The 72,089-nt window shown below is 43.6% G+C and overlaps 3 protein-coding genes across 5 annotated transcripts; 1 reads left to right on the top strand and 2 right to left on the bottom strand.

Moving 5' to 3' along the window:
• Positions 1-3,386: 3,386 nt before the first annotated feature.
• On the bottom strand, positions 3,387-7,197 carry LOC139749080 (uncharacterized). 2 transcript variants are annotated; one of them, XM_071662592.1, is made up of 3 exons: positions 6,662-7,189; positions 4,412-5,367; positions 3,387-4,381 (listed from the first exon to the last, which is right to left on the bottom strand). In XM_071662592.1, exons 2-3 carry the CDS (start codon positions 4,545-4,547, stop codon positions 3,699-3,701), a joined length of 819 nt encoding a protein of 272 aa, XP_071518693.1. In that variant the 5' UTR covers positions 4,548-5,367; positions 6,662-7,189; the 3' UTR covers positions 3,387-3,698. The 2 variants fall into 2 exon arrangements, with proteins under 2 accessions (XP_071518693.1, XP_071518692.1); XM_071662591.1 differs by having other exon boundaries at positions 3,387-5,367; positions 6,662-7,197.
• A 4,814-nt stretch (positions 7,198-12,011) lies between these two features.
• Positions 12,012-35,673, bottom strand: LOC139748891 (uncharacterized). The gene is made up of 14 exons (XM_071662254.1): positions 35,099-35,673; positions 32,104-32,330; positions 30,331-30,429; positions 26,834-26,968; positions 24,315-24,469; positions 24,088-24,199; positions 20,900-21,066; positions 19,107-19,241; positions 18,106-18,208; positions 16,521-16,689; positions 15,616-15,724; positions 14,785-14,871; positions 14,260-14,434; positions 12,012-13,321 (listed from the first exon to the last, which is right to left on the bottom strand). Exons 2-14 carry the CDS (start codon positions 32,270-32,272, stop codon positions 12,012-12,014), a joined length of 2,925 nt encoding a protein of 974 aa, XP_071518355.1. The 5' UTR covers positions 32,273-32,330; positions 35,099-35,673.
• Positions 35,674-45,267: 9,594 nt separating this feature from the next.
• On the top strand, positions 45,268-70,948 carry rnh1 (ribonuclease H1). Of its 2 annotated transcripts, none has more exons than XM_071662590.1 (6): positions 45,268-45,434; positions 49,514-49,722; positions 57,627-57,849; positions 63,405-63,496; positions 64,887-65,059; positions 70,438-70,948. In XM_071662590.1, the coding sequence occupies exons 1-6, from the start codon at positions 45,310-45,312 to the stop codon at positions 70,543-70,545; spliced, it is 930 nt and encodes a 309-aa protein (XP_071518691.1). In that variant the 5' UTR covers positions 45,268-45,309; the 3' UTR covers positions 70,546-70,948. The 2 variants fall into 2 exon arrangements, with proteins under 2 accessions (XP_071518691.1, XP_071518690.1); XM_071662589.1 differs by having other exon boundaries at positions 57,450-57,849.
• Positions 70,949-72,089: the final 1,141 nt, after the last annotated feature.

Raw genomic sequence — 72,089 nt, 5'->3', positions numbered from 1 at the left:
GAATTAGATCGCATTTGCTCCGATCATATGGAGAATTAGATCGCATTTGCTCCGATCATTTGGAGGATTAGATCGCATTTCCTCCGATCATGTGGAGAATTAGATCGCATTTCCTCCGATCATATGGAGAATTAGATTGCATTTGTTCCGATCATATGGAGAATTAGATCGCATGTGTACACACCTTTCCACTATGGGGGTTGCCAGACTGGTCGACCCTCCCAAAGTGATTACGGGACGACCCATCCTCCCACCACCGCCCTAGTGTTGGTCTGTCTTGCTTCTCGGTAAATCTCACGTCGGTGTTCAGCTCGTGAGATCTTGCTCTCCACCGCCAACCGTTGCGTCACAGGGAGCCATGGGTGACGTAGTTACTTTGTGGGTTGATGGTGATTCAAGGATGGACCGTTGGAGCGAATGTTTTTGTCCCAGCTCCCGCTAAGCTTGATGCGTCTTATTTTCAGTGTCATCCGTAGGTACCATAACCCAAACTTTTCTAAAATGCAAGTTTTTCATTGCATTAAAAACCCTTAGACTATTCTCTCTCTCTCTCTCTCTCTCTCTCTCTCTCTCTCTCTCTATCTATCTATCTATCTTTTCATCGGTTCCATTTGTTACTGGAACCATTGTTTCTGAATAGGAATCATAATAATAATGATGGTAATAATGATATTATAATGATAATAGTAATAATGATAATAATACCACCCCAGTCACATAAACGTACACCACACAGGGTAAAGATGTGTTGAGTTCAACCCCAGCGCCACAGTGTGGTGGCGGCGTCCACAGTAACTAACCTGCGGTGGCAACATAACAGATTGGTGTTATGGTCGAGTCATTACCAACTCTGCTCTGCTGTCAGCGACGTCGATTTATTGGCTCAGGGAACGAGAGATCAAGGACAGCATGTCTATTAACTTCTGCGTCTCGTAAACTTTTAAATTTTGACCCAGTGGTCATGGTGGTGATTGTAAATGCAGGTTATGGTTATTAGATATTTATGACGCGTAAGTTGTTGAATGGAGAGAATGTTGGTTGTTCTTGTTGTGCGTCGGTTCGAGGCGAGTGTGGGTTCTGTGGGTTCCCCCTCAAGCCTTGTATGTGGGTCGTGACCAACATGTAGCGCGCGTTCCATCCCTCCCACCGTCTTCGTGTTTCGTGAATAAATCATCAATTCGCCTCAGGTTTTCCGTGAACGCTGTCGGTGAACATTCATCACCGGCCAGACCGGTAACTCCTAACTCACACTTACCCTCCTACTCATCACGTTACATCTGGTCCGCTGTAACGCGAGGCTTCCTCCCTCTGTACGATCATCACCTGGGGTTACTTACGTCCTCCTCTTCCCTCACCCTGACCCACCGCCTCCCGTGCGCAAGGTACATTGTATGAATTATTACACAGTTGACCGACATAGCGCTGGATGGCAATAAGACTGCGGTCGATGCGTTATTGTTTGTCCGTTGTACATACCTGCCTCCCTCTCACCCCCACCCCCCCCTCAAACATCAACACACACACACACACACACACATATATATATATATATATATATATATATATATATATATATATATATATATATATATATATATATATTATGTATTTATATTTATCATACTTAACCGCCGTCTCCTGCGTTAGCTAGGTAGCGCAAGGAAACAGACAGAGTGGCTTAACCCACCAACATACACATGTATATACATAAACGCTCACACACGCTCATATACATACATATACATTTCACCGTATACATACATATACAGACATATACATATGTACACATGTACAAATTCATACTTGCTGCCTTCATCCATTCTCGTCGCCACTCCGCCACTCAGGAAATAGCATCCCTCCCTTCTAATGATGTAGCGCCAGAAACGGACAAAAAGGCCACATTCGTTCACACTCAATCACTAGCTGTCGTGTGTAATGCACCGAAACCACAGCTCCGTACTTTACCTTCCTGCCCAAGGAGTCCCTTCTACCCTGCAGCACTCAGGGAGTTGGCCACGTCTACCAGTCGGTACCACAGGTCATAAAGTGGTGTGATGTGTGTTCCTCTATGTGCAGAAAGGGCGGGGCAACTGACCAGTACGTCTTCGGTGTCTTCCTAATGGTAGCTGCATCGTGGACATGAAGGGTCTAGGGATATGTTGGAACAGTGTTTGCAGTGTTGTAGGGGTAGGTGTTATCCAGAGTGTGTGACCCGTGTGTGTCTGGGAAGTGTGGTTTCTGATGAGTGTGTGTCTGGTGGACTAGAGTTTAAGACTGAGCGAAGAAGGCGGTTGTTTAATTTTTTTTTTTTTTTGTGTGTTTATTAATTCTTTTTAATACTTGATTGCCGTTTCCCGTGTTAGCAAGACAGCGCCAGGAAGATGAAGAAAGGCCGCATTCGCTCACATCCATTCTCTTGCTGTCATGTGTAATGCACTGAAACCACAGCTCCCTATCCACAACCAGGCCACACACACACACCTCTCCATGGTTCACCCCAGACGCTTCACATCTCAGTAGTGTTGGGGCTACAGCGTCTCTCACTGCGAAGAGACATTTACTGTGTGTGTATGTGAGAGAGAGAGAGAGAGAGAGAGAGAGAGAGAGAGAGAGAGAGAGAGAGAGAGAGAGAGAGAGAGAGAGAGAGAGATGTATAAGGAGGCGAGAGTTACCATACTGATTGGTAGATAGAGTGTAGGAACCATGGTACTGAGCGTCTCAGACTGATACAGGAGACAACACACGGGTCAGCTGTTCCCCTTGCCTCCTGGTTTAAGCCAACCCGTCTTCTCCTCCTCCTCATCCTCCTCCTCCTCTCCTCTTGTAAACTTTTAAATTTTGACCCAGTGGTAATGGTGGTGATTGTAGATGTAGGTTATGGTTATTGGATATTTATGACGCGTAGGTTGTTGAATGGAGAGAATGTTGGTTGTTGTTGTGCGTCGGTTCGAGGCGAGTGAGGGTTCTGTGGGTTCCCCCTCAAGCCTTGTATGTGGGTCGTGACCAACATGTAGCGCGCGTTCCATCCCTCCCACCGTCTTCGTGTTTCGTGAATAAATCATCAATTCGCCTCAGGTTTTCCGTGAACGCTGTCGGTGAACATTCATCACCGGCCAGTCAACCCGTCTATGACTGACCATCAGTCAACCCGTCGTGACTGACTGACCATCAGTCAACCCGTCCGTGAGTGACTGACCATCAGTCAACCCGTCCGTGACTGACTGACCATCAGTCAACCCGTCCATGACTGACCATCAGTCAACTCGTCTGTGACTGACCATCCGTCAACCCGTCCGTGACTGACCATCAGTCAACCCGTCCGTGACTGACCATCAGTCAACCCGTCCGTGACTGACCATCAGTGAAGGATGAAACAATGAAATACATTGAGTATATTTTCTTGTATTATGATACATCTTCCATACATCCAGATGGTTCAGTTTACGTATGTACATCATACAAAAAAAAGATAAAATATTTTATTTACAAAAATCCCTTAGGACAGTAATTTGTGGATCAATCATAGCGAGACAAAATCTTTTTAATATCACGGTTATGTTGTATGTTGAGGCTAAATATACATACAGGAAATGTCCCCACTATTTTAAATGTTTTATTAACAACTGAAAGTTTTGAATACAGTAAAATTATTCAGACACAGTCAAGTGCCAGGAGTTGTGTGTGTGTGTGAGGCGTCGCTAGACCCAGCAGGCACCAGACACACTCATGATGAGGACAGTGACTAGCGGTACACCAGTCCTCCTGACCCTTGGTATAGGACCTGGGTCAGCCTCCAGTGGTGGTACAGGACCTGGGTCAGCCTCCAGTGGTGGTACAGGACCTGGATCAGCCTCCAGTGGTGGTACAGTACCTGGGTCAGCCTCCAGTGGTGGTACAGGACCTGGATCAGCCTCCAGTGGTGGTACAGGACCTGGATCAGCCTCCAGTGGTGGTACAGGACCTGGGTCAGCCTCCAGTGGTGGTACAGGACCTTGGTCAGCCTCCAGTGGTGGTACAGGACCTTGGTCAGTCTCCAGTGGTGGTACAGGACCTGGGTCAGCCTCCAGTGGTGGTACAGGACCTTGGTCAGTCTCCAGTGGTGGTACAGGACCTGGGTCAGTCTCCAGTGTTGGTACAGGACCTGGGTCAGTCTCCAGTGTTGGTACAGGACCTGGGTCAGCCTCCAGTGGTGGTACAGGACCTTGGTCAGTCTCCAGTGGTGGTACAGGACCTGGGTCAGCCTCCAGTGGTGGTACAGGACCTTGGTCAGTCTCCAGTGGTGGTACAGGACCTGGGTCAGCCTCCAGTGGTGGTACAGGACCTTGGTCAGCCTCCAGTGGTGGTACAGGACCTGGGTCAGCCTCCAGTGGTGGTACAGGACCTTGGTCAGTCTCCAGTGGTGGTACAGGACCTGGGTCAGTCTCCAGTGTTGGTACAGGACTTGGGTCAGTCTCCAGTGCTGGTACAGGACCTGGGTCAGCCTCCAGTGGTGGTACAGGACCTGGGTGACCTGGATCAATATGATCCATGCAGGATGAGCTAAACATAAAGATTGATGTAGCCCAAATTCATCGATAAGATTTTAGGCATACATTACTTACACTTGTGTGTTCTGATGTTTGGTTAGTACAGTAACTCCTGCATCATCGTAGTACAGTAACTTCTGCTTCATCATAGTGCAGTAACTCCTGCATCAGTGTAGTACAGTAACTCCTGCATCAGTGTAGTACAGTAGTTCTGGACCACCGTAACGCTTGGCTGGCTTTGGTAACACTGACGCTATAAGTAATATCTTGACGTCAGTGTGGACACACTGGAGGGGCCCCTCCCACATCCCGACTGGTGATGGTAGAAGCGAGACCGACCGAGTCTTTTTGAGTCGTCCTAGGTGGCTGAAACACCAGTGGTGCCCTGATAATGGTGAGGGAGGTATTGAGGGTCGTACGATGGGTGTGGATAGTATGAAGGGTCGTACGAGGGGTGTGGATAGTGTGGAGGGTCGTACGAGGGGTGTGGATAGTATGGAGGGTCGTACGAGGGATGTGGATAGTATGGAGGGTCGTACGAGGGGTGTGGATAGTATGGAGGGTCGTACGAGGGATGTGGATAGTATGGAGGGTCGTACGAGGGGTGTGGATAGTATGGAGGGTCGTACAGCAGGAATGGTTAGTAGGGAGGGTCGTGGGAGGGTGGTGGGTGTAGCAGCGGGTGTGGATCGCCTGAGTGTGGTTGTGGTGGTACACTAAGCCTTGCCACAGCAGGCCAGGATGGTGTGGTGGAGGTGCTTCACCACCACCAGGAAGGTCCCGGCCGCCCCCGTCGCCAGCCCTGTGATGAGCAGACCCACGCCTATGCCAGCCAGGTCACCTGCCGCAGGACACAACACACGGGTCAGGTCAATCAGGGGAAGGGGGACAAAAGGTCAACTTGGGGGGGAGATACAAGGTCATCTTGAGGGGGCATTGGGTCAGCTAGGAGAGGGAGATACAGGGTCACCTGGGGAGAGGGATAGGTGGTCACAAAGAATTATGTCTTGTATACAAATCATATTTGACTTCGGTAAGATAAATACAGCATTTCTTCATTCCATGTCTCTATGTTTGACACCTGGCGGAGGTGGAGCGAGGGAACCTCCCCTCCTCTGGCTGCCCACCGCCGCTAGTGGGTACACCGCCAACTCCTGACCATCCACCGTGGGTTGGCTACAGCTCACAGGAAACGGGTCACTGCTGATATCACTAGTGATATTAACGATAGTGATGATGGGTTGCATTGCAAGACATCACAAGGCGTCGATGATACAAAGCTGGGAATTAAATCTACTTGTGAACTTGAATGTCTACAGCTTCAAACTGAAAAGGACAATGGGATGACTTGGGGCCCATAAGGAGAAAATGAAACTTTAATACCCACAAGTGCAAATTCTTACACATCGGTGGTGAAAACAAAAAAGCCAGCTACAATAGGAATTATGTTGGACTGGAAAATGTAGATGAGGAAAACCACTTGGGCGCAATAATCTCAGGTGACCTCAAAGCAAGTAAGCAGTACACAGAAGCGAGTACAACTCGGACCTTCGAATTTAAGTCCAGGGAAATGATCCTTACTGTTTACAATTCACTGTTTCGTCCACATCTTGAATCCATTTAGCTTTGAAAAAGGAGAAGGTGAAGAGATGATCTAATACAAGTATTCAAAATTATCAAAGGCTTTGGATAATGTAGAATCCATCAAGTTACATAAGACTTAATCGTCTGATTTCACTCGTACTAATAGATACAAACTCGCGGGCAAACGATTTACCTCGAATGAGGAGAAGTAGTACTTCTCCTTCAACGAGATTGTTAACTCATAGAACGATTTGTCAGTTAGTGGTTGAAAGCAGTAATGCTAGATACTTTTACGAATAGACTTGGTAAATACTTCGTTTCGAGTCCACGACTTACATCATTTGTGCCTCCTTACTCACAATGACAGTGTTCACGTTATTTCGAGAGGATCCAGTGGTCTGTTGCTTTTGGAATCCTTTGTCTTCCTTTGTCTCAACCCGCTTACACAGACAGGAAGTATCATAATCATGTATACCAACTGGAAACTGACTGCATCACACCGGAAGTCGATATCTACTCAGGAAGTGACGTGCAAGTGAAGGACAACTTACCGGAAGTGTAGATTTTGTCCCCCGGGAGGCTGGGACCATTGGTGATGCTGGTGTCCGTACTGCCCGTATCTGCTGGCGGAAATAGATCTCATTTAAACCCCCTCCAGCACGACGGTATGTCACCCGAGGCACGACGACACGAGCCGCGGGTATGGTGGCCTGGCCTGTGACCCTAAGAGCAGGTCAGAGGTCACGTCACCAACCGCCATATGCCCCAGGGTCAACCCCGTCCTGGTGAAGGGTCGTGCCGTTGTGTTTGTGGGGTCGTGTTGTTGTTTACAAGAGGTTTACATCATCAGCACGACACAGGTGGGTGTGGGTTGGGGGTGACACAGGTCGGGAAGAAGACGTGGTCAGCGGCCCTAAAGGCTTGCATTGTCCCAGGTCGGTGGTCCAACCCAAGAGGAGTGGGACACCATTACCATACCCACTGTAGTCTATTGCTCTCCACACAGAGAAAAGTTGACGAAACATAGGCTGAGTAATGATTCACTACGTGAATGCCACGTACATGCCAGAGTCATTACGTGAATACCCCGTACATGCCAGAGTTATTACGTGAATACCACGTACATGCCAGAGTCATTACGTGAATACCACGTACATGCCAGAGTCATTACGTGAATACCACGTACATGCCAGAGTCATTACGTGAATACCACGTACATGCCAGAGTCATTACGTGAATACCACGTACATGCCAGAGTCATTACGTGAATACCACGTACATGCCAGCGTCATTACGTGAATATCACGTACATGCCAGAGTCATTACGTGAATACTCCGTACATGCCAGAGTCATTACGTGAATATCACGTACATGTCAGAGTTATTACGTGAATACACGTACATGCCAGAGTCATTACGTGAATACCACGTACATGCCAGAGTTATTACGTGAATACCACGTACATGCCAGAGTCATTACGTGAATATCACGTACATGCCAGAGTCATTACGTGAATACTCCGTACATGCCAGAGTCATTACGTGAATACCACGTACATGCCAGAGTCATTACGTGAATATCACGTACATGCCAGAGTCATTACGTGAATACCCCGTACATGCCAGAGTCATTACGTGAATATCACGTACATGCCAGAGTTATTACGTGAATACCACGTACATGCCAGAGTCATTACGTGAATATCACGTACATGCCAGAGTCATTACGTGAATACTCCGTACATGCCAGAGTCATTACGTGAATATCACGTACATGCCAGAGTTATTACGTGAATACACGTACATGCCAGAGTTATTACGTGAATACCACGTACATGCCAGAGTCATTACGTGAATATCACGTACATGCCAGAGTCATTACGTGAATACTCCGTACATGCCAGAGTCATTACGTGAATATCACGTACATGCCAGAGTCATTACGTGAATACCCCGTACATGCCAGAGTCATTACGTGAATACCACGTACATGCCAGAGTCATTACGTGAATACCACGTACATGCCAGAGTCATTACGTGAATATCACGTACATGCCAGAGTCATTACGTGAATACCCCGTACATGCCAGAGTTATTACGTGAATACCACGTACATGCCAGAGTCATTACGTGAATACCCCGTACATGCCAGAGTTATTACGTGAATACCACGTACATGCCAGAGTCATTACGTGAATACCACGTACATGCCAGAGTCATTACGTGAATATCACGTACATGCCAGAGTCATTACGTGAATATCACGTACATGCCAGAGTCATTACGTGAATATCACGTACATGCCAGAGTCATTACGTGAATATCACGTACATGCCAGAGTCATTACGTGAATATCACGTACATGCCAGAGTCATTACGTGAATACTCCGTACATGCCAGAGTCATTACGTGAATACACGTACATGCCAGAGTCATTACGTGAATACCACGTACATGCCAGAGTTATTACGTGAATACCACGTACATGCCAGAGTCATTACGTGAATATCACGTACATGCCAGAGTCATTACGTGAATACCACGTACATGCCAGAGTCATTACGTGAATACCACGTACATGCCAGAGTCATTACGTGAATACCCCGTACATGCCAGAGTCATTACGTGAATACCCCGTACATGCCAGAGTCATTACGTGAATATCACGTACATGCCAGAGTCATTACGTGAATACCCCGTACATGCCAGAGTCATTACGTGAATACTCCGTACATGCCAGAGTCATTACGTGAATACCCCGTACATGCCAGAGTCATTACGTGAATATCACGTACATGCCAGAGTCATTACGTGAATACTCCGTACATGCCAGAGTCATTACGTGAATACCACGTACATGCCAGAGTCATTACGTGAATACCACGTACATGCCAGAGTTATTACGTGAATACACGTACATGCCAGAGTTATTACGTGAATACCACGTACATGCCAGAGTCATTACGTGAATATCACGTACATGCCAGAGTCATTACGTGAATATCACGTACATGCCAGAGTCATTACGTGAATACCCCGTACATGCCAGAGTCATTACGTGAATACCCCGTACATGCCAGAGTCATTACGTGAATACCCCGTACATGCCAGAGTCATTACGTGAATACCCCGTACATGCCAGAGTCATTACGTGAATACCCCGTACATGCCAGAGTCATTACGTGAATACCCCGTACATGCCAGAGTCATTACGTGAATACCCCGTACATGCCAGAGTCATTACGTGAATATCACGTACATGCCAGAGTCATTACGTGAATACCCCGTACATGCCAGAGTCATTACGTGAATACCCCGTACATGCCAGAGTCATTACGTGAATACCCCGTACATGCCAGAGTCATTACGTGAATACCCCGTACATGCCAGAGTCATTACGTGAATACCACGTACATGCCAGAGTCATTACGTGAATACCCCGTACATGCCAGAGTCATTACGTGAATATCACGTACATGCCAGAGTCATTACGTGAATATCACGTACATGCCAGAGTCATTACGTGAATACCCCGTACATGCCAGAGTCATTACGTGAATACCACGTACATGCCAGAGTCATTACGTGAATACCACGTACATGCCAGAGTCATTACGTGAATATCACGTACATGCCAGAGTCATTACGTGAATACCCCGTACATGCCAGAGTCATTACGTGAATACCCCGTACATGCCAGAGTTATTACGTGAATACCCCGTACATGCCAGAGTCATTACGTGAATACCCCGTACATGCCAGAGTCATTACGTGAATACCCCGTACATGCCAGAGTCATTACGTGAATACCACGTACATGCCAGAGTCATTACGTGAATACCCCGTACATGCCAGAGTCATTACGTGAATACCACGTACATGCCAGAGTCATTACGTGAATACTCCGTACATGCCAGAGTCATTACGTGAATACACGTACATGCCAGAGTCATTACGTGAATATCACGTACATGCCAGAGTCATTACGTGAATACCACGTACATGCCAGAGTCATTACGTGAATACCCCGTACATGCCAGAGTCATTACGTGAATATCACGTACATGCCAGAGTCATTACGTGAATACACGTACATGCCAGAGTCATTACGTGAATATCACGTACATGCCAGAGTCATTACGTGAATATCACGTACATGCCAGAGTTATTACGTGAATACCACGTACATGCCAGAGTTATTACGTGAATACCACGTACATGCCAGAGTCATTACGTGAATACCACGTACATGCCAGAGTCATTACGTGAATATCACGTACATGCCAGAGTCATTACGTGAATACCCCGTACATGCCAGAGTCATTACGTGAATATCACGTACATGCCAGAGTCATTACGTGAATATCACGTACATGCCAGAGTCATTACGTGAATACACGTACATGCCAGAGTTATTACGTGAATACCACGTACATGCCAGAGTCATTACGTGAATATCACGTACATGCCAGAGTCATTACGTGAATACCACGTACATGCCAGAGTCATTACGTGAATACCACGTACATGCCAGAGTCATTACGTGAATACTCCGTACATGCCAGAGTTATTACGTGAATACCACGTACATGCCAGAGTCATTACGTGAATACCCCGTACATGCCAGAGTCATTACGTGAATACCACGTACATGCCAGAGTCATTACGTGAATACTCCGTACATGCCAGAGTCATTACGTGAATACCACGTACATGCCAGAGTTATTACGTGAATACCACGTACATGCCAGAGTCATTACGTGAATACCACGTACATGCCAGAGTCATTACGTGAATACTCCGTACATGCCAGAGTCATTACGTGAATACCACGTACATGCCAGAGTCATTACGTGAATACCACGTACATGCCAGAGTCATTACGTGAATACCCCGTACATGCCAGAGTTATTACGTGAATACCACGTACATGCCAGAGTCATTACGTGAATACCACGTACATGCCAGAGTCATTACGTGAATACTCCGTACATGCCAGAGTCATTACGTGAATACCCCGTACATGCCAGAGTCATTACGTGAATACCCCGTACATGCCAGAGTCATTACGTGAATACTCCGTACATGCCAGAGTCATTACGTGAATACCCCGTACATGCCAGAGTCATTACGTGAATACACGTACATGCCAGAGTCATTACGTGAATACTCCGTACATGCCAGAGTCATTACGTGAATACCACGTACATGCCAGAGTCATTACGTGAATACCCCGTACATGCCAGAGTCATTACGTGAATATCACGTACATGCCAGAGTTATTACGTGAATACCACGTACATGCCAGAGTCATTACGTGAATACCACGTACATGCCAGAGTCATTACGTGAATATCACGTACATGCCAGAGTCATTACGTGAATATCACGTACATGCCAGAGTCATTACGTGAATATCACGTACATGCCAGAGTTATTACGTGAATACCACGTACATGCCAGAGTCATTACGTGAATACTCCGTACATGCCAGAGTCATTACGTGAATACACGTACATGCCAGAGTCATTACGTGAATATCACGTACATGCCAGAGTCATTACGTGAATACCCCGTACATGCCAGAGTCATTACGTGAATATCACGTACATGCCAGAGTTATTACGTGAATACCACGTACATGCCAGAGTTATTACGTGAATACCACGTACATGCCAGAGTCATTACGTGAATACCCCGTACATGCCAGAGTTATTACGTGAATACCACGTACATGCCAGAGTCATTACGTGAATACCCCGTACATGCCAGAGTCATTACGTGAATACCACGTACATGCCAGAGTCATTACGTGAATACCCCGTACATGCCAGAGTCATTACGTGAATATCACGTACATGCCAGAGTCATTACGTGAATACCACGTACATGCCAGAGTCATTACGGCTGGTGTGGGACCGGAGTGTGGAGGGACGCCTGGTGTGGGGCCGGAGTGTGGAGGGACGCCTGGTGTGGGGCCGGAGTGTGGAGGGACGCCTGGTGTGGGGCCGGAGTGTGGAGGGACGCCTGGTGTGGGACCGGAGTGTGGAGGGACGCCTGGTGTGGGGCCGGAGTGTGGAGGGACGCCTGGTGTGGGGCCGGAGTGTGGAGGGACGCCTGGTGTGGGGCCGGAGTGTGGAGGGACGCCTGGTGTGGGCCGGAGTGTGGAGGGACGCCTGGTGTGGGGCCGGAGTGTGGAGGGACGCCTGGTGTGGGCCGGAGTGTGGAGGGACGCCTGGTGTGGGCCGGAGTGTGGAGGGACGCCTGGTGTGGTGCCGGAGTGTGGAGGGACGCCTGGTGTGGGGCCGGAGTGTGGAGGGACGCCTGGTGTGGGGCCGGAGTGTGGAGGGACGCCTGGTGTGGGGCCGGAGTGTGGAGGGACGCCTGGTGTGGGGCCGGAGTGTGGAGGGACGCCTGGTGTGGGGCCGGAGTGTGGAGGGACGCCTGGTGTGGGACCGGAGTGTGGAGGGACGCCTGGTGTGGGGCCGGAGTGTGGAGGGACGCCTGGTGTGGGACCGGAGTGTGGAGGGACGCCTGGTGTGGGACCGGAGTGTGGAGGGACGCCTGGTGTGGGACCGGAGTGTGGAGGGACGCCTGGTGTGGTGCCGGAGTGTGGAGGGACGCCTGGTGTGGTGCCGGAGTGTGGAGGGACGCCTGGTGTGGGCCGGAGTGTGGAGGGACGCCTGGTGTGGGCCGGAGTGTGGAGGGACGCCTGGTGTGGGCCGGAGTGTGGAGGGACGCCTGGTGTGGGCCGGAGTGTGGAGGGACGCCTGGTGTGGGGCCGGAGTGTGGAGGGACGCCTGGTGTGGGCCGGAGTGTGGAGGGACGCCTGGTGTGGGCCGGAGTGTGGAGGGACGCCTGGTGTGGTGCCGGAGTGTGGAGGGACGCCTGGTGTGGTGCCGGAGTGTGGAGGGACGCCTGGTGTGGTGCCGGAGTGTGGAGGGACGCCTGGTGTGGGACCGGAGTGTGGAGGGACGCCTGGTGTGGGGCCGGAGTGTGGAGGGACGCCTGGTGTGGGGCCGGAGAGTGGGAGGAGAGAGCTGGACAGTTGGACGTTAGGTAGCGGCAGGAGAGTGACGGGCGGGCTACCTTGACTCTGGTGATCCTCAGCACGGACACCTGGCCGAACTGGGCCAGCTGCTTCTGCCACTGCTCGTTGAACCAGGACGAGGTCATCAGGGGCGTCGTTACCACCTCAGGCCATGCCGACACTGTGGAGGTCAACCTGGGTCAGTCGTAAACACACACACACACACACACACACACACACACACGTGTTCTAGCAACCATTGTTACCAACACAACAAAATTGTCTGGGCTACATAGAAATGGTTTTTGAAGATTCCAGAAAAAAAAAAAGATACGCTGATGTTAGATACTTAGAACTCTGGGATGATTAGGAAAGAAATTGGACATAAAATGATACAAATACGAGAAAACCATTAATTCTTTGAGACAGATTAGTGTTAAGCATCAGGGGCCGTATGCAGAAAAATTCTTAGATTTCTGCTTATTGTTATGCTTAGCTGAGCAAGTGACTTAAGTGCCACACAGAAAAGGACTAAGCACGATGCTTAGCAAAACTTTAGCATAAGATTTAAGAAGTATGAAATTCAGTTTGGGTCAAAATATTTGTCCTCTGCTATGCAAATACTTAAGCGTAGGGCAGCTTTCAGAAACATGCTTAGCAGAATTCTTAAAGTTAAGTAAAATTCTTTGGGGTTAAGCATACTTAAGCATTCTAAGAAGTTTTCTGCATACGGCCCCAGCTATGTATCGAAACGTGTGGCCGTTAAAGGCCCCGTGTGTATAGCATTACCACCCTTCCCTTCCTCTCCTTTTCCCCTCCCTCACCACGACCCACGTCAGCCAACTAGCCCTCACCCGAGTGCTAACGACAGTGAAGTCCAGCTGAGGCAGAGTCATGTAGCGTCCATGTATCCTTGTATTGAGAGACCCTGTCCCCTGTGGTCACCAGGTTCTGCCAGCACTCAGGCACCACTGACGCTCGCTGTCCCGTAATGACTCCTGCATGTCCTCAGACCCTGAACCTCCTCCATCCACCCAAACACTGACTCCTGACTCGTAGCTCCCCCGCTACCTATAACCTTTGACTGATCGTCCACACGACCAGTTGCCGCCACCTTACCGTCCAGCCGAAATTTGAGGTGTTCCCTCCAGTTGGCCGAGTAACAGTCGTAGGTGTCGAAGTCGCCCCCGTCGCTGTAGATGTCGAACCTCGAGTCCCACTCTAAATTGAAGTCGTACAGCTGGTACACGTAGGCAGAACCCTTAGGGATGTGGCCTAGGCTGGTCTCCATGTCCTGTCAGAAGGTGAGGAAGTGTAAGTTGATCGTCCTTACAAGATTTTGCCGCGCTATCTGGTGACGACTGACTTTTAAAAGACCAAGCCGAGGACTTTGTTCTCCTGACTGTAGGGTATTTTCAGCTTTCAAAAGTTTCACTGAAGATGTTGACCCCCAGGAAGAAACATGAAAGGCGAATACTTTATGTAAAGCTGTTTTTTACGACTCTGGTACATGATATATAGATAGAAATGTAAGAACAAAATACGGTCACATTGCCATAATACTGACCATCAAACTAACCAGGTCAGTAAATAGAAATATTGGTAGGGTCATGACCTGACGGCTGGCGGGGACACACGACTTACATGCAAGGCGGTGACACGTAGGCCGATGGGGACCTGACGCTCCAGGTAGAGATGCTCTCCCAGGTCGGTCACCACTGATACGTTCTTCTGTGGATCGACAACACTTGCAGTTAATTCCTGCGCATCCACCATGAAACATCTCTAGAAAACCCTGCTGTCTGGGAGGGATATATATATATATATATATATATATATATATATATATATATATATATATATATATATATATATATATATATATATTGAGGAGGAGCAGTGTGGTTTCAGAAGTGGTAGAGGATGTGTGGATCAAGTGTTTGCTTTGAAGAATGTGAGAAATATTTAGAAAAACAGATGGATTTGCATGTGGCATTTGTGGATCTTGTGAAGGCATATTATAGGGTTGATAGCGATGCTTTGTGGAAGGTCTTAAAAGTACATGGTGTAGGAGGTAAGCCGCTAGAAGCAGTGAAAAGTTTTTATTAAGGATGTAAGGCATGTGTACGAGTAGGAAGAGAGGAGAGTGACTGGTTCCCAGTGAAGGTCGGTCTACGGCAGGGGTGTGTGATGTCTCCATGGTTGTTTAATTTGTTTATGGATGGGATGTATGGGCCAAGCCTCACCCTACTTTGTTAAGCTTTTATGTTTGTCAAGCGAAATAGCAAAGACAGCATACGTACAAACTGTAATAATACCTTTGTATCTAAAATGAATACTGTGGGAGGGAGCGATTCCTTATGATTCGCAGGGTAGCATTCTTTCTCTCCTGTTCCCGGAAATAATGATAATAATGATTAATGATACTTGAAATAACTAAAGATAATAGTAATGATAATGAGCGAGGTTACTGACGCCAGCGAAGGTCCATTGCCAGAGCGTGTGTGTGTCGCCATCCACAGCGTCGGGAGGCCAGTCTGTCCGCACCGCACGCCACTCCTGCCCCTCCACGTACCGCACCACTCTGGAAGGAAAATCGTAAACACCTTGAACATTACAGAGTGGCCCTGGAGCACGACGGTACGATCCTTGAACATGATCATGCGTTCCATGAGCACGACGGTACGATCCTTGAACATGACTGCACGTTCCTTGAGCACGACGTTGCGATTCTTGAACATGACGATACGATCCTCAAGTATGATGGCCTGGCTTTTGACCTGACCCTTAGATTAGCCCATTAATACCCGAGAATCGTACCATCGTGTTCTAGGATCATACCGTCATTCTCAAAGGATTTTAGCCTTGCAGATGATTTAACACTAATTACTCTCGTAATTACTTGCTCTCCTGCACCACTTTATATTGTGGACTCAACGACTTAGTGATATTTGTATGTTTCTATTTTAAAATGTTAAAACAGGGAATCGTAATTATGTGCACACTTTAATTGGTCCAACTTGTGCTAGGCTGGGTTGGGTTAGGCTGTTTTGTGCTAGGCTGGGTTGGGTTAGGCTGCTCTGTTAGATTGGCTGATTGAACAATCACAAATCCAATTTAACTAACCTGATCTACCAGTATCACCAACTCTAAACCTCTACCTCTGTTGCCATTACACCAGCATATGATTACTAAAACCTCCGACATCAATTCAACTCCAACAGCACCACACCCATCATAAACAACACCGCACACCACAACTATTAACCCATCCACCAGCCGTCATCACCATACGACTGCTACTCTTATCACATTACCTAAGTCTCCATGGCTGACACCGCTGTCATTACAACCATTGTTACCATCACTACCAGACGTACGCTGGGCCGTAGTAGGTGTAGTTGACGACATCAGTGCCGAAGAATGCGTTGGGGTTGTCGGCCCAAAGGTGGCCGATACCAGTGATGTCGGACCAATCGGTGTGGGTGTTGTTGATGACGGTCACCTTGCACTTGCCCAGGCTCTCCTGGGGGAAAGTGAAGGCCACCTCTGGGGAAGGTGCAGAGTGCGAGGGTTAGTTGGTAAAGACATGGTAGGTCACACTTGGGGGAGATATTATGATCTGTTCTAAAGCACTTTAATACCTTTGTTTCTTGGATAGTTTTGATGGGTCACAAGATCAGACTTGAGGGGAGACAGGGAGACGGGAGTCAGTCTTTAGGGAAGGCAGGGAGACAAGGTCACTCTTGGTGGTAGGCAAGGGGACGATGTCTGCCTTGGGAGGCTAGTAAGAGAGACTAAGGGGACGGGGTCTTTTACGAGAGGCGGGGAACAGGGGTTGCTAAGGGAAGCAGGAGAACAAGACTTAGAGAGACAGGCAGGAGCTAGTGAGAGATACTGGGGAACTGGAGCTAGTGAGAAAGGAAGGGACACATGTTATTATGAGACCAGTTTACTGGGCTTGAGACAAATCATAACAAATAACAGAAAAATTAGGCATGAATACATTTTTATCATTAGCTGAACACACACACACACACACACACACACACATATATATATATATATATATATATATATATATATATATATATATATATATATATATACAAACCTCCAACAGCCAAGATCGAACCCGGGACCCCTGTGCGACAGGCTTACCAGTAACGCTCCCGCCTGTTGCACAGGAGTTCCAGGTTTGATCCTGGCTGTTGGAGGTTTGTATGTTCTATGAATGTGCGCGTTCATATATATATATATATATATATATATATATATATATATATATATATATATATATATATGGTTGCTAACGACAGAGGACCTTGAAAACGTTTTTGCAAGTCGGACTTTACCTCCTCTGGGAAAGTTTCTACAAATATCATGATTTTACTCTCAAAGTGTGTGATGTTATCATTGTGTTATCTATGTAGTACATTTGGTTAAACCGAGGTACTTTCATTGTTACTTCAGCTGTTGTATTGATGATAGTATAGTTACTTCAGCTGTTGTATTGGTGATAGTATAGTTACTTCAGCTGTTGTATTGGTGATAGTATAGTTACTTCAGCTGTAGTATTAGTAATAGTTTAGTACTTTAGCTGTTGTATTGGTGATAGTTACTTCAGCTGTTGTGGTGATGGTATAGTTAGATTAGCTGTTGTAGTGATTATGGTGTGGTTACGTCATATTTAGATTAGCTGTGGTAGTGATGACGGTGTGGATATGCCATATGTTGTAGTGGTATGCTATAGTTACGTCAGTTGTAGTAATAATGGTATTGTTACGTCAGCAGCTGTAGTAATGATTAGCATATGCATACCAGCTGTTGTAGTGATGTTGGTATAGTTACGTTAGTTGTTTTTGTGATGGTGGGCATGCATTTCTATCGTGATGTTCTTTGTAAGCTTACAACTGTGGTATAACATCATATTATCCCCAAGATGACAGATGGAAGTGCTCGTACTGTCAATGAAGTCGAAGATCTCGGTGGTGGGGACGGCGTCCCGGCCCTTCATCATGACGTCGTGGTCAATCCTATATAGCTGCTTCTCGAAGTCGTACCAGCCCTGCCACCCGATATGAGGCATAGAAGCGTGGCGGGGCATTACAGGTAAGGTCAGTGCCAGATGGTGAAGAACAGGACCGACAGGGATCGGTAGTGTGCCAGTCAGACGGAGGGAGACAGTTGCGAGAAACACCAGGTTAATGTCGGCCTCCCATGTTAGAACATTTAAATATCTGGATATTCTCTTATGTAAGAATACGCTCATATTCAAGATCTCATGTACATCTTAGATGTGCATCTCACACATAATCACACCTTAAAGCATACTCGCATATCAAAGCATACTCAAAGTATACTCATCTCTGACAACACTCATTTAAAAAAAGAACACTCATTTTGGAGCATTTAGACATTTAAGAACATGCTTTCATTTTAGAGCATTTAGACATTTAAGAACATGCTTTCATTTTAGAGCATGTAGACATTTAAGAACATGCTTTCATTTTAGAGCATTTAGACATTTAAGAACATGCTTACATGCAAGAAGAAAGTACTCAATAACATACCTACAAAGAAAAAACATAAGGCGTCCTACTATTACTACATTAGAAACACTTAAACCTACAATAAGAACAAACACACGTCTTTTGAGTTACATAAGGTCGCACTCACGTCTAAGGACTACTTTACAAGAGGCAGACATTAGCTAAGTACAACTATACAAGAGAAATGTTCAGTCCAACCGAGTAAAAAACCTAACGTCAGCTCAGTACAACCATGTAAAAGCCTAACGCCACCCCAGTACAACCATATACGCGCCTAATTCGGCTAATGACAGCCACTTAACAAACCTAATTCAGCTAACAACGACCGTTTAAGAACAAAGCTTTCACTTTCACCTTTTAAGTACCTACGAAGATGCCACATAAGATGCTAGGGTTATCTTAGTCCATACTCACGTCAGCCCAAGTGATGGTGTTCGCCATGGTCTCTCGCGCCTCCATACTGAAGGTGAACATGTAGTCCTTCATAAAGTCTGGGAATGGATGGCCCGGTTCAGGGATGAGACCCGAGCAGTAGATGTCCTGTGAGATCTGCACCATCACCCCAACATTACCAAGCCCATAACACAGAGAAAATGGTGGTTAGGTGTTATCTCGCGAAGCAAAGCCAGATTGTAACACAGAGAAAAATCTTATATTATGTCGTCTAGGGACAAGACGGTCAAGTTAGCACAAAGAAAAATTCAAGGGACACCTTCCTCTCCTGCTTAGAAAATGAAATACCAGAAACACTTATTCGCCTGAACGACTTGATTCAGCCAGTGATAAAAAAGAATAAGAATTCCAAGACAGCAGCAGGCAAGACTTGGGAAGTTAGAGGGGAGCTCTGGTGAGAGAGATGATGTATCGTACCTCACACAGACCAACAGCCTTACTGTGCTGCACTTAAGCCTAAAAAGTAAGGCCAACAGCCTTTAGGATTAGATTTAGCTCGATTATTAAACTAACAAAAATGTAATAACAGTTATAAGTTATTGTGATAGTTATTACATGATCTACTGGCGATATTGGTGTTTCTCTGAAACGAGACATCAGCCACTGGATAACACTGGTGTCCGTTGCACCCGCATGAATGCAAAACATCACGGACGGTACACTTTTAAGATAAGGTACATTTTGCAAGCATATTGGAATGAAGAAACCTAGTGATGCTGGCAGACTATCAGCCTAACTGGAATTACATGAACCTAGGCACTTAATGCATGTATCTAAATTAGCTAGTATAAGCATTTTTCCGTTTCCCCGACAGTAGACAAGTCTGTGTTTTAGATTCAAACCATATCAAACGTTACGTAATTTGTCATACACTTTATTCTCTCGAGTTACGTGTCCTAAATTAGATTTGGCACTACTGGTACCGTTTCTGAGGTGTCGACTGATTCATTATGGAGTTATTACATCTGAAACGAATTTTTGATAATTTTTTTTGTGGAATATTCTTCAGTTTCTTTTTCGCGTCTATAGGGTTAACTGTATCATGTCAATTGTAAACATCAGAATCGCAATCATTTTGACTTTGTTGTACAATTTCAGCATATATTTCCTGAGAGAGGGAGTAGCAAATGTATGATTAGCGTCAAAAATCACGACAGTCGATCTATCACTTATAAACTCTAAACAATTCTTTTAAGTCAGGAAAGGAATTCATTTGGAATGAAGCAGCTCATCACATTTTGCGCTAAACACACATCCACCTAGGTGCTGATTACGTTACAGTTACAGTCGGGCCGACCTGTGCCAATAATGGCACACCCGAGAAAGGGCTATCATTGATGTTTTTGATGTTTGAGATTAAACCTCCCTACAATTCAGGAGGTGCGGGCCCTATGCTCTAAGGCGGCCCGCCGGTGGTGAGGGACCTAAGCATTGGGCCTTGTTAACCCACCCGGCCCACAAGAGAGCCAGGCTCCCTCTGGCTATCATTGACAAGAGCCATACAAACCTCAGTCTTGGCAAATCTTTACACACACACACACACACACACACACACACACACACACACACGGTGTAAATGATAGGATATTTGCGCCACCATTTGCTTGAGCTTAGTGGAAGCTATATGATCACATGGACTTGGAGCAATTGGGACATTTGGGATAGTTAAACTGACCAGGTGAAAGAAAGTATATGAATATATATCTCAGAAAGGAGCATCATGTCTAAGCAAATAAAAGGACTCGTCTCCGTACCAGTAAAGCGGAGTAATCGACAACTTCCGGCCTGTAGTACATGACGTTGTGGACCTTCTCCTCGACGAACAAGATAGACCCGTCGTCCTTAGAATATTGCACCTCCACCTCCCACCCGAGGGGCGGCAACGTCTGGTACTGCTGGACAGGCACCTGCCACCCGGGGACTGACAGCAGAGAGACGTGTAAGATTTTATGTATACAGGAAACACAAGGAGCAAACCTGTAACAAAAGACGTGTTACCCTGCCAAGAGATTACGTATATCTTGAAAATTTTGATGATCTTTATTTACTCCTGTCTAGTTAGTGTTAAGTTACAGAATGGTAATAATCATTTAATTCCTTTCTAAACGTCTATTGTTTTGGTTAGTTATGTCGTTACCTGACGCCTACCCAAGCAATCAAAAAGCACGTAAGCATTTTTCCCTCTACTCAGTGCATCATTGTCCCTCCTTTCCAAGTCCCTGTGGATATTGATGACGGCATTCATATCCATAATGGAATCTTGAAGACCTTGAAAACTTGTATTAAGTCAGGCCGGAGCCACACATACTTGGAGAGTCATGTCAGTTCCTTATCTTTTCTTGTATGATTTGATCCTTAATCCGAGGAGCAATTTTGCTACGCTCCTCTGCGTCACCAGGTCTTAGTTCTTTGATAATTTTTTTTTTCTCTCTCTCTCTTACTAGCGGTTTATAGGTGGTCACAATTTTCTCTGAACTATATAATGTACAAAAGTCTGTATTTCTTTTATTTAAACGTTGGAGGCTCCAGTCACGGACAAAAGTTCACTTCAAGCCTGGGCCTTGATTGAAGTATAAAGGAGTTGATGAAAAGGAAAGAGAAGAAACGTGGAAAAGTATTTACGGATTTTGGAGGAAGTGAAAAACGATGGCTTAAAAAGTGCCAGGTCGAAGTAATTGGGGAAGACGTAAGGAGGTAGAGAGTTCCAAAAGCTTCGAGATACCGGGGAAGAAACAGTTAACAAAATAGCCCACCCGTTAGTTGTCATCGGCCACACAGTAATCGTGTGACGCAGCATCTTCCCCAGTTTTGCGTGGTGTAGCTAGTGGTGGAGGCAAACAAGCAGCCAGCTCTCGGGAGCAAAAACCAAAATAATACCTACAGGAAAGGGAAAGTGAACCTACATTGCGGCGTAGGGTAAGCTGGTCAAGTTTGGAATTCAGCCCGGGAGAGTTGATAAATCGGACCGTTTTCGACTCGACTTTGGCAAGTAAGGATGCAGAGCTAGAACCATCCTAGATGTGACGTCGGTGCTCCATACATGGACGAGTCATTCATTTGTATAAACGAAACAACTGTTCGAAAGAAAACAATTTTCCGCATCTAAACAGGAGTCCCAGTTTCTTAGAGGAAGAATTAGCTATTTCCGTAATGTGGGATTTACAAGCCAAAAAAAAAAAAAAAAAAAAAAAAGAGGAGCTTAGATATGGGACCCCTGATACCACACCCTATCAAAAGCTTGATTCATCAGGGCTGGTGACCAAATATTGGTAACAGGAAAGAATAGCACCATTGGACCTCACCTTACGGAAGCCACTCTGGTGATTAGAGAGAAGACAGTGACATTCAAGAGGTCTGAGGATATGGGAGTTGAGAAGGGATTCAAAGGCTCTGGAAATGGTAGATGTCGAACTCACACGACGACAGTTAGAGGGGGTTAGAACAGTCACCCTTTCTTGGGGTTGTGATGTACCAGTTCATGCTTCCAAGAAGGAAAAGTTCTGGTTTTCAAAATGAAACTGAACAGCCGAGCAAGCACAGGTGCAAATTCGGAGGTACACTCCTTCAGTACACGGGGATGGATGCCATCAGGTCTGTTAGCTCTCTTTGCGTCCAGAGAGAGAGAGAGAAGCGTTTCTTGGACAGTTCGAATAAAGACTACGAGGAGGGGCATAGGATTAGTAAGAGGAGCATCAGGGGGTGAAGGAATGTTAGTCATCAAATGTAGAGTTAGAGGAGAAAATAGAACCAAAGAGAGTTGCTCTGTCTACGGGAGAGAGAGCTATAGTGCCGTCTACGAGAGAGAGAGCTATAGTACCGTCTTCGGGAGAGAGAGCTATAGTACCGTCTTCGGGAGAGAGAGCTATAGTACCGTCAGAATTGAAAAGTGAAGGAAAGATAAAGCGACAGAAGTTGTAAACGATGCCCTTAGCTAAAGACAATCAGCTTGCCTATTTATTCATCCGTTAACTAACTATTACAAGTTTGCAGAAACCAATTTCAGCCATAGTTTGTGAGACGATTTTCTTGAAGGAGGGGGAAATTAATGGGGGTTCACAACCCCTTCCATCCCTTACGAGGGGATGGGAGCAGCACATGCCCCTAAAGCGAGCTGAGGATACAGTAATGAGTAGTATCTGGATGATGATTAAGATGTTGCTCCTGAACTTTGAGCTGCTGCTGATAAATCTGTAAGCGATGCTCAAAACGTGACAGAGACCTGGAATCTATTGGTAAATTAACTGGATTACCAGCTATTTCTATGGGCAGGCAAGACATACATGAAGATCAAAGCCGAAATGAGTTATGTCAGAATCTATGGAAAGCAGCAAGTGGCCCAAATTTCGGATGTTGAATTCTGTTTTGAGCTTCGAGGCAACAGAATCGTTCTTGGAGACGCTTCTGCCTGTGGCACCAACTATGGCGGTACGGAGCCTGACAACACTCACACGAAGGTGATACCAACCATCACCAGCTCCTGCTCTGTGCTGTTACTGTGACAAAGTTGACCTGTTTTCCACGGCTGCCAGATGCAGGACTACGACAAGTGGTGAGCTGCGCCGTGGCTACACGCCATCTCGCATCTTTCTGTTGTATTTCCTTCCGCGAAACATTTCCTTCCGATGCCCCTACCTCGATATGTTCTCGTCATTGCCATATGTGAACTGTGTAAGCTTTAGGGACATGACTAATTATCTAATTTATAATACTGGTTTTTCTGTGAAAAGAAAACTTTGCCCAGTTCTTGCAGGTATGCAAAGTGGTCATATTTCAACAAGGAAAAAAAAAATCGTCTACTAATTTGGCAAGTGTAGTCAGGTGAGTGATACAGACAAATGTGAACCTCCAGTTTCTATTGACCCATTGGTTACTTCGTGTATTTTCACCGTAGAGACTTTTGGCTAAAGTTAATTTAAGAAATGATAAAACAGTAGAGACTGACCGTTCCAGAAGGTGGCCATGGTGACGAGCTCTGTACCAGCGTCTTGCTCGAACTGCTTGAGTCCACACCAGTCCCAGCGGCTGCACAATATCCCCCGGCAATCGAAGCGTCCCTGGACGACCATGGGCAGAAGAGATCAATCAGGGCAGGGCAAGTGGTGGTGGGGGATGTGTCGGGTTATGATGCTCACAAGACTGGTGTAGTGGCAGAGGCTGGGGGGTACTGACCTTGTAGCGGATCTCGGCTTCTTCAGGAAGACCCATGAGCACCCCCGGGGCGACTATCTGCTCGGTGGAGAGGTTCTTGCCGGTACCCCAGATGGCAGGGAACAGGATCAAGGCTTCTTCCAGCCCCCGCACCACGCACTTCTTCTCTTGGACTCCTGGGGAGAGGCCGGTGTAAGGCAGGCAAACATAGAACGACACTATGGGTGCACAGAACACTGTGGGGCACACTGGACATTCAGGTAGGAGACCCCTCCCCCCAGACTCAGGGGGGAACACGCAACACTCGGCACAACACTTGTGACCCTGGAAGACCTGCCATCCCCTGGGGGATGCAGTATATTCACCCGGGCTCGTGGTAACGCGCCTGTGTTAAAGGAAGACATACTGCAGCCCAGGGTCAGCCATATGTCCTCAGTGGGCCACGTCCTACTCAAGGTGGACGTGTTACACAAGGCGGGTACGTGTCACACTCAAGAATAGGTGTCACACCAGGGAGACGTGCCATAGCCTATGCTGCATACCACACTCGGAGGGATGTGCTACACTCGGGGAGGCATGCCTCACCCAGGGAGACACGACTCTCCAAAAGAGGGATGCCACACCCTGAGAGACTTGTCACACTCGTGGAGACATGACTTGCTATCGGAGACATGCCCCGCTCAGAGAGCAATGTCTCTCGAAGGGAGACACTCCTCACCCAGTTGGGCATGACCCTCCTATTTGTGCTTCTCAAGCCGAGACGTACTTCCATCAGGGAGAACTATGTCACTCAGGGTGACATGACCCATGCAGGATGACATGCCCAGCAGAGCATACCACACTAAGGTGAACATGCTACACTCAGGGGTACATGCTACACTCAGGGTCACATGCTACACTCAGGGGTACATGCTACACTCGGGGATACATGCTACACTCAGGGGTACATGCTACACTCAGGGTCACATGCTACACTCAGGGGTACATGCTACACTCAGGGGTACTTGCTACACTCAGGGGTATATCTTACACTCAGGGATACATTTTACACCCAGGGGTACATCCTACACTCAGGGTTGGTGCTACACCTGCTCCACACTATTGTTGCCACACTCGTAATAAACTGACACCTTTCGCAGTAACACAAACTGAAGAAGAAAGACATTAAAATGTACACGAACTTTGTATAATTCTGACGTCACATTGTCCTGGTCATTAATGAAACAGGTCCCGCCTCGTGACCCTCGTAGGTGACCTGTCGTTCCTGGAAGACAGGGAGTTGTACCAAGGCATGGACGACCTCAGGTGCGAGATCTCCAAGACATGTGACGGACGTCGGCATCCTGGGAGAGGCTGTGAGCAGGGACCTCCACAGGCTTTACTCAAGACGACATCAGACACAGGAGGAAGTGCTGGAAGGCTGCAGTCTACACACACACACACACACACACACACACACACACACTCTCTCTCTCTCTCTCTCTCTCTCTCTCTCTCTCTCTCTCTCTTAGAGCTGACACTGAGCTAACCAATTTACGTGCCATTTTGGCTACACAGAGATAAAGCCATCACAAGCCAGTCCCCCTCCCTTGCTCCCTGCGGGTCCAGCAGAACATTTGTGAACCAGATACCACAGCGGGCGACCTGATGCAGGACCCGAGCCTCGAGAGCTGCCTGCGGCTTCTGCCACTGCTGCATCAGAACCCCCTGTCGCACAGACCCAGCAAGTGACTACTGGCACTGGTCGCTGGAGGGGAGGGAACCTGCCTCTCACAACTCCGCTCACCAGACCCAGGAAGTAGCTCCTGTCGCTAGACACTGGAGGGGAGGAACCTGCCTCTCACAACTCTGCTCACCAGACCCAGGAAGTAGCTCTTATCGCTAGACACTGGAGGGGAGGGAACCTGCCTCTCACAACTTTGCTCACCAGACCCAGGAAGTAGCTCTTATCGCTAGACACTGGAGGGGAGGGAACCTGCCTCTCACAACTCTGCTCAACAGACCCAGGAAGTAGCTCCTGTCGCTAGACACTGGAGGGGAGGAACCTGACCCTCACAACGCTCACCAGACGCAGGAAGAAGCTCCTGTCGCTAGACACTGGAGGGGAGGGAACCTGCCGCTCACAACTCTGCACACCAGACCCAGGAAGTAGCTCCTGTCGCTAGACACTGGAGGGGAGGAACCTGACCCTCACAACGCTCACCAGACCCAGGAAGTAGCTCCTGTCGCTAGACACTGGAGGGGAGGAACCTGACCCTCACAACGCTCACCAGACCCAGGAAGTAGCTCCTGTCGCTAGACACTGGAGGGGAGGAAACCTGCCGCTCACAACTCTGCTCACCAGACCCAGGAAGTAGCTCCTGTCGCTAGACACTGGAGGGGAGGAACCTGACCCTCACAACTCCGCTCACCAGACCCAGGAAGTAGCTCTTATCGCTAGACACTGGAGGGGAGGAACCTGCTACTCACAACTCCGCTCACCAGACCCAGGAAGTAGCTCTTATCGCTAGACGCAGGAGGGGAGGGAACCTGCTACTCACCAGTCTTGGAGACGACGACCTCCACCATCTGCTTGGTGTTCCAGTTGAGGAGGTACCTGACGAGGAAGTACTTGGAGTACACTTGGATGGACACCAGTTTGGCGGTGGCGTCGTACACGTACTCTGCGTAGTCCACTGTGCAGGGAGACAGGAGAGTCAGACGCTGTCTTACCAACTCTACTGATGAAGTTATCAGGCGTCTACGGGGGTGAGTGGTGTCGACCACATGATCCTCATGTAGAGTTCATGACGACGACAAGTTAATGTGTACAAGTAGAGTCAGGCAGGTCTCCAGCTGACTGAAGCAGCGGTCGTCCAAACAGTCGTGAAGTGTTTTTAAGTAGAATCAGGCAATGTTCTCTGGCAGAGTCTGGTGTGGTTCTCTAATAGTGTCAGGCAGTGTTCTCTAACAGTGTCAGGCAGTGTTCTCTAGTAAAGTCAAACAGTGTTCTCTAACAGTGTCAGGCAGTGTTTTCTAATAAAGTCAGGCAGTGTTCTCTGGTTAAGTCAGGTAGTGTTCTCTAACAGTGTCAGGCAGTGTTCTCTAATAAAGTCAGGCAGTGTTCTCTAACAGTGTCAGGCAGCGTTCTGTAATAAAGTCATGCAGTGTTCTCTAGCAGTGTCAGGCTGTGTTCTCTGGTAAAGTCAGGCAGTGTTCTCTAACAGTGTCAGGCAGTGTTCTCTAGTAAAGTCAGGCAATGTTCTCTAACAGTGTCAGGCAGTGTTCTCTAACAGTGTCAGGCAGTGTTCTCTAATAAAGTCAGGCATTGTTCTCTAACAGCGTCAGACAGTGTTCTCTAACAGTGTGCCCTCAGGTCAGGGATGTCTGGTGATGGTGACGTCAGAGTGGATCCAGTATACACAACTGCTGCTTCGTTTTTATCACAAGAGCAGGAGTTCGCTACTGATAGGCTCCGCAAGGGCAAGTGCACCAGATGTTGCTGGCGTTGTGAAAGCGAAAGTTGCTGAAGAGATAAGACCTCAGTGCTTCGGTGCAGAGGGGTGCGTGGGAGCAAGGAGGGAAAGAGAAGACAGAGGGAAAGGTGAGGTACTCTTGATAAGAGATAAAATTTCATGTAATAGTGAAGGATAAACCCATTCAGACGATACATAATGGCTAGGGTAAGTGTAGGGAAGAAGTTCACGTTGGTATTAATGTTATATGAATCTGCGAAGACTTTTCAACGATGCGCAACAGACACACAATGACAGTGACGTAGGATCAATCACGGTGATGCAGAGAGTTGTAAAACGCGCACTTATCAGACATGGTGAAGCGCTGGTGATGATGGCGGGTCTCGGTTACAGAGAGACAGATCAGGGGAGCTTGGATCATCATGGTGGCAGAGGGGTCATACAGACACAGGTATATAGAGTGTATGCTGGAAATCGTCCCACACCAGCAGGTCAGTGAACACACTAGGATCTGAGGACCTGGTTCACCTTCTAGTTCCCACACAGACTAGTATGGATAGTGAAGATAACATACACCATACACTACTTGGTAACAAAGTGATCACAGAATACTTAGATTTCTCTCTGTGGTAAATGAGGATGTTGAAAAAGCAGAGACGACACAAGACTTAAGAGAGGAGATGTAGTCGTGGAAATTACTCAGAACTCGACGGTTTCCACCGTAACATCAGTTGAGATATGGAGTTCAGTAGCCAAGAAATATGTTCAAAAGTCCTCGATCCTCGAGATTTGCTGTGGAGAATTTCTAGGCGACGCTCCAGTCAGCCAGCGTTTGTAAAGTGTAAGACATGTGTACACCAGGATAACATAAGGAGGAATAAAGAAACTTTTGAGAGAATATTGTGGACAAGACGAGAGCAAATGCAAGACTTTTTCGCAAATTCTTCAGCAGTTAATCAGACTCGAGGGATGCCGAAGGAGGAGGATGAGAGGGTATGTCAGGATCTGAATGACAAAATCAAGTGCTTTTTTTTTTCCCAGTGAGATGGAACGGGTGAGGAAGTATTAGAAAACGCTGAGATCTCTTCTAGAAAGAGTTAACATAATGCTGTAGGGTTTTGATGCTAATAAGGCTCGTATTCCTGGGGAAGGATCACTATAGGAGCTGAAGACTTGTAAAAATACGCTCGACAAACATCTTAGAATACGGTTCTGGATGTCGCTAGGTAAAGGCAAGGTGCCAATGGAACTAAAAAGGGTCGGCCGCCATACTTGCTTATAGGAAAGGAGACAGGGAAGAGACACTGAGCTACAGAACAACCTCCCTACGGGTGTGCTCTGCAAGGCACTGGATAATATATTCAGAAAGCAAATTGATGACTTTCTGTAGAGGAGAAATTACTTAAATGAGAGACAATATGATTTCACGGAAAGGAAGTTATATGTAATGACCTCTTAGATTTCTACGAGAGAGTGAACTCTGTTTTGGACGAAAGATAAGCTTGAGTGGATTGTTTGTATCTGCTGCCAGAAAGCATTTGAAGTGTACCACATAACAGAACGATTAAGAAGTTATATCACCAGGCAAGAATAAGAAAGAGACTCCCTCTATGGACAAAAGATTATTTTAGTGGGATAGAACAAAGGAGGCATGTCAGAGGTGCTTTTCGAAATCGACTGAGGTCACCAGTGGAATGCCACAGGGTCCTGTTCTGGGACCGTTACTCTTCTTGATCTGTGTAAATGACTTGCTTAAAGTATGGACTCCTGCCTGAATATTTTTGCAGATGATGCTGAAGTCATGAGGGAAGTGAAAAAGCAAGAAGGATTGCATCAGCTTACAAGGGGACCTAAACAGACTCCAAAGTTGGTATGATGCAAGGTTGGTAAAGTTTAACCTCAGCAGATGTAATGAGGATGAGTCACGTTAAAAGAAGACCTTGGTATGAATATTATCTAGCATGAAATAATCTGCTGGTATGTGTGTGTGCTGGGGAAACATAGGAGTCGACATTGCCTCTGACTTGTCTCCAAAGTCCGACTGCAGGAAAATGGCTAAGGATATACACCTGTCTCTTGGCAGACCTTACGTAGAATGACATTAAAGTTCATAGATGAAGAAATATACAAGTTATTGTTTACACCCTACATAGGGACAAAACTAGAATATGTTTCTTATTGTTTGCCACCCCATCTAAAGAGGCACAAAGAGCTGATAGAGTGTCCACAGGAGGGAAACATAGATGGTGTCACAATTAAGAGTTGAATCACAAGAAAATGATATTTCCTCGAAAGATTGTGGGGTTAGAACAATCAGAAGACATAATGTGAAATTAATCAAGAAACTTGTCAAGTGATGTAAAGTAATACTTTTATGAAATAGTTGTAGTGGATGAATGTAAGAAAATGGACTGAGGACATGGTTAACGAAAACGGCAAACAGAAAATATTAAAAAGTCGAGATTGTTCAAGTCATGGGGTCCCATGAGTTACGTGGAGATGGGTAGTTACACACACACACACACACACACACACAGAGTGGGGGTGCAGGGGTGAGGGGTGCGTGCAGGAGGAGGACTTACAGAGCTTGTACTGGTGACCGCTGGCGTTGGTGACGAGTTGAACCATCTCGACCTTAGCTGTGTACTGCTGGGCCACTACAGGCGCGGGTGGCGGCTCGGCTGCAACGTACAAGACGACTGTAATGACGAGGGAAGTTGAGAGTGGGTGATGGCGAAATACAGGGGTTACCTGATGGCGAGATACAGGGGCTACATGATGGCGAGATACAGGGGCTATGTAGCCCTGTAGAATGTTATGTCTCCCCCCCTCCCCGCGGATGATACAAGAGGGGGAAGGAGGTTGCTCCCCCCACACACCTCCACCTGGACCACTGTGGGCCACAGGTGGAGCACAACACCAGACCACAGTGGATGGTAGGCTGAGCCACGACAGTCGAGACGACACTACAGTGAACATGAAGGACACGTTACAGTTCTTGTAGCATCTGCAGCTTGGCTTGTTACACGGTAGTACTACAGTAGTATTATAAGCCCAGTACTACAGCAGTACTATAAGCCTAGTACTACAAGAGTGCTACAAGTCCAGTACTACACCAGTGCTACAAGTCCAGTACTACACCAGCACTATAAGCCCAGTACTACACCAGTACTACATGCCTAATACTACACCAGTACTACAAGCCCAGTATTACAAGCCCTCTGCTACACCAACACTACAACACTGTGTGTTCTAGGATGGCCGGAGGGCATTCATGGCTGGTCCAGCTGTTGGGAACAGATAAAATTGATCTATCGGGAAAGAATTAGAGGGTAAGTCTGGACGACCGAAAATGAATGAAAGAAAAAGGTGAACCATGGGTCCACGTGGGCACAGGTGACCAGCAGCGTTCCGCAGGGCTAGGTGATGAGGGGTCACTATTATACTTAATCTGTATCAATAATTTACTTAAATTACTTAAATCACACCTGAAGACCCTGGTGAAGGAAGACGTCAAACTCAGGAGAGTAACACGTGATGTTTACGTTCGCTACAACTTCCCCAGAGACACTGACACCTTCAAGCACTCTGGTCAGGCTTACGAACTGGTGCTGGAGTAGGATCAAACTGAGTGCGCGCCAGGAGGAGGAAGATGACTGACTTGGCCATAACCATGTTGGACACAGATAACAGGAACGTACGTATGTCTATAGCGCGAAGTGAGGGAGTTAGGTGATGGCACCTAGCCCCGGGCCGCCGTCATCACCAGAACACTGCGTTAGCATGTTTGTGAAGCGGTAAAGTGTCTCTTGGTTAGTTTGAAGACTGACTTGGTAATGATATGGACGAAGAAATGTGGAGACAAAGATTTGATGTCATACATTAAGTCCAGATTAGAGTACGGGTCCCATAGTTGCTGATCCATGTGGGAGGAGGAGGAGGAGGAGGTAGAGCTGCCAGACGAAGGTCTGGAGGAAAGCAATAAAAAGTTTGTTTGAATCGAGGGAGGCGAGTCGCAAGTGACGTCATCAGCCATATGTCCACCACAGGGTGACAACCCTCATGTTCCTGTATCAGTCTGACAATTTTGACGTTGACCATTTCGTTGACGTTGACCATCTCGTTGACGTCGACCATCTCGTTGACATTAGCGAGGAAAGATCAACGAGAGGCGATGGCCACACAGTAAGAAACGCTTCTGGGGGAAAACAAAATATCAAGATGTCCGTCTGTAGCGGCGTGATGGATACTGGGAACACACACACACACACACACACACACACACACACACACACACACACACACCACACGGTAAACGAGGAGCCTAAGCTTAGGCAGGATGTGTCATGACTTACGTTGGTCTGGGAGCTTGTTGCAGTATTGTTGCTCCTTGGTTGTGCTGGTGCCACCCAACCCTGTCTCGTCTGCCACCAGTCTGCCGGTGTCACCCGCCTCTGCCGTCCCTGCCACCACCAGCGACAGCACCACCGTCAGCCATGACATTCTCCCTGCCAGGTGCATCATGATGTTCGCCAAGCTGCTCTTGCTGGGGTACACACACACGAGCGCGCGCGCGCTGATCCTAGAAGAAAGTATCTGACATTAGACATGACACCTTATGACATGTGTTACTGGGTGTCGTGGATCACTGAGGAGCATGTGTGAGGCTAAACTCACAGCAGATTACACAGATCAAGTGTGTGGGATGTCTTAACACTCAAGGGATGCGAGGTCCGAGAGAGGGCTACAGAAACATAGGCAAGACGACGAGTATATTGATGTGTGCAGGAGTGGAGAGCCTCCAGGACAGTTGGTACTGCTGTTGGTGCAGGAGCGGGATAAGAGATGAAGCAGGAGTCCTGTGATGCTGCCGTGCACCTGTGTCGTTGCTTGGTTTCACTGTACTACTGCAGGAGGAAGGTGGTGTTGGTGAGGGCCTCGTGATGCTGCTGTAAAGAGGAAGAGGCGATGTCAAGTTCCTAAGGTCTTGCTGAAGGAAAAAGGGAGTCTTTCCCAAAGACCCGTGGTTGTGCTACAGGAAAAAGGAGTCGTTCTCAAAGACCCATGTTTGTGCTGCAGGAGGAAGGTGTTACCAAAGACCCGTGTTTGTGCTGCAGGAGGGAGGAGGCGTTACCAAAGACCCATGGTTGTGCTGCAGGAGGGAGGAGGCGTTACCAAAGACCCATGGTTGTGCTGCAAGAGGAAGGTGTTACCAAAGACCCATGGTTGTGCTGCAGGAGGGAGGAGGCGTTACCAAAGACCCATGGTTGTGCTGCAAGAGGAAGGTGTTACCAAAGACCCATGGTTGTGCTGCAGGAGGGAGGAGGCGTTACCAAAGACCCGTGGTTGTGCTGCAGGAGGGAAGAGGCGTCGCCAAGTTCCTGTGATGCTTCTGCTGTAAGAAGAGGCGTTGCTCAGGTCCCGTGATAGTGGTGCCACGGGTGATTGCTGCTGCTGCTACTGCTGCAGGAGGAACGAGGCCTGGCCGAGGTCACATGACTCGACGTATATTCAGACGCTGTAGGCGACGAGACGTCCATAACTGACTGAATGAACGACGAAAAGGCGGCGGTGCAGGTCCTTAAGCCCCGCTGAACACTGCCCGTCGACCAGTCAGGTGACTGTGGATGAAGAAGTCGGCCGCTGTAACATGACGTCTGACAGCGGATTGGAAAGGCTGAGGTTCACGTGCAGGTCACCAGGTTCTCTCACGACAAGTTGTATATATCAGTCTGGCTTCTCTCTGGGAAGCCCACGTCTGGCTGCGACCACCGAGATGGGCTGTGGAGCGACGTGTGGAGTGTGGCGCTCCCAGCAGCAACAAGACGGTATGTCTACTCCACAGTGTTGGGCGCCCCTGCTGTGTGACAACCAGCTGGGTAGAGCCGGGAGCCCTGTTGTGCACTGGCGATTCCCACAGGGTGCCTGTCTATGTGCACTTGAGGCATCCCCCTGGTTGCAGGGTTGGGGGTCGAGTCAAAACAAAGACATCTTATTCCTGCATAGAAATCCCCATCTGTTTTGTCTCCTCGTGTTGGAGACAGTGTTAGATGCCTTTCCCATTCCAACGTTACATAGACCATCCACCCACCCATCTCTTTTCGTAAGCCAGTGATCGCTCCATTGTAGACGTATGTAAGATGCGTTATGCATGACCTGTCTCATGTGAAGCTATGTTGCCTCCCCCCTTCAGTAGCACTGTCCAGAGGGAGTCTTCGTCTATTACCTTCCTAATTATCAGTATCACACAGACCCTGGTTGTCAGGGATACTAGCCTTGAACTTCGAAACGTTTTACTTATAGAATTTGTGACAAAGAAAATAGAAATCATTCCTTCGGTAGATTCAAATTAAGGCAGCGTAAGACATACTCCATAGTTGCCTTTACTTCATGGAAATAACGAGTGACATCCTGCAAGGTCTTGTCTCGGGTCCGCTGCCGTTCCTGGCCTGTGTAAATGAGTTGCTGAGATTAGTGCACAGATATGTTCGCTGATCTCATGAGAGCGACAGCTTACAAAAACACCTAAACCAGGCTTCAGATTTGGTCAAATACCTTATTCATGATGTTCATTTCAGCCAAATGCAAAACGATGAAGATAGGACGATGAAATGTAGTCAGGTTATTAGTTTTATTCTATAAGGATTAAATTACAGGAATCTGCACACGAATGGGATTTATGAGTTGACATAACACCCAGCCTCCTATCAGACAAGTACCTTAGAGAGTTATAATGAAAGTAAACTACACGCTGATCACTGTCAACATTGTGTCTAGTATGTGAGAGGTGTTCAGAAAATATCTACTGCCTATATCACTAATTCGGCAAACCGTCTGAAGGAGACGCAGACGTTGTAGAAGTCTAACAAACAGGAAACAATATCAAAAAGGCTGAGGGGAAAACAAGCCACCTGGAAATGACTGCAGCCATTTACCCACATTGGAAGGAGGAAGAAGAAAAGGACATGATACGACATTCAAGCTCCTCTCTTGGTTTGGTTACGTCATTGTCGAGAAGTTCTGTGAAGCAGGGAAGAATGGATCACCCTGAGGACATGACAGGATGCCAAGCAAGACGAGAGGCACAGCAGAGATGATGGAAGACGTCAACATCAGGAGACCAACAGGGGGAACGTAGCAGACTAACCTGAAGACTCATTACTGCCGCAGCCGGACGAACGGAAAAGTTAGAGAAATGATGTGACAGAAAAGAAGTTATGAGATGGGGAGCTGTATGTACACACACACACACACACACACACACACACACACACACACACACACACACATCAAGGACCCCCATCAATAGAGAGGTCTGAAGATTGACCACACGGGGGGGAAATGTCTTACCAGAGAGCGAGGCTCTTGTTGGCCACACAGCTGACCTCACACCACGACCAGCAGCCTGGCTGCTGCTACTGAGGTACAGTGGCCGGAGTCTGAGGTACAGTAGGTACAGTGGCCGGAGTCTGAGGTACAGTAGGTGCAGTAGCCGGAGTCTGAGGTACAGTAGGTGCAGTAGCCGGAGTCTGAGGTACAGTAGGTGCAGTAGCCGGAGTCTGAGGAACAGTAGGTGCAGTAGCCGGAGTCTGAGGTACAGTAGGTGCAGTAGCCGGAGTCTGAGGAACAGTAGGTGCAGTAGCCGGAGTCTGAGGTATACTTAACACTGCCAGAGACTGGAAGACAAGGTCAGGTCTCGCCCGGAGTCACTGGATGCACCACCAACCTTCACTGTGTTGTGAGATTTATTCCAGAAGTTTGATACAAAGATGAATATTTCCTCCGTCTTTTGTGAGCACTAACATCCGGGGTCAGTCTGGTGCCCGAGTGGTGAAGGCAGGAGGGGAGGGCCGTCTTCTGGTGAGCACCACACGACCTCTCGCCTGGCGGACCTGTGTCCTCTGGTCGGCTCGTGATGGTGGAGCTCCTGGCCGCCACGCTCCGCCAGGCGCGTTTATCACTATCGCTATCGCTATCTGCATGTCCGCCCTGCGCTTCCCCCCCCCCCCCACTCCCGGCAGCGAGCGCCACGGGAAGGGTCAGCTGTCGCCTCGCATCCCTCGCCTGTATAACCCAGTGTGACGATGGTTGGTACCAGGATCGTCTGTCCTCCCACCTCACCCTCGCGTGGAGAGTGTTGCCGAGGAGGGAGAGAAGATCTGACGTGCATGACTTCCCTCGTTCTGTGTGACTCCTTGCATAATCATATGACTCGTCCCGCATGTTTAATGATGGGGAGGGAGGGATTATCTCCCCTCCCAAGCTTGTGGTGCGGGGGGGAGGGAGGTATATCAGTTGCCGCCCACACCATTGTCTTCCTCACATATTGCCCGGGAGATGTGCTCCTTCGTAGCATTGTTGCTGCAGATCCTGAGGGTAATTATCTACCTTCTGACATCCTACCCTCACCCACACCTGCGTCTGGGAGTCCTTTTTTCCACGTTGGAGACTCCACTCACGGATCTAAGTCCACATCAAGGCTGGGCTGTAATTGAAATGTAAAGAGGTTGATGAAAGGGATAAAGGAGAGACAAGGGAAAGTATTTACGAATTTTGGAGAAAGTGAAAAACACCTCTTTTAAAACGTGCCAGGTCATAATTATAGGGAAAGACGTTAGAGGGTAGAGTATTTCAAAGGTTCGAGGTGTAGCGAAAGAAACAGGTATCAGAACAGCCCACCTTTGAGTTGCCAACTACCACACGGTAATCGTGTGACGCAGCAACTTGCGTGGTCTAGCTAGTGGTGGGGGCACACAGGCAGCCAGGTCTAGGGAGCAAAAACCAAAGTAATACCTGTAGAAGAGGGAAAGTGAACCAACATTGCGGCGTAGGGCAAGAGGGTCAAGTTTTGAAGTTAGCATGAAAGAGTTTTCGACTCTGTTATGTCATGTAAGGATGCAGAGCTAGGACCATCCCAGATGTGAGAATAGCACTTCATATAAGGACGGATCAGTCCTTTGTATAAATGAGCCAACTGTCTGGAAAAGTAGAACTTTCAACACCCAAACAGGACTCCCAGTTTCTTAAGAAAAGGAGCAGACTTCGCTACTTCCGTAGTGTGGATTTTCCAGGAGAAAGTGGATAATACAGTAATACAAGTTATGTTCTCTAAGTCAACAGGTGGAATTACAGAAACATCAAAGGAGAGTGGAAAGTTGTATGAAGATTTTGATAGAGATGGGATATAAACTGGGCCTTGGAGCCATTACTCAAGCAGACTTCCTTTACTCCACTGAGATATCCTGTTCAAGTTCGAGTTTATTGATAAAGTTGTGTAGAGACGAGATGCAGATCGAATGACATAACAAGGAACAGAATTGGAGAATATGGAGGAATGCAGTGTTGAGTCATCAGCGTACGAGTTCATTTGGTGAATTGTGGGAAGAAGGAAATCGTCGATAAAAGGGAGGGAAAGTGTAAGAGAGGACAGAACCTTGAGGGACACCGCTGTAGGTGAAGAGAGAGGGGAGGCTGATCCATCAACAACTATTGAGATAGATCGGCCAGAGAGGAACTTAGATATGAGGGAGCAAAGTGAGGAAGGGGAGCCAAGAGAGAGGAGCATAACAACGAAACCTCAATGCCTCACCCTGTCAGAAGCTTTGGATATATCAAGAGGAACCACATATAGGACCCTTCAAAATCCTTCAGGGATGATGACCAGACATTAGTAAGATAGGAAAGAATGTCACCAGTGGATCTCGCCCTAGGGAAGCCACACGAGTGATTAGAAAGAAGACTGTGAGGTCTAAGATGTCTGAGGATATGGAAATTGAGGAGGGATTCAGACTGGAGATGGTAGATGTCACAGTTACGGGACGATAGTTAGTGGGATAAAAACGGTCATCCAACTTAGGGATGGGATATACCAATGCATGGTTCCAAGACTGAAGGAGAAGTTCTGGGTTTTAACTATAATTGGAACAGACGAGCAAGCACAGGTACAAGTTCGGAGTCGCATACTCTTTCCGTACACGGGGATGGATGCCATCAGGACCATAAGCCATGATTGTGTCTTGAGAGAGAAGTGCTTTTCGGACAGTTATTAAGGGGAGAGGCATAAGATTAGTAAGAGGAGCATCAAGGGGGTGAAGGAATGTTAGTCATCCAAGATGGGGTTAGAGGAGAAACGAGAACCAAAGAGAGTTCTACCCAACCCTCTGACTTATGGTCTGGTGCCGCTGCACTGACCGGCTGACCCTCTGACCTTTAACTTCGTCATATCATGACCTCAGATTAGGTCACGATGCAAGGTTTACCTATCACATCTGTTAAGGTATGAAGGTAAAACTGTACTTGTGTATGCATCAGGTCACCTGAAAGGCAAAGGGAGGTCAACTTCAGGTGTGGCAGCAGTTCACAGAAACTGAGCGAGGTGGGCACGCAGCGAGGCTGGGGAGGGTGTGAGTGTGAGTAGCGTATCCTGTGGACGGCGTCACCTCCAGCAGAATGCTTAGACTCTGCGCACCACAGAAGGTGGGGGAGTTCCTGGTTACAAATCTGGCCGTTGGCAAGTTGAGGGAAATGGCTTGGTATGCGGAACAGGTGTGTGGTACGGCCCAGGGAAGGCCTGCTGACTGCCACACACCTGACTGGTCGAGTGTGGCGAGGCAGGGGTGTGGCACGAGAGGGCAGGGGTGACCCGGCCATCTCATCCAGCACGGTCAGCTGGCAGTGGGCCCGCCTCCCTCGCTGCCTGTCATACTAATGTAAATTTGATTCACGTTTGTATGTATGTCTGTGAAACGTGTCTGGGTCAGTGTTGAATTGTGTGAACCACACTTGGCCAGATGGTCGGCGGCTCTCATTCCCCATGACCCCCGCTCTAGGGAGTCCTACCTGAGTTATACCAGTTCATTGAAGGGTCAGTTGTTGTTGGTTGGTACTTGATGTAGGTTCCGAGGGCAGCTCAGTGTCACAGTGGATGATGATGGCTGGTCATGCAGGGGGGTCGCGTTGATCGGAAACCAGGTGAGGGCAGTAGAGATGGCTGCCAGGTCAGTTGGGGGTGAAGAATCTCCGTCCGAGACTGGTAGTAGGAGGCAGTTGGGTCGCCAACCAGTGACGGGCCTGTGTTAGGTCCAGGAGCCTCGGTCATGGCACAGGTGTGGCCACAGGAGCCGTCCGGGAACACCCTGCAGGATCAGCCGGCAGGAGGACAGCCTTCCTCCTGCCTCGCTAAACATGGCTGCCTGTTGGAGTTATATATTTTTTTCTATTTTGTCACACTAGATTGCCATCACTCAGATAATTTGCACATTTAGTTCTTACAATGATTTCTACAATTTAACAAATATTTCGTTTTCCACCTCACTTTCCTTGGAGGATTGTATGTTAGGGTTAAGATCAATGGAGTGCATTACGGAGCGAAAACGTACCTTTATTTTCTTTCTTACGCGAACCGCAGTGTACTTTTTCCCTTTCATTCTTTTCTTTACAATATTTCTTAACCTTATGATTACCGTTCCTCAAACTATCAATAATGAATGTAACTGCTTACTATTATTGTTTTTTCTCGATGTAGGACGTGATTGATCGCTTCTGTGTTGGTAACACTGTAGCAACCTACATCAACAAACACGATGGAAATCTGTCAAGTCGAGGGATGGTTGCGTTCGATGTTTAATAGATATTCTGCTGCATATTATAGTTACAGCAGGAACTTTCAATACTCGGTAACCCTCTTATATAGGCAAGAAATAGTTATGACTAAAAGCTTGACCAAGTAATATTCGGCAGGCTACATGATTAATTCGTGGTCGTTGAAAACTAAGGGGAGGGGCGTCTGATAATTGTCTCTTTCCCCACACCTCCAAGCTTTGGAATTTTATACATTCTCACGTCTTTCCCAATAACTACGACCTGGCATATTGTAAGGGACATGTTCTTTATTTCCTACAAAATTAGAAAATACTTTTCCTTTTTTTTTTCCTGTCCTTTTCATTAACGTGTTTATGTTTCAATGAAGGCCCGGCCTTGCTGTGGACTTCAGTCGTGACTGGAGCCTCCAACATGTAAAAGATAAGTGGTTCTGTATTTTCTGAGCGTAACATCTATGTTTTGAGAGACGACGGATGTTCCTCATACCTCATCATTCTTTGATGGGAAAATGAGTTCTAGCACTTTAGGGTACTAAATTATTATAAGTGCTTGATACAATAAATATTAGAGGCATGTTTTTGTTAGTGCTTCTTTGCCTATCACTGTACTGGCTACCCTCACCCAGCAAATATTATAGATTAGCAATGATTAGATGAGATTTGATACTTATCCACGTCCCACTTGATGACCATTCTCTATCATTCACTTACTGAGATAACGTTCGTATAACAATGATAAAATTATCAGAGAAAATTCAGCAACCATTCGACACACTGAAGTCTGCTGCTTACATCCTGGAAAAGATACAGGAATGCAAAGAACATTATAAACAAATCACCTTCGTATATAACGCTTAACCTGATTGTGTATACAAAACAAAGTCGACCCAAACATATCTCTTCCACCTGTTGTACACCTTCATTGTCTGACTCTGCAGTTATGGTTGTAAATTGTCTGGGCGTCTTCATTTATTTACAGACTAATGCAAAAAGAGAAAAAGAACCTGAATATTTCCCCAGACGCCCTAATTTGCTATTGTCCATTTATTCATCAAATCATAATTACCCTAGAACCCCTTCCTGAAAGGATCTTAATGTTACCCATCACCCTTTTTTTTCCCGGGGTCTCATGCAACTCAAAGTTCTGCGCTACACTCGGTAGCAGGGTCGGAATACTCTCTTTTTGAAGCAATAAGTTCTTTGATGAGACTGTGTCCTCTTTCGACAAGTGACGATGATTCAGTCTCGCTGAAAGTTTCCTCCTCGTGATGTCTCCTCAAGCGGGCGTAGTCCGGCAACATCAGTACTGTCCACTGAGACAAATAATCAGACTCCCATCAGTTGTGGGACAGGCAGTAGAACCCGCTGGAACATACGCCTCAAATTCCGGATGTTGGGAAAAAATTGGAAGTCTTTTTATCTACATTTAGGTTTGGGTATTTCAAAAGTAGCCTTGATAGGCTTAAACAGTGAACCCACGAAGGGGAACATGAAAACGCAGGCTAAGCTGGGGATATGAAGATTGAAAAAAAAGGGGATAGTATTCCCTGAAGAGTACCGTGGGTGTCAGACTATTTGGTAGAACGGTAGGTAAGAACACAGTGTGGTGATGGGCATGATAGCTATTCATGGCAGAAAACATCTCCCGTAAGTAGTTTCGGACGAGTGAGCTACGTGTTGCGCTCTTTCAGGTATTTAGATCATCATGTACTATAAAAGAGTTTTGAAAAAAAAAATCGCTTTCGTGAGTATATGGAAACAAAGATAGCATACTCGGTTTCATTTTTCTCCTTTGTGATAGAATACTTGAGTCTAGGTGTCCTATCCCATGGTTTTGATAATGGTATTCTCTGATGTTATGATTACTTTATCTAAAGCTGTGCCAATGATTCGAGACAAAAATGGATACGGCATGTTCTCTGGGTAGGCTCGCTCGATTTAGGCATAGGTGCAGGCGAAACTGGTTCTGGTCGCTGGCTCAAGCGAGCGCCAACAACATAACTGACTGTGCGAGGGAGCCAGTAACTAATGACGTCATCAATCGCGGAAGTCCACCTTGGGAGAGGAAGAAGAGCCTAATTTGGATCACGCCCACAGAGAACTAATTTCAAGGTCAAAGTTAGACCTTATCCGAGACTCTGAAAAAGTTACTTACAGGATTGTTTGTTCTCATATTTCGTTGTGTTACTCTACATTTTCTTCACATAACTGCGTTACTTTCATAAACACATTTAATATGACAGACTCAGAGTTACAATATCAAAGTCATCTCCATAACAACGAAACTATCGGATAGGAAGTATTATTATGATCAAGAGTTACATTAATGCCTATTTGGCCGGTACACGAAATACTGTGGCACAACCGAACATAATTGAGAATATTTCCTCGTCGGTAACTTCCTCCCCAACCGTAAGAGACCGTTGGCTACCTGTTTTTCTTAATATTTTCTTAACCTTATTTCTATCGTATTCGAAGCACACTCTTATCTCCAGATGGATAACGGTATCCATTGCAATCTACCACTTATTACCAACCTATCACGGTAGTTGTATGTCAAGTTACCAGAAATGAACATAAGGTATTCATGTGCTAGGTATACTGCAGCTGTGTTTCAAGGTATCAGAAATGAATATAAAACCAGCCATGCTAAATACGCTGAGTTGACAATCAAAGAATGTCCCCACCCATTTCGTTGTCAGTATGGGTGATGCAGTCATTATTACCGTCTCAACATTCTCTGTGAATTATGAGTTAGACGCAACGGAGCAGGCTTGAAATCTCACATTATTGAACTTTACATTCACTCCCACAAAATTTGCAGGATATGTACATGCGTGCGTACTTGCGCGGATGTAGTAGATATACAATATCACCATAGCTATACCTGACATGATATCGCCAGAAATAATTAAGTAGAATAAAGACAGACCTCACACACCAGATGCAGGTTACACCATCAAGGGAAGTTGCTCAACCAACCCCAACTTTCTTCAGTTAACGTTCTTATTCCAAGTTATCTTCCCTACTCATTATGAACCTTGAGGTTTGGCCAATTCTCTTGTATACACATTACATTTCCGTAAACATTTTATGTCAGGCTGTTGTTGCCTTGAAGATGTGGGGTAAATGTTCGTCCGATGTGAAATGCGTTGGATCTTTGTGTAGGTGCTCGACGCCCACCGCCTCCCGCATACCTAAATACAACACACACACACACACACACACACACACGTGTACGTTAGTGTGCGTGCATGTGTGTGGTTTGTGTGTACCATCATATATGGGATTTGAATGGGTACGTTCGCAAACATATTTCCACATTCATTACTCTACTCTTATCTCATTTGTTTTTAGCAGTTAACGAGATTTCCGGTAGAGATCACCTTGACACTTTGTCATGGGTGTGCAAAAAAGAAAGTGACAGCAGCTCTTTACCTCATAATAACACCATGAGTTGCACGTTGAATTGCGTCCAGTTGCGTTGCTTTCATTCAAGATCCGTCGATATTCTGAGCATTTGACTTCATCATCTTCAGACTAGTTTGTCTATGGCATAAACTTTAGTCTGCCATAAGTGGCCTTTAGTGGCTTTCTTTCTTTCTTTTTTTAAGTCGCTATCTCCAGCGCCGCTGTTAAAACGAGTTTGAAAAATTTCTGATTATTTCCATAGTTGCATCGAGGTGGCAGCACTACGCAGCGTGTTTATAAATATGACATCAGCGCTGCCACACGCACGAACGTGCAGCACGGCCGAGGGGGAGGAGGATGTGGATCCGTTGCATGTGCGTGGGGACCCCGCCCTCGCAAGTGCTTGTAGGGCGCAAACTGACGCTCGTAGATGTGATGCTACATATAGAGTCTTTATTGGATTTAACTCTACAATGGTAAATTTTTGTTGTAGTAAGTCAACGCCTAATGTAGGGTGGTCTGGCTGAATTATGATTAGCCACAAACAGTCGAAAGGTAATGGCAAAAAGGTTTCATTCCTGGAATTTCATGTCTGTACCATCGTCCCAAGACATTTCCTCTCACAAAATTTTGGAATATGTCTCATTCAGAATATCAAATGAGATCTAGATGAGTCTAAGAGTAGAGACTACAAAATAAACATGGAATTATTTCATCGGAAATTGAAATCTCCTGACGTCATGTCACCGAAAAAGCTAAACATACTTGTAATAAACCTTAAGGTGAATTAGACACAGGTTCCTATCCTATCTTTGATGTCATGGCTATATTTCTTTTAATCATTTGATCATATAGAAAAGTTACTAAGAGTGTTTGTAAAAACAATTATGGCCTTTAAGTTTCCAGGAGTGCGTACACCGTGTCACCACTGAACAGCAAAATGTTTTTCCCCGTGTATGTCAAGCAAACTATCTACATTTTACATCAGAATTATTTGGTAGAGAAGATTGTCATGGCTTCGCACTACTTAACTACAGGTCATGTCATTCCTAATCCTTAAATATAAGATCCGCTGAGTTATGCATTAATTCCTTAACTATGGAACACTCAAAATCATTTTGCTTGTTCACCCTAATTTTTTCAAGCGTGGTTGTAGTATTAAAATGATATTATCAGCTTAATCTACTAAGGTACGTAAAATAAGTCCACAGTATTGGTTTCGAATGTAAGTTAAAGGGTGGTGGATTCGTTACACAGAGAAAGAGAGAGGATATGTGTCAGAAGTGGATGGGAAGATGGAGTGAATAAGACATTGAGTGCCCGAGGCCATGATTAAGATGCAGGAGGGTGAAAATCGTGCACGGGATAAAGTGAATTAGAGCGATATGGTATACAGGGGGCGACGCACTGTCAATGTACAGGGCCTGGTTGTGGATAGGGGAGCTGTGGTTTCGGTGCATTACACATGAAAGCTGGAGAATAGATGTGAGCAACAGATGTTGTTCCAAGTGTTTTTTCGTATTCAAAAATGATAGTGATTGATTTACGATTGCATACTCATTTTCAACTTATGGTTATTTGATATAATCTTGTAAATATTTCAGTTGCTGAAAAATGAAATCTTAAATGGAGTAGCTGTTGCCTTACCACAAACGTATGATATGATACATGACAAACTTCTCCCTTAATATAACTTTTTATGGGGGGTGGGGAGACATTTCTGTGGTCACTTGTCATCATATTTAAACTCGTAAACCTTGTTAACTTTAATAAAGGTGTAAGAACTAATCTTGCCAGACGAAATGATGGTCAAGAAACACGGCAGATTTGATAGAATATATAGCAGCATGTACCTAAGGGTGACCGCACTATGCGTTGTGTTAAAAAAAAAAAAAAGATATATGAGAAAAAGGCGTATGCTTTTGTCCTACATACTGCTAGTTTAATACACTACATCGATCTGTGGCGTACTTGTTCTTTTTTTACTAGTATTCCGTTGACATCTGCTTGTGTCCTACTTACTACTAATCATGTAGCTCACTCCATCAATCTGTGGCTTAACTTGATCTTATATTTCAATGATAATTAAAGAAATAAGGGTGCGGGGATGACGTCATCGTCATTTTGTAGTTTTTTTTGTAGATGACGTCACAGACAACTTTCTCATTGTCCGAATGTTGTAAGCGGAATATTCAGCAGTACATATTGGCCAACATTTCCAAATAGAATGCTTTCATCGTAATAAAAGTTGATATTTCATATGTATGTCTGTAAGTAAGCCTCTTCTGAATTAAAAAACGGTTACGCTTTCCGAGGAATACTTTTCGGATTTCTTTTCTATGACTAAAATCCAGTCATTAACATTAAGAGCAAGCCATCCAATATATATTAGATATTATTGATCATATATATGAAGTAAGATCCATATAATATCTTCAGAATTATATCCATATTAAGGAATTTGAAAGAGAACCGAGGTCATAGCAACAGTTTCGAACAAAGTAAACACAAGGGGGCGGCCGGGCTTGACATCATCGCTTCACACATGTGATGAGTCGCCTTTTCTCTCTTGCCTCGCTCGGTCGGACTCTCACATCCGCTCAGAAGTCAGTAATCCACAGAATGCCTTTCTATGCTGTTGCTAGGGGACATTCCCCAGGGATATACGAATCATGGTAAGCATACATGTTATTGGTATAATTAAGATATTAGCCAGAACCTTGTGTGAAATGTGATTCGTATGTAGGTTAAGGCTCGTAGGCTGCTGAAAGCTTTAATTTCAGTGTCAAGTTTCCATCATATATGAAAAAGAGGATGCGCAAGTTCTAGATGATAGAGTTTGACGGGAAATAGTTCTGACAGTTTCCTTACGCTATGTAGAGTTGTTATAGAAGGTGAGTGTTTACCTGTAGGACCTACTCCCACGTGTGTCACCCCCAACAAAGTGGAGGGAAAGTGTGGGGTTAAAAGCACTATACTAAGTGTTCAGTATTTATGGAATTGACTGGTACCATTTTTTTGTGGAAATCAAACAACGAGAATAGGAGGGATGCCTGTGGCGTTCCTAAGTAATTTGAGAACGTCCTTACGCGGAGAGCGATTTAATCTCGAATGATTTTACTGCAGAAAGCCGAAGACATCTCTGGAAGTTTTATTTTTATTTTACTGAGCTTGACATGATTTGTCAGTCGTTGAACAAACTGATTACATTCATTGTCAGGATGATTAATTATCAGGTTTATAGATAGTAGAATAACAGGAAATTAGTACCAATGGATTAAGTACAGTGTGTAGAATTGAAATGAATTGTAGAATACCATCAGTTATAAGTTTTCATAAAGGGGGTAGGACTTTGAAGTAGAAGGAAATTGTAGGGTAAAAACCCAATAAATCAGCAATTAAAAATATATGCTCTGTGTTTGAATAGTAAATAGTTAAACAGGAGGCACTCAGTAGCATCCTGATCATTCTCTTTTATCCATTCATTTAGTGCAAGGGTGTTAGAACTGACCAAAAGCATCTACTTGGCGCTTGTTTGGATTGTGTAGAGCTTTGTTCCATTCATATATTGATCACAAATTCATCCAGTCCCAAGCAGGTAATATCACATTCTTCACATAGTTCACCCATACTGAGAAGCCAGAAAAGACACCAAAAACTGTCTTTACTCATAGACATATATATTCTGGTTTTATTTTGAAAAATGATCATTATCAGTCAATGAAATGACAAATTTTCCATTTTTTCCCTCATAGTAAGTTTAATAACCCTAAAGTAAGATTGGATCATGTGTTACATAGTACATAACACTTTCATTACTCCATTTATACTAGTGAACAAAAGAGCAAATCGTGAAAGAATCTGATTGTCAAAAAACATTCAAATTCAGACTGTACATTGCAGCCCCTTCAGAGCATGTTACCATATCTATGTGAGTTGTTTCCCTTCTTGCACCTTATTCATATGTCATCAAATGCCATTAACAATAATATGGGTACGTAATTCACAAATGATAGGGAAATATATGTATGCCTTTAACATAGAAATACTTTATGATATCAAGGACTTCTTCACAGTCTTTAAACATTAAAAGTGCGTATTTTATGATTTCCACAGTTTATAGTATTATATGTTTAATTATTTAACCCTACATTATCCCTGCTTCTCACGACCCTAAAACTGACAAGTTTATTGATATCGAGAGAGAGTTTTTAAGGGTAGTAGGGCAAAATCTCTCTTTTATCATTCTTTACAGTAGCAATAAAGATTCCATAATCATTCTTTACAGTAGCAATAAAGATTCCATAAGAGTAAAATTTGTAATATACTACCTCCGCATCACCTCTGTTATATACCACCTCTGCATCATCTTTTGTCTTGTCATAGCAGAAAAAAAATATTTTCATACTTAAGATCAGTTCAGCACTACATATCAATTGATCTGTCTTCTCTATTATGAATATTACTTGTGTATCTTAAAGAGGAGAATCATGTTCTAGTGGGTAGTTTTTGGTGAAAGTAGTACCATGTGTATATATGTATATGTCTATGTATGTACATGTGTATATGTTATGCATATATGCTTGTATGGGCATCTATATATAACAAGTAGTGGTGATAAGGAGATGGAGTGAGTATTTTGAAGGTTTGTTGAATGTGTTTGATGATAGAGTGGCAGATATAGGGTGTTTTGGTCAAGGTGGTGTGCAAAGTGAGAGGCTTAGGGAGAATGATTTGGTAAACAGAAGAGATAGTAAAAGCTTCGCGGAAGATGCAAACCGGCAAGGCAGCAGGTTTGGATGGTATTGCAGTGGAATTTATTAAAAAAGGGGTGACTGTATTGTTGACTGGTTGGTAAGGTTATTTAATGTATGTATGACTCATGGTGAGGTGCCTGAGGATTGGCGGAATGCTTGCAGAGTGCCATTGTACAAACGCAAAGGGGATAAAGGTGAGTGCTCAAATTACAGAAGTTTGAGTTTGTTGGGTATTCCTGGTAAATTATATGGAAGGGTGTTGATTGAGAGGGTGAAGGCATGTACAGAGCATCAAATTGGGGAAGAGCAGTGTGGTTTTAGAAGTGGTAGAGGATGTGCGGATCAAGTGTTTGCTTTGAAGAATGTATGTGAGAAATACTTAGAAAAGCAAATGGATTTATATGTAGCATTTATGGATGTGGAGAAGGCATATGATAGAGTTGATAGAGATGCTCTGTAGAAGGTATTAAGAATATATGGTGTGGGAGGCAAGTTGTTAGAAGCAGTGAAAAGTTTTTATCGAGGATGTAAGGCATGTGTACATGTAGGAAGAGAGGAAATTGATTGGTTCTCAGTGAGTGTTGGTTTGTGGCAGGGGTGCGTGATGTCTCCATGGTTGTTTAATTTGTTTATGGATTGGGTTGTTAGGGAGGTGAATGTAAGAGTTTTGGAAAGAGGGGTAAATATGCAGTCTGTTGTGGATGAGAGAGCTTGGGAAGTGAGTCAGTTGTTGTTCGCTGATGATACAGCGCTGGTGGCTGATTCATGTGAGAAACTGCAGAAGCTGGTGACTGAGTTTGGTAAAGTGTGTGAAAGAAGAAAGTTAAGAGTAAATGTGAATAAGAGCAGGTTATTAGGTACAGTAGGGTTGAGGGTCAAGTCAATTGGGAGGTAAGTTTGAATGGAGAAAAACTAGAGGAAGTAGAGTGTTTTAGATATCTGGGAGTGGATCTGGCAGCAGATGGAACCATGGAAGCAGAAGTGAATCATAGGGTGGGGGAGGGGGCGAAAATCCTGGGAGCCTTGAAGAATGTGTGGAGGTCGAGAACACTATCTCCGAAAGCAAAAATGCTATGTTTGAAGGAATAGTGGTTCCAACAATGTTGTATGGCTGCGAGGCATGGGCTATGGATAGAGTTGTGCACAGGAGGGTGGATGTGCTGGAAATGAGATGTTTGAGGACAATGTGTGGCGTGAGGTGGTTTGATCGAGTAAGTAATGTAAGGGTAAGAGAAATGTGTGGAAATATAAAGAATGTGGTTGAGAGAGCAGAAGAGGGTGTTTTGAAATGGTTTGGGCACATGGAGAGAATGAGTGAGGAAAGATTGACCAAGAGGATTTATGTGTCGGAGGTGGAGGGAACGAGGAGAAGTGGGAGACCAAATTGGAGGTGGAAAGATGGAGTGAAAAAGATTTTGAGTGATCGGGGCCTGAACATGCAGGAGGGGGAAAGGCAGGCAAGGAATAGAGTGAATTGGATCGATGTGGTATACTGGGGTTGACGTGCTGTCAATGGATTGAATCAGGGCATGTGAAGCGTCTGGGGTAGACCATGGAAAGTTTTGTGGGGCCTGGATGTGGAAAGGGAGCTGTGGTTTCGGGCATTATCGCATAACAGCTAGAGACTGAGTGTGAACGATTGGGGCCTTTGTTGTCTTTTCCTAGCGCTACCTCACACACATGAGGGGGGAGGGGGATGTCATTCCATGTGAGGCGAGGTGGCGATGGGAATGAATAAAGGCAGACAGTGTGAATTGTGTGCATGGGCATATATATATGTGTCTGTGTGTGTATATATATGTGTACATTGAGATGTATGGGTATGTATGTTTGCGTGTGTGGATGTGTATGTATATACATGTGTATGAGGGTGGGTTTGGTCATTTCTTTCGTCTGTTTCTTGTCCATGAAATAAGTGTTTTATAGTTTTTGGTTTCAATTTATATCATCTATTTTTTAAGACTTGATACTCATACTTCACATCATATTACTTACAGGACAGAATGTCAAAAACAGATTGTGGGTTTTCATTGTCCTCGCTATAAGAAATTTTCTTCCATGTCTGAAGCCAAAGAATTTGTTCAAGAAAATTCTTCCTCCAATCCAGTTGTAGATCGTCGAACAGAGGCAGAAAAATCGGGTGAAACTGGGGAGAATAATGGTGCTAAAGATGGTGCTTCAGAAGAAAGCACAGCTAAAGCTAGCCGTAAGTATTGATATGCAGTATGGCTGTAAGTTTTTAGGAATCTTGTGTTTGTAAGCCTCAAAGATTGTTACTATGTAGCATATCTTGTTTGATTGCCCTGTGTAAGTTGCTGCAGAATGTTTTTGTAAGATCTTGTGCCAAATGGAATTTGGCTTTATTTCCTTTGAGAATTAGGCTTTAGAAGAACTAACCAAGTGTGTGATTGTTGCAGGTTGTTTTAAAAAGACAAACTTTCATAAATCAAGAACTGTGAATATCCATAATCCAATGCATTCAGGATTATCACCAGCTTCAGTGTGTTTCCAGGGATGGACACTGTTTACCATATGTTACAGAAGTATATGCAATTTTTGTTTCCACTGCTTTTTTCAGTTACATGAGATTCTTCGTGTTTGATGACTCAAGAGTATACAAGTGATAGTACTGAGTGTAGTGTTGTAGAGAGTATGAAGGAGTTCAAACAGCAACTGAGCACTGGATCCCTTCCAGGCTGTTTGTGATAGTGTAATAAGATAATAGAAACTCACAGATTACTGTGGTAAGTTGGGAAATACACACATTATTCAAGTAGGCACAAATAATGTAAGTTGTGGACTTGAAGTGAAATATTTATGAAGTCTGTTCTTAAACATATCATCCTCTCTAACAGGCAAATCATCCCATATATTAACAATTCTATTAAGGAAAAAGTACTTCGCCTCATTTGAGGTAAAGCATTTGTCCATGTGCTTGTATCCATCACTGCGAGTGAAATCAGATGAATCAAGTCATAAGTAACTTGATAGATGAATATTATTAAAGCTTTTAATGATTTTGAATATTTCCAATTGATAACCAAAGTTAACCTTATCTTTTTTAAGGTAAATAGATTCTGGTTATTTAATGTGCTTTTGTAGGATTTGCTTCTCAGCTCCGGAATCATCTTGGTAGCTCGATGCTGAACTCTGTCTATGCTTTCAATGGCCTTTATTTTTTTAAGGTGGGGTGACCATAATTGAACACAACATTCAAGATGGGGACAAACCAGTGAATTGTAAAGAGTAATGATAATTTCCCTGGACTTAAATTCAAGGGCCCTACCTATGAATCCAAGAATTTGTTTGCTCCTTTCACTACTTCTGTGCACCACTTACTTGGTTTTTGCTCATCAGAGAATATTACACCCAAGTCTTTTTCCTCATATATCTTTGGTAGTTTAGCATAATTCATACTTTAGCTTGCCTTTTCGCTTTTGTTTCTGATATGTAAAGCTTTGTACTTATCAGTGTTAAGATTTATTTGCCATGTATGAGCCCAATCCATTAGTTTGTCTGCGTTGTCAATTTAAAGCTGTTCAAGTCCATTTGTAGATTTATTTCTTACCCTTGTATCATCAGCAAATTTTGATGCAGCCCATGATCAGTATCATTTAGGGAGTTCCAATTGGAACAGACATCAGAGATATAGATAGATATGAGAAAAAGAACCAGTCCCAGGAATGATCCATGTCACACTCCACTTGTTACATCTAACCATTAAGGCTTGACCATTAATCACAACAATTTTCTGTCCACTGAATTACAACCTCATCAGTACCATGTCACCTAGTTTTCACTCGTTGATTGTATCATAAAAGAAATTAAGTAGATTTGTTGGACATGACCAGTTACGTCAAAAACCATGCTGAAAATCGTTTATTAAGTGGTGATCCTCTAAATGGTTTACAGTTCTCTTTTGACTGATGGTTTCCATAAGTTTTCCATCTTCAGACATTAAACTATTTGGATAATAATTTCTTGGCAGTGACTTACCTTTTTTGAATATCGCTGTTACATTGACAAACTTCCAGACATCTGGAACTTTTCCTGTAGCAGGTGACTCATTGAAAAGGGCAGTCAAGGGCTTAACTATCTCATTTTTTCCTTCTTTCATTATCCTTGGTTAAAACTTATCAGGGCCAGCCATTTATTTATTTTCATTCTGTTTTGGTATGTCTTCAGTATTTATGTCAGTTTGTTGAAGAATGTTCTCTCATCAGTGAAGCTGGATTTCTGGCCTTGGTTATTTCTTCAGTTGAAAATACAGATGCAAAAGAGTCATTAAAGATTTTTGCCATGGTTTTGCTGTCTTGAACCAAGTCACCATTTTCCATAATTAATGGACCAGTTGACTGGGTTATGATGCTTCTAACATAACTGGAAAACTCCTTTGTGTTTCTTTTGCTATTTTCAGAAATGTACGCTTCACGTAAGCATTTACTTTATCATATAACTTTCTTAGTTTGTCTATGTAAATTTATCTAACTTACCATGTCACTATTCCACCACCTTGGCACGTGTATGTTCCCTCTACTGCTTTGAGGGTTTTACTGAAGCTTTTCCAAACTATGCCCATGTCATTTTTATTGACCATATCATCCCAGGTTTTCCTGGCAAGAGCAATGGAGAGATCATTAAAATTTGCATATTTGAAATCGGGTACTCTTTTGTGACTGTCAGATTGAGTAACACTTTTTGCAGTGCTGTAAGTGACCTCAAAGCTAATTTGTCATTGATTGCTTCTACCACACTTTTAACTTGCTAATTTGTCATTGATTGCTTCTACCACACTTTTAACTTAAACATTTATTAACAAGAGCTTCATTCATAGTTAGAACTATCTGATGTATTCTTGTCGCAAGTAGGCTTCTCAGCTAATTGGAGTAGTAGACTATCAGGCAAATTTAGGTGAAATCCACACCCAATGCTAAAGGGATTCTTCCCATTTAGATGCTATTATGTTAAAATGTCATACAGTGATTAAATCCTGTACACTACAAATTTTTCCTAATGAATCATAAAATCTTTCATCTGCCTTTGGTGTTTGTAAACTAGTCCTACAGAAATTTTCTTCTGAAAGTTCACGTCCAACTTCCACAGAAATGAAGTCGGCATTCTCAACGGCTACAAAATGTTTTGCCATGAAATGTTTTAACAAAATGAAAGAAACCACTTACTTTATTTTCTCTATCCTTATAAAACAGTGTACAATGGAACTGAGTATTCAGCAAGGAAATCTCTTGATATCTAACCAAACTTTAAAAATTGGCAATCAGATCATAATTTCCTACCAACATATATATTTATATTTTATATTTATTGTGCTTGATTGCTGTTTCCTGTATCAGCGAGGTAGCTCCAGGAAACAGATGAACAGCCCATCACTCATATTCACGTGTATAAACATAAATGCCCATACATGCACATATACATATATATACATATTAACATATACACATATACATACCTATACATAAACTTACACAGACATATACATGGTTGTTTAATTTGTTTATGTATGGGGTGGTTAGGGAGGTAAATGCAAGAGTTTTGGAGAGAGGGGCTAGTATGCAGTCTGTTGGGGATGAGAGGGCCTGGGAAGCGAGTCATTTGGTGTTTGCCAATGGTACAGCTCTAGTAGCTCATTCAGGTGAGAAACTGCAGAAGTTGGTTACTGAGTTTGGAAAAGTATGTGAAAGGAGAAAGTTGAGAGTAGATGTAAATAAGACCAAGGTTAGTTGGTTTCATTAGAGCTGAGGGACAGGTTAATTGGGATGTGAGTTTGAATAGATAAGGGTTGGAAGAAGTGAAGTGTTTTAGATATTTGGTAGTGGACTTAGCAGCAAATGGAACCATGGAAGCAAAAGTGAGTTTCGGGGTAGGGGAGGGTGCAAAGGTTCTCGGAGCAAAAATGGGTATGTATGAAGGAATAGTAGTTCCATCAATGATATATGGTTGCCAGGCATGGGATATAGATAGGGTTGTACGGAGGAGGGTGGCTGTGTTGGAAATGAAATGTTAGAGGACAGTGTGTGGTGTGAGGTGATTTGATTTAGTAATTAATGAAAGGTAAGAGAGATGTGTGGAAATAAAAAGAGTGTGGTTGAGAGAGCAGAAGAGGGTGTGTTGAAATGGTTTGGACATTTAGAGAGGATGGGTGAGGAAAGATTGACAAAGAGGATATATGTGTCAAGAGATGGAGGGAACAAAGAAAAGCAGGAGACTGAATTGGAAGTGGAAAGATGGAGTGAAAAACATTTTGAGCGATCGGGGCCTGAACATGCAGGAGGGTGAGAGGTGTGCAAGGAATAGACTGAATTGGAACGATGTTGTATAATGGGGTCGATGTGCTGTCAGTTGGCTGAACCAGGGCATGTGAAACATCTGGAATGAACCATGGAAAGGCCTTTGGTGCCTGGATGTGGATAAGCAGCTGTAGTTTCAGTGCATTACACATGGCAGCTAGAGACTGGGTGAACGAACATGGCCTTTTTTTTGTCTGTTTTCATGGCACCACCTCGCTGAAGAAGGAGGTAGTGATGCTGTTTTTCTGTGGGGTAGGGTAGGGTAGCTCCAGAAAACAGGAATGAATGAAGGCAAGCAAGTATGAATATGTATGTGTATGTATATGTGCGTGTATGGGCATTTATGCACTTATATGTGTATATAAGTGGATGGGCCATTCTTCATCTGTTTCCTGGCGCTACCTTGCTAACACGGGAAACAGTGGTTAAGAATGATAGATAAAGAAACATGTGAAAGTTTGTAGAGGTGTTAGGAAAAGGATAAACAATATGTATGGAAAGAGGGTGTTGAAAATGAGTAAACTTGGAAAAGAGACTTGTGTGATAAGAGGAGAGACTGGGTGAAGAATTGCAGGAGGTAAGAGTAAATGAAATTAGAAGAGTGGATGAATGATGGAAGGTATTTCAGGAAGCAATGCTCACAGGTATGAAAGAAGTGAGCGGCTTGTGAAAGGTGGAAAGTGGGCTTGTAATAAGGGTAATGAGTGGTGAGATGAGGAGGCTAAGTTTTTCATGAAAAAGAGGTGTATGACTGTTACATGCAGGGAAGGAGTGCAGAGGATTGGGAGATGTATAAGAGGAAGCATTAAGAGGTCAAGAGTAAAGTGAAAGGGCATAAAAAGGGGACAAATGAGAGTTAGGATGACCATATATCAGCAAGCCTTAGGGAGAATAACAAAATGTTTTGGAAGGAGGTGAAGAGTATGAGAAAAGAACAAATGGGAGCATCAATGAAGGAACCAGAAGGGGAAGTGAGACTGTCAAGGAAGAGGTGAAAAGGAGATGGATTGAGTGTGTTGAAGGATTGTTGGATGTGTCACATCATAGGGTGGCAGATGTTAGGTGTTTAAGATGTGGAGGTATGTGAAGCAAGAGTCTAAATCCATAGTTACAGTTATCAATAGTAATCTGTGTATGCTGGAGAATTATTATTGGCTGACTGGCCTATACATAACTCTCATACTAATTTTTTGTTTGCACTAAAAGCTTCATTAATATCTGTGGTGCTAAATGTCCATTTAAGCATATGTGTGTATGGTTCCCAGCATGATATTTCTGATTAATGTAACTTTTTTTTGCACATTATTAATTTCCTTCCAAAACCTCTTATTATCCTTGGTGTTTACTGATACTTGCTCACCCCATCTATCATTTGCACACTTTTTCAACCCCTGCACCTCCTGCCATTTCTCGCATACATCCCTGAATCATTTTGTATTCCTCTCCTGTAAATACTGCCCATACCCCTCTCTTTTGTATTTTACTAGCAACTTTATTTCTTTATCCCACCACTTGCTACCTTTCTGATCTGCCCACCTCCTTCTTTTCGCATGTCATATACATATCCCTTACATGACAGCACTGCTTCTTTAAATACCTCCCATTCCTTGCCCGCTCTCCTTGTTGCATTTACTCTTATCCCTTACCATTTTACACACAATCACTCTTGGTATTTCTTCACACAAGTCTTTTCCTAGCTCACTTAGTCTCACCCCTCTCTTTTCACGGATTTTTTTCCACTATGCTGAAAACCTTTACAAATCCTCACCTTCTCCACAAGATAGTGATTAAGCATCCCATCAACTGCCCCTCTTAGCACACTTACATTATAATTCTCCCTTTTTCACACTTATGAATTAAGAAGTAATCCAGTAATGCTTGCTGACCATTTTTGCTACTCACATCTGTATACTTGTGTATGTCACTCTTTTTAAACCAGGTATTCCCAATCACCTGTCATTTTTCAGCACATAACTCCATAAACTGTTCCCCATATCCATTTATAATACTGAATACCCCATGCCTTCCAGTATACCTTGAATGCCTTATTACTCATCTTTGCATTCGAGACTTCCAATACTTATTCCCGGTCTTTTGCATCAAAACTGTTGACAATTTCACTGCTACTTCCAAAACATGCCTCTCATGATCTTTCGTCTCATGACCAGGTGTATAAGCACTAATAATCACCCATCTCTTGCCACCCACTTTCATTTTTACCTACACCAGTCAAGAGTTCACTTTTTCACTTTCACACTCCCACAACTTGTGCTTCAGGAGTTGTGCCACAACTTCCTTAGCTCGTGTCCTCTCACCAACCTTTGACATAGCTCCTAAGACACATCCAAACCATTCTTCCTCTTTACCCTTGAGCTTTGTTTTACTCAGAGCTTGAACATCCAGGTTTCTTTTCTCAAACATACTACCTAGCTCTGCTTTCTTCTCATCTTGGTTGCATCCAATATATATGTATATATATATATATATATATATATATATATATTATACATTACAGCTAGAGACTGAGTGTGAATGAATGTGGTCTTTATTGTCTTTTCCTAGTGCTACCTCGCACACATGCGGGGGAGGGGGTTGTTATTTCATGTGTGGCGGAGTGGCGACGGGAATGAATAAGGGCAGACAGTATGAATTATGTACATGTGTATATATGTATATGTCTGTGTTTGTATATATATGTATACATTGAGATGTATAGGTATGCATATGTGCGTGTGTGGACATGTATGTATATACATGTATATGTGGGTGGGTTGGGCCATTCTTTCGTCTGTTTCCTTGCACTACCTCGCTAACGCGGGAGACAGCGACAAAGTATAATAAAAATGAATATATATATATATATATATATATATATATATAATAGTTAGCCACTCGCGCGTTAGCAAGGTAGCGCAAGGAAACAGATGAAAGAATGGACCAACCCACCCACATACACATGTATGTACATAAATTCCCACACACGCACATATACATACCTATACATTTTGACGCATACATACATATACATACACAGACATATACATATATACACGTGTACATATTCATACTTGCTGCCATCATCCATTCCCATCACCACCCAGCCACACATGAAATAGCACCCCCACACATGCACGAGGTAATGTTAGGAAAAGACAACAAAGGCCACATTCGTTCACACTCAGTCTCTAGCTGTCATGTGTAATGCACTGAAGCCACAGCTCCCTTTCCACAGCTTTGAGCTGCAAGAGTCTTTAGAAAGGTTCTTTATAACACCAGGGCTCTTCCATAGCAATCAGTCCAAGGGAAATTATAGATAGGTAAATGAAATAGATATATTCTAGCGTGTCTGGACTCTACCTGTTCGATGCTGCACTACAAGTATACGCTGGCCTTGCCTGTTGGCAAGATCACATTGTAGGTACTCTTTCTCTTTTACAACCTGTTCTTAAGAAAAAAAACCTGACATGGTGCTCTGTGCTTACTCTTTGCTCTAATGTCTCACCATATGGAACTCCCTTGCATGCTAACAGAATATTTCCAGCTTGTAACATGTGGGACTGGGAATTGAATTCTATTATCTGCTTCATCCCTAACAAATTCACGCATGTTCAAATTTTTTTCACAGGGAGTATTGAAAATGGAAGGTTAGATCCAACCCTCCAGGATATGAAGAGAGAAATGAAGAAATTGCAGAAAGAATTGGCTGAACTAAGGTCAAAGTTTGACGATTATGTGGCAAAAACCTATGGTGATGTTAACAGCACATCGCAGAAACAAAGCTCACATAAATCTTCCTCCACAGCTGAGAAGAGAAAGCGAGAAAATAGTGACTCAAATGAAGCAGCAGATGGAGAATCAGATACAAAGAAGCTGAACACTGGTGACTCCGATGGAGATGACAAGACAAAGTTCTCCACAGATAGTGACGGATTCCTCATTGTCTATACTGATGGGGCTTGTGAATTTAATGGGAGGCATGGTGCAAGGGCTGGTGTTGGCGTTTACTTTGGACCAGACCATCCTCTGTGAGTATGCGGTTTACATTTTGTATGCTTTTTCTTTTGAGGGGCTTTAGATGCTGGTGGCTATAATTAAGATCTTACTCAGCATTGGCTAATGAAGATATGATTGTGTAAGGGTGCTGATTCATTGTGTGTGTAAGGATGCTGATTCATTGTGTTATCGTCTATTGTTTTAATGTGTTCAGATTGAAAATGAAATGTTTTTATGACTGGAATTCTTGATTTTCTATGTGACTTCTTCTCATAGGTTTATAGCAATGTTTGCTTTTTAGCATTTGATAAGTAAATTTTATGTCAGGCTGAAAAATGCTGTATCTGCTTACCTATTATCTTTAACCTAATTATCATATACATGGTGTAGTTCAGTTGCATACAACCTCTCAATTTGGTCACTGTGCTATGTTCTTTGGGACAAAGTAAACAAAACACTTCTTTCACAAAAAATTTTAACTTGATATATGAAGTGAGATTATCATCTCAGTATATGCCAGAATGCTTCCAGTCTACATAAATGAAAGTAAATACCTAAGCATCTTCATCTGAAACTTCATTCACCCCAAACAATTTAGTCATTGCATCATGTGCCTTAATTTTCTGTCATATATCCTATGTGACAGTGGCCTCTGATGAGCATAAGGTCAAGGATATTGTTGTTGGAATGAAGGCTGATAACTTCAAAGACTGTATCTTTTAGTTTATTGTTCAATCACTTTTTTTTTTTTTTTTTTTTTTTTTTTTTTTGACTGTCAAGTGAGAAGCTGCAGAAGATGTTTCTGAGTTTGGGAGAGCATGTGAAAGGAGAAGGTTGAGATTAAATGAAAATATAAGCAAGGTTGTTATGTTTAGCAGTGCAGGGAGACAGATTAGTTGGGTGTGAATTTGAATGGAGAAAACTTGTAGGAAATGATGGGTGCCAGGTACTTGGTTGTAGATATGGCAACAAATGGAACCGTGGAAGCTGAAGTGTGCTACTGCATAGGTGTATCTATATATCTGATGCCCATTCTCTCCAGGAACTCCTATCAAGGGGTGGCCATGACAGAAGAGTTGCCAGTTATCCCAGTCCTTTCATGCCTCCCTACACCATTCCATGTACTCTTCCTTCATTTCTTTCCCTCCAGTATTCCTCCACCCTATTTGCCCATGTCAAATGTGGTGTTCCTCCTATACCAAGCCATTTGATTTTACTGTCATACACCCTCCTTGTAAATTCCTAGTCTTGCATTCTTTCCACATGCCCAGACCACCTCAAATTATAATGTTTCACCCATTCCACCACTCCACGACTCATTCCCTTTGCTTTCCCTGCCATACCACATCTTTTATGAACCCCTTCATTTCTTTCTTCATTCCATCTAGTCACACCACATACTCTTCTCAAATAACTCATTTCCACAGCCTGGCATCGGCCTCTGAACTCTTTCCATGTCCAATGTTTTGGCTGCATAGGTCAGGGTTGGGAGGACTATTCTGTCCTGTAATCCTCTCTTTGCTTCCTTACTTACACTTCTACCCTTAGGGACCCAATGACTCATCTACCATGGACTGCTCTCTCTCTCTCTTATCTCTCTTTCCATGTCACCAAAAAGTCCTGGATCATCGTGAGGAATGTTTGGAAAGAGAGGTCACTGTCTTTAGGAGCAGAGATGGTTTGTTTGATGGTACAGTTGTCCTGTCAGCACTGTATGGTTGTAAGGCAAGGTCCTTGAGCAAATATGTAAAAATAAAGAGGATGTATGTGTTGAAAATCAAATGTTTGAGGACAGCCTGTTTTGGAGGAAGATTCATTGAATAAGGAAAGATAGGGTAAGAGAGAAAGGTTTATTAGTAAGAGAAGTATATATATAAGAAAACTGAAGAGGATGTGCTGAAATACTTTTTGATATGGAGGGGATGACTAACATGGTATACACATTGGAAGTGGAGGGAAAAAGTTGAAGGGGGGAAACCAAGGAAGAAGTAGAAGGATGGAATGAAATATGCTTTGAGGCTTAAAGACTGAACATACATCAAGAGAGTGTGAGACATGCAAGAGATAGAGCAGATTGGATTGATGTATTAAACATGTTGTCACTTGGCTGAACCAAGGCATATGAAGTTATCAGGAGAAATCAGAGAAAGCTGTTAGTGGCCGTGTTGCAGATAGGAGGCTTTGATTTCAGTTCATTACACATGACAGCAAGAGTGTATATGTGAGTGAATGAGGCATTTTCTTCATCTGTTCCTGGTGCTACGTTGGTATTGCTGGGAACAGCAAACAAGTATGGAGAAAATGAAGGATATTTTAGTTATTTACAATTGCCCAAGTATGAAGAAAAGTATGCATTATTTATTTATGATTACCCCAGGAACAATTTCTGTGAAAGATCTTTCTGAAGGCTTCTGCAGCCCAAGGCTATCCTGTTCCAATAGCAGGGAAATATAGACACCTTTGGTTGAAAGTTCTTTGATGATGAAACTGAACTGGTGATACAGCCTCACCAAAGGTGACTTTTCATTAGTGATATAACCTCAAGCTGGCAGTCTGATAACACCTACTTTTTATTTGTAATTATCCCAAAATCGGTTTCTGTGAAAAGTCCTGATGTTACCAAGGATCTTTCTAAAGGCTCCTGCAACCCAAGGCTGTGCTACTTTTAGTATCATGGAAATGTAGGCTCCTTTGGAGTGTAGATTCTTTGACGAGTCTGTACTTCCAATTATACAGCCTTGCCAAAGGTGACTTTTCTCTCTCCAAGTGTAAGTAGGAGATAGACAGTACATCTCTCTTTTTAAACAAGGTATTCCCAATCATCAATCTTTTTTCAGCACATAGATCCATGAGCTCTTCACCATTTCCATTCACAACACTGAATACCCTATGTGCACCAATTATACCCTCAACTGCCACATTATTCACCTTCACATTCAAATCACCCATTACAAATACCCAGTCTCTTGGACCAAAATTGCTGACACACTCACTTGCCATTTCCTGCATTTGCAAGATAGTGGCAGGAACTTGCATCAATTCTCTGGCTGTCATGTGTCATGCACCAAAACCACAGCTGCTTATGCACAGCCAGGCCCCACATGCCTTTCCATAGTTTTCCCCAGCCACTTCACATGCCCTGGTTCAGTCCGTTGATAGCACATCAACCCCTGTATACCATATTGTTCCAAGTCAGTCTATCCCGTGTGTGCCTTTCACTTTCCTGCATATTCAGGACCTGATCACTCAAAATTTTTTTTACTCCATCCTTCCATATCCAATTTGGTGTCCCCTTCTTCTTGTTCCCTTCACTTCTGATGCATATTTCCTCTTTGTTAACCTCTCATCACTCATTCTCTCCATTTGTCCAGACTATTTCATCACCTTCAGCTGTCTCACCCAAATTTATATTACCACCTCTTATTTACCTTACTACATGCTCAATCAAACCACCTCACACCACATATTGTCCTCATACATTTCATTTCCACCACATCCACCAACCTCTGCTCATCCTCATCTATAGCCCAGGCCTTACAAACATATAACATTGTTGGAACTACTATACCTTCAAACATACCCATTTTCACCCTCCCAGTTAAGTACCTCCCATTCCGGACATTCTTCAATGCTCCCTTCACCCACCCTATGACTCTTCTGCATCCATGGTTCCATTTGCTGCTATGTCCACTCCCAGATATCTAAAACACTTCACTTCCTCCAACTTCTCTCCATTTAAACCCATGCCCCCATCTAACTTGTCCTTGTGGAACTTAATGAACTTTCTTTTATTCACATTTACTCTCAACTTCCTCACACTCCTCCAGATTCGGTAACGAACTTTTGCAGTTTCTTGCTCAAATGTGCCATCAGCACATAACAACTGACTCACTTCTCAGACCCCTCCATCCCCTACAAACTGCCTACTTCCCCTCTCTGTTCATACTAATACACCCTTCTTACACCCTTGATAAAACCCTCTTGCTTTATTTAGCAACTTTCCTCCCACACCATATATTTTTAATACCTCCTACAAGGTCATCTCTGTCAACCCTGTTATATACTTTCTACTGATTCTAGATGCCTCATACAAATCCTTCTGTTTCCCTATGTATTCCTGACATATGTATGTTTGAAATGACAAACTGTAATTGCCAAAACTCTGGCATAAATAAGTTGAAGTGCAAACTGTGATTGCCAAAATAACAAAGGAATGTGAAAGGGTATATCAAATCAAATGTTGAAATTGTCTGCTCCTCTCTCTCTCTCTCTCCTTTTTTTTTTTTTTTTTTTTTTTTTTTTTTTTTTTTTTTTTTTGATGGGACAACCCTTAAAAAAGGTGGACAATGTTACCTAATGTTTGTATGGTAGAAGCCGGGCAATGTTACTTAATGTTGGGCAATTTTGCGTCGTAATTGTTGGGTGAAATTGGGTGATGTGGCATATCTTATGTGTACTATCATGCTCTCTGTTTGGACATGTCTGTAGACAGCTACCCACGTTCGCCCAGCCGTGGTCATTGTAAGTATTAGCTGAGACAATGGGAGGAGGGGAGGAAGGTGCCTAGCACTCCCCTTCTCCCACAGCCAGCTGTGATGCAGTATCATGCAAGTAACTACTCTTACCTGCTTCTTTCCCTATGTGTTGAAGCTTTGGAACTCTCTACCTACTCATGTTTTTCCCAATAACTATGACCTGGCGCAATTCAAAAGACAGGTCTTTCACTTCCTCCAAAATTCGTAAATACTTTCCCTTGTCTTTTCTTTTTCCATTTCATAATTCTTTCTATATTTCAATTAAGGTCTGACTTTGATGTGGACATTTGTCCATGACTAGAGCTTTGAAAAAAAAGGTATACCAGCAATTTTGATGTTAGGGATCAAGTAACAGTGATGGGTGAGGTGAATGCAGGAGTGGGGAAAATGATAGCTCAGGGTACATTTAGGAGGTATGTACCAGACTCCTTTGTCCTAGTGTGTGATTTTACTGTTGTTATTTACTTCCTCAGGTGTGCTAAAAGTGGAAACCATATGAAAGCTGTCATTTTGTGGCTGTCATAGGCAGTTTACATTCATTGTTTCATGATTAGTTTTTCCTTCCTTTTCACATGTAATGCAGTTGACATATATGCAGAGATTTTTTTGAATTTCTGATAAAAGTTAAAGGGAAAATTTTTGTATTCCTTCTTAGGTAAAGAGAGATCCATTTGGGAAGCTTTGGAACATTCTGAGGGTTTTATTCTTGTCTATTTATCTATATTTCTGATGTCTATTCCCACTGGGAATTCTCATTAGGGGGTGACCATGGTAAAAGAACCTCCATTTATCCCTGTCCTTATATGCTTTCCTTGCATTATTGTATCTCATCACATAACAGTAGAAAATGCCCCAACACCTTAAGTAATCTTTTCCACATGTACTTATTTAAGAATTGTTTCCAAATTTCATTTCTTTGCACTTAGCTTCCATTGCTTTTTATAGGCATGCTCCTCCCTGAATGCACCACCTAGAAAAAAGAAATCTTTAAAACCATCTCATCTTTTGGTTGTATATGAGTTATAAGTTTTTCTAATAAAATTGTATTTCAGCAATGTATCTGAGCCAGTGAAGGGAAGGGCAACCAACAACACAGCGGAAATTCAAGCAGCCACTTATGCATTGGAGTTAGCACAGGCTTCAGGTTAGTTTTTGTGGAGTACATTTATTACATACTTACACTGATTATTTTAGTGGCTGAATCTAATGAATAGTTAAGATTTTGTAAATACCTCATAGCTGTTGTGTGATGACTATTCATATTAAGAGAAGAAGAATGTATTTAAATGGAACAGTGTAGGAGTGACTGATAGATATTAAAGATTGTTTGATTGTCATTTAAATCAGTCTTTCATCAACAGTCAAGCCTCAGAGACTATCTAACCTAAACCATTTCATATGCCCTGGTTGAGCACATTTAACCCCCCCACCACCACCACCACCACCATTCAAAACTGTCACCAGCCTCTGTTTGGAGTTTCTGTCATATGCAAACAGCTGCTGGTGTACTTCCCATGCCTCCTACCTTCAGCTTACCGTAGACCACTCCAAGGTCCAAGATCCATGCATTTAACTCCCTTGCTACACTGTCCACAAGCAGATTGAATGACCACTGCAACATCACACTTCTTTGAAGAAGTTAATCTATTTATTGATGATCCTATGATTTTTGATAAATCATGAAAAGTAACAAGAGTATTGACAGCATAAGTTGATTAGGGTTATTTATTTTTTATACTAAGTCACTGTGTCCCGCATTAGCGAGGTAGCACAGGGAAACAGACAAAGGAATGGCCCAACCCACCCACATACACATGTATATACATAAACACCCTAACATGCACGGATATATATCTAAACATTTCAACATATGGATACATGCACAGACATTACATATATACACATGTACATATTCATACCTGATGCCTTCATCCATTCCTGTCGCCACCCCGGGACACATGAAATAGCACACATGCACAGACACACACACCCATGAGGTAGTGCGAGGAAAAGACAAAAAGACCACATTCATTCATGCTTAGTCTCTAGCTGTCATATGTAATGCACTGAAACCACAGCTCCCTTTGCACATCCAGGCCTCACAAAACTTTCCATGGTGTACCCCAGATGCTTCACATGCCTTGGTTCAATCCATTGACAGCTCGTTGACCCAGGTATACCACATCATTCCAGTTCACTCTATTCCTTGCATCCCTTTCATTCTCCAGTATGTTCAGGCCCTAATCGCTCAAAATCTTTTTCACTCCATCTTTCCACCTCCAATTTGGTCTCCCACTTCTCCTCGTTTCCTCTTCCTCTGACACGTGTATCCTCTTTGTCAATCTTTCCTCATTCATTCTCTCCATGTAACCAAACCATTTCAACACACACTCTTCTGCTCTTTCAACCACGGTCTTTTTATTACCACACATCTCTCTTACCCTTTCATGATAATTATCTCGAAGTCATGTGCACAAAATAATACAGATTGAAGGAAATATAAAGTGTCACTAATGTATGATTTACACCAACAGGATTTAAGAAAGTGGCAGTGCATACAGACTCTCAGTTCATGATCAACTGCATGACCTCTTGGTTGAAAAACTGGAAAAAGAAAAATTGGTGTAAGAGTGATGGAGAGCCAGTGAAAAATAAAGAAGACCTTATCACCTTGGATGCAGCCAGTGAAGGGTTAGCAGTTAAATGGGTAAGTGCTAATCCAAAACTGAACATGACATTGAATGAATTACAGTGTTAGTCCCTGGTATTATTTTAGCATAGGTAAAAGAGTATTTGATAACTTTGAATGTTACATGCAGGTGATGCACTGTGGTAGCTTTTTGTCACTTATGGGCAATAGTAAAGCATTGCATTAGTACAATATCACATATGTCCAACACCAGTTGATGTATTGTGGTAGCCTAATGTTATATGCAATATCCTCGTAATGGATCGTGGTAATTCAGAAATATGCGCAGTACATTTGGTATATTTTCATTGCTTTGTATTTTTCACACAAAATTTCTTGATTTTGAAATGTGGTACGCTGTAGTTATAGTTATCTGGATCCCATTCATCTAAGTCACTGGATGGAACAAACAAAATTGTCTAGATGCATCTCATTATAATGACAGGTTACATGGAATTTTCCATGGTTGTTTCTTCTGTTCCAACAAAACAGAGCAGAACATTATGGACTTTGGTGCTATTTTTGATTCTGGGCCCCTTAATAACCCCTCCCCCAACCCTAATATTCTCTTCTTGTAATATTTTGATTACTTGTCCTTGTTTATACAGTCTAACAGCTCTTTGAATTATGCCTCATTTTTTCCAGTAAACTCATGGCTGGTTAAATCCATGTATGCATAAGTTCTTTTATATTAAGTTTAAGTATTATTATTCCTTTCTTATTTTTTCAATACACCTATTGGAAAGGAGTGAAAATGATTGAGAGATGTATATGAGAAAGCAGCATGAGGTCAAGAGTAAGGTGCAGGGGTTGAAAAAGAGGGTAAGTAAGAGTTGGTGCAAGAGGATCATTAAACTTTGGGGAGAATAAAAATGTTTTGAATGCGGATGAATAATGTGTGAAATACAAGACGAATGAGAGCATCAGTAAAGGAAGTAAAAGGGGAAGTGACAATAGGTAGTGATGAAAAGCGGAGGAGATGGAGTGGGTACTTTGAAGGATTGCTAATGTGTTTGATGATTGAATGGCAGATGTACGGTGTTTTGACTTGGGTGGTATGTGAAGTGAGAGAGTCATTTTGAGTGGTTTGGTGAAGAGAGTCATTGAGAGTGGTTTGGTGAAGAGAGTCGTTAAGAGTGATTTGGTGAAGAGAGGTGGTGAAAGCCTTGTGGAAGATGAAATGCTGCAAGACAACAGGAGTGGTTGGTATTGCAGTTGAATTTATTAAAGAAGGGGGTGACTGTGTTGTTGATTGGTTGGTAAGGATATTCATTATATGTATGGGTCATGATTAAGTGCCTGAGGATTGGCAGAATGCTTATATAGTGCCATTGTTTAAAGGCAAAGGGGATAAAGGTGAGTGTTCCAATTACAGAGGAATGCACTCTGTTGGAGATGAGAGGGCCTTCTAAATGAGTCATTTGTTATTTGCAGATGGTACAGCACTGGTGCTTGTTGGAGATGAGAGGGCCTTCTGAATGAGTCATTTGTTATTTGCAGATGGTACAGCACTGGTGGCTAATTCGAGTGAGAAATTGCAGAAGTTGGTGACTGAGTTTGGAAGTGTGTGTGAAAGGAAGAAGTTGAGAGCAAATATGAATAAAAGCAATGTTTAGCAGGGTTAAGGGACTGGTTAGTTAGGGTTTGAGATTGAATGGAGAAAAGTTGGAGGAACTGAAGTGTATTAGATACCTGGAAAGGACATGGCAGCAAATGGAACTATGGAATTGGAAGTAAGTCATGGGTGAGTGAGAGGAGGAAGGTTCTGGTAGTGCTAAGAATGTGTGGAAAGAGAGAATGTTATCTGGCACAGCAAAACTGTATTTTTGCAGGTATAGTAGCCCCAACAACATTATATGGATGCAAGGCATAGGCTATAGATAACACTGTAGGAGGGTGGCTGTGTTGCAAATGAAGTGTTTGAGGATAGTATATGGTGAAATGAAAGGGTAGGAGAGAGATGTGGTTGAGGGAGCTGGAGAGGGTGTGCTGAAATAGTTCCTGGTGTTACCTCACAAATATGGGAAATGGCAATCAAGTATGAGATAAAAGGGAAAAAAAATTATGCTTTATTACCCATTTCCCACATTAGTGAGGTAATGCCAGAAAGTATATGAAGAAAGACACATCCACTGACATACACCAAACTGGAGGTGGAAAGATGGAGTGAAAAAGATTTTGAGTGATCGGGGCCTGAACATGCAGGAGGGTGAAAGGCGTGCAAGGAATAGAGTGAATTGGATCGATGTGGTATACCAGGGTCAACATGCTGTCAGTGGATTGAACCAGGGCATGTGAAGCGTCTGGGGTAAACCATGGAAAGTTCTGTGGGGCCTGGATGTGGAAAGGGAGCTGTGGTTTCAGTGCATTATTACATGACAGCTAGAGACTGAGTGTGAATGAATGTGGCCTTTGTTGTCTTTCCTAGCGCTACCTCGCACACATGAGGGGGTAGGGGGTTGTTATTCCATGTGTGGCGAGGTGGTGATGGGAATGAATAAAGGCAGACAGTATGAATTATGTACATGTGTATATATGTATATGTCTGTGTATGTATATATATTTATACATTGAGATGTATAGGTATATATATTTGCGTGTGTGGACATGTATGTATATACATGTGTATGTGGGTGGGTTGGGACATTCTTTCGTCTGTTTCCTTGCGCTACCTCGCTAACGCGGGAGACAGCGACAAAGCAAAATAATAATAATTTTTTTTTCTTTTTTTTTTTTTCCTTTGTCGCTGTCTCCCGCGTTTGCGAGGTAGCGCAAGGAAACAGACGAAAGAAAAGGCCCAACCCACCCCCATACACATGTATATACACACGTCCACACACGCAAATATACATACCTACACAGCTTTCCATGGTTTACCCAAGACGCTTCACATGCCCTGATTCAACCCACTGACAGCACGTCAACCCCGGTATACCACATCGATCCAATTCACTCTATTCCTTGCCCTCCTTTCACCCTCGTGCATGTTCAGGCCCCGATCACACAAAATCTTTTTCACTCCATCTTTCCACCTCCAATTTGGTCTCCCACTTCTCCTCGTTCCCTCCACCTCCGACACATATATCCTCTTGGTCAATCTTTCCTCAGTCATTCTCTCCATGTGCCCAAACCATTTCAAAACACCCTCTTCTGCTTTCTCAACCACACTCTTTTTATTTCCACACATCTCTCTTACCCTTACGTTACTTACTCGATCAAACCACCTCACACCACACATTGTCCTCAAACATCTCATTTTCAGCACATCCATCCTCCTGCGCACAACTCTATCCATAGCCCACGCCTCGCAACCATACAACATTGTTGGAACCACTATTCCTTCAAACATACCCATTTTTGCTTTCCGAGATAATGTTCTCGACTTCCACACATTCTTCAAGGCTCCCAGAATTTTCGCCCCCTCCCCCACCCTATGATCCACTTCCGTTTCCATGGTTCCATCCGCTGCCAGATCCACTCCCAGATATCTAAAACACTTTACTTCCTCCAGTTTTTCTCCACTCAAACTTACCTCCCAATTGAATTGACCCTCAACCCTACTGTACCTAATAACCTTGCTCTTATTCACATTTACTCTTAACTTTCTTCTTTCACACACTTTACCAAACTCAGTCACCAGCTTCTGCAGTTTCTCACATGAATCAGCCAAGCTGATTTATTTTGCTTTGTTGCTGTCTCCCGCATTAGCTAGGCAGCGCAAGGAAACAGACGAAAGAATGGCCCTACATACCTATACATCTCAATGTATACATATATATACACACACAGACATATACATATATACACATGTACATAATTCATACTGTCTGCCTTTATTCATTCCCATCGCCACCCCGCCACCCATGAAATAACAACCCCCTCCCCCTCATGTGCACGAGGTAGCGCACATGTACATATTCATACTTTCTCACCTTCATCCATTCCCGACACCACCCTGCCTGACAGGAAACGGCACAAATGCATCATGGAAAAGAAAAAAAGATAAAATATACATTCTCTTCTTTCCCACCACACTCATAATGTGAATATGAGTACACTGACTAAGAAAAAATTATTCAAAATATATATATAGAGAGAGCCTATAATAAACCAGTTAGAGCAAATTAAAGTGTCTGAGTTAAGTGCCTACCATGAGCCATGTATTCTGTTTGTGATATATCGTCCATCAATACCCCTTACTCCACATCTTTGTTAGTAAAGTAGATGATGAAAATTGTTATGCTGGTTTGGCTTTTGTGTTTTGTTATTTGCATTTGTTTATTGCATTACACCACTTGTAAATAATATAATAACTTCATTGTTACAGCTCTATTATGTTCAGGTCATTGCTACCAACGTAGCTTAAATGTTTTTGATATTAATATGTGTTGCTTTTGGTATGATAATTTTTTTGACTGTACTTTATTGGTTTTACACTGTCACAATTTCTGTTTTCCAAACTAGCATTTTCTGATTTTTTGTTCACACATGAGGCCTGTACTTTCAATGTTTCTTCTAAATCCATTGTTAAAACTGATTTTTGAGTCTTGAGAATTCAGAATAGCAGAAGTCATAGGCACTACAAGAATCTGAAACTTTTTATCATCATACAGTATATTCATGATGATGATTCTATTGGTAAATAGAGCTGTTCAGCATTTGAATCAACATGATGTCTTACCTACACCTTCTCACTCTACTTTAATTTTGTAACACACCCCTTATGGATGGATGTAGAGCAAATAATCTCATCCAATAGCAACTCCAACAAGGAAGACAAGAAACAGCATCCTACTGCACTAGATTAGAGAAATCAGAATCTAGTGTCATGCATTGCCAAATCTGAGGATGATGAAAAAAGAGCCATGTTTATGTGACAAATACACTGAATGAGTTAATGATTTATTGTAACAAAGATACATTTTATCCTTATGTTAAAAAGGAAATATGTGAATAAGTTCAGTGAAAAATTCACCGATCAGATGAAGTTTGATCTTGATGTTGAATAAGGAAATTATTTGCTGTAACAAAGATACATTTCTACTCAACATGTTAGAAAGGAAGTACATAAAAAAGTTCAATAAAAAGCCCATCAGTCAGTTGAAGTCTGATCCTGATTTTCCTTTTTAGAATTCCTTTTAGTTTGCAGTACAAAATGTATTCCAAATAAAGCATTTTTAGATCAGTGTAGTAAGTTCAAAAAACCTAAAACAGTGTTTTGCAAACTGAAAAAATTCAGACTGGCGAGGGGAGCTTGGCCAAGAAGAAACCTCTCTAGCCCAAAAACATTACTTAACCCAAATAGCTAAGCTTGAATTACTTTTTAGTAGAGAAGTTTTACGTGTTTACATATTGACAGGTAGATAGATTTTTTTTATTTTTCATTTTTCTTTCAGGTTCATGTGAAGGGACATGCAGGTCATGAAGGTAATGAATTAGCTGACAAACTGGCAAGGCAAGGTGCCAAAAACTACAAAGCTGAGGCCGAACCTTCTGATCCATAAGCCTTGCAAGAAGAGGTTTTAAGGATGTATTGTTAATAAGGATTTAGGGAAAATGGAATAATTTGGATTGATACTTAGCCATTACTCTCTCTAGTGTCATGTTTCTTACCATGTGTCTTCTTTCTGATTGGCTTACTCAAAATAGATACATATCTTTGTGGAAGCAATTTTTTTTACTAAAGTATAAGGAATCTCAAGTTTTTCAACATTCAAAAAAGTATTTTCACACAAAACAAGTTGTGTGTGCTTGAAATTCATTCTTTCTTTCATTCCTACATGTAAAGATAGTAAAAGACTGTGAAGACAAACTTATATTGTTTTTTTCTGTATAGAACATTGTACTACTGTTACTTATTGTAGATTCTAACATTGCTGACTTTCATTAATACTTTTGTATAGAAAATGTCTCATTAACCTATGAAATGGTGGCAAAGTTAGACTTGATGTGACCTAATATGAAGCCCTAATCAAACTGCTCATGGAGTATTGCTTCATAACTGAGTTTTGTAATGTAATTGTTAGTATTATTATTCAGATTATTACTTTATGGGATGTCTGCTATTATGAAGCAGCACCCTATGCAGGAAAGAAGGCAAGAGTTTCCTCAAAGAGATTGTACTCCTTTCCATCCACTGACAATACTTTTCTCACTTGTGGCTTCTTGCTTGCAGGGTAACCACTTACATAATAACAATAATATACAGAAACATATTAGTTGGTGTTACTGGATTCAACCTGTTTATCATTACAGAGTAAGGGAGAGAGTTCCTTCAGCAAGGCTGTATCATAATCAGTGTATTGAAAGGAGAAGGATCTTCTCACTTCATAGAGTATGACATTTCCCTGTTCCTGCAGTGGTTGCTGCCTTGAAACTGCTAAAGCCCCCCAAAATCAGTCCTGGAGTTACTGTCTATGATACACATTTTTTTTTTTTTTCATACAAATTCGCCATTTTCCGCATTAGCGAGGTAGCACTAAGAACAGAGGACTGAGCCTTTGAGGGAATATCCTCACTTGGCCCCCTTCTCTGTTCTTTCTTTTGGAAAATTAAAAAAAAAAAAAAAGAGAGGGGAGGATTTCCAGCCCCCGCTCCCTCCCCTTTTAGTCGCCTTCTACAACACGCAGGGAGTACGTGTTCCTATATATATATATATATATATATATATATATATATATATATATATATATATATATATATATATATATATATATATATTTTCTTTCTTTTCTTTCATACTATTCGCCATTTCCCGCGATAGCGAGGTAGCGTTAAGAACAGAGGACTGGGCCTTTGAGGGAATATTCTCACCTGACCCACTTCTCTGTTACTTCTTTTGGAAAAAAAAAAAAGAAAAATGAGAGGGGAGGATTTCCAGCCCCCCCGCTCCCTTCCCTTTTAGTCGCCTTCTACGACACGCAGGGAATACGTGGGAAGTATTCTTTCTCCCCTATCCCCAGGGATAACATATATATATATGTATATATATTTTTTTTTCTTTTTTTTTATACTTTGTCGCTGTCTCCCGCGTCTGCGAGGTAGCGCA

This window comes from Panulirus ornatus, chromosome 6 (genome assembly GCF_036320965.1).
Source record: "Panulirus ornatus isolate Po-2019 chromosome 6, ASM3632096v1, whole genome shotgun sequence".
Lineage (NCBI taxonomy): Eukaryota > Metazoa > Arthropoda > Malacostraca > Decapoda > Palinuridae > Panulirus > Panulirus ornatus.
Note: the sequence above shows the minus strand (reverse complement) of the source record. Positions and strands in the feature narration are given on the sequence as shown.

Bases quoted from the DNA above. Each gene is read 5' to 3' on its own strand.
- rnh1 (XM_071662589.1), top strand. From the start codon at position 45,310: ATGAGTCGCCTTTTCTCTCTTGCCTCGCTCGGTCGGACTCTCACATCC. The intron at 45,435-49,513 runs GTAAGCATACAT...TATTACTTACAG, and splicing joins CCAGGGATATACGAATCATG to GACAGAATGTCAAAAACAGA. The intron at 65,060-70,437 runs GTAAGTGCTAAT...TTTTTCTTTCAG, and splicing joins AAGGGTTAGCAGTTAAATGG to GTTCATGTGAAGGGACATGC.
- LOC139748891 (XM_071662254.1), bottom strand. From the start codon at position 32,272: ATGATGCACCTGGCAGGGAGAATGTCATGGCTGACGGTGGTGCTGTCG. The intron at 18,209-19,106 runs GTGAGTATGGAC...ATCGGGTGGCAG, and splicing joins ACACCATCACTTGGGCTGAC to GGCTGGTACGACTTCGAGAA. The intron at 13,322-14,259 runs GTAAGGTGGCGG...TGACCTCCACAG, and splicing joins CCTCAAATTTCGGCTGGACG to TGTCGGCATGGCCTGAGGTG.
- LOC139749080 (XM_071662591.1), bottom strand. From the start codon at position 4,547: ATGTTTAGCTCATCCTGCATGGATCATATTGATCCAGGTCACCCAGGT.